The sequence below is a fragment of the Lissotriton helveticus genome, chromosome 9 (assembly GCF_964261635.1).
Source record: "Lissotriton helveticus chromosome 9, aLisHel1.1, whole genome shotgun sequence".
Taxonomy (NCBI): domain Eukaryota; kingdom Metazoa; phylum Chordata; class Amphibia; order Caudata; family Salamandridae; genus Lissotriton; species Lissotriton helveticus.
Genome location: NC_136070.1, coordinates 638,786,302 through 638,858,390, shown reverse-complemented (window position 1 = coordinate 638,858,390; position 72,089 = coordinate 638,786,302).

Below are 72,089 nucleotides of genomic sequence, written 5' to 3'. Positions count from 1 at the left end.
GCACATTACTGGATCCACAGCCCCCGGGTCCTACCTCAATTGCACTTTGAAAGAAACGTGGTCAGTCCTAGCCCACTGCTGGAAACGTTGGTTTGTGGAGCTAGAGGCAACCCTCATATAATTGACCGGATAAGTTGCTCAAGAACCCAACTGAAAAACACGGAGAAGTCCCAGCGGATTGCACTTATATATTCCCCCAAATGGCCCGTGGAGTGGTGCAATTGGTTTCCTTTGGGTGATGAAGGGGCAGTTATGCAAACACTTCACAAATTAAACATTGTGCTCATGGGCATTTTTTACACGAGGGAGTGATGAAGACATGGGAGCAAACATTAGCACACAAACCTCAAATATCAGCCCTAGATGCATATAACTATTACAGAACCCGGCAAGCGATGCACGATATTTATGGGGAAGGCATGGTGGAACAACAGGAAATGAAGACTCTTCTCCAAGCCAACTCACCACAACGGGGCATCATGGCATTGTACACACTTAGCCGGCAGGCCAACACTTCAACCCCACTCAAACTCCAGTTGGAATGGCAAGCTGAGCAGGGTATAGATATCACTCCACTCTATGACACTCCACGCTTTTTCACTCTATGACATGCCACTTCACTCTACAACACACCTCTCCACCTCACTCTAAGACACATCGCTCCACTCTAAGACACTCCACTCTATGACACTCCACTGTACCACATGCCATTCCACTGTACAACACAACACTCTGCTCTAGGACACGTCACTCCACTCTATGAAATTCTACTCCACTTCAAGACATGCCACTCTACTCTACGACATGGCACTTCACTCCATGCCACTCCATGACTTTTCATGGCCCTCCACTCAGCGACACTCCATTCCAGTCTACGACATTCCATGTCATGTCATGCCACTCCACTCTAAGACACTCCACTCCACTTCACTTTACAAAGCGCCACTCCATGCCACTCCACTATACTCTATGACACGCCACTCTATGATATGCCACTCCACTCTATGGGGCCGATTACGATGGCGGGCTGATCGCACCCGCCGGGCCGGTGGTGGTCACCGCCAGTACAGCGGCGCGATCCTGCAAAGACCCCCTGCCACATTATGATGGCTGGATGTAGCGATCGCCAATGCCGGCGTAGCAGGGAGAAAAAGACTCTGTGTTGAGCGTCCTTTAAGGAAATACTGCATGTCCCAGAAGGCCATGCGGCGCTGGAGATCGGGTAAATGGGAGGACACTATTTAAGCTCCTCCCAGAGAACGGTACGGTGCTTGTCAATTCGTTTCTGGGTACTCCATCGAGTCGGATGGTGTGTCCCTGTCGGAGTTCGTTGCATCTATGCTCATCGCCGACGAAGAGCCAGCGTGGTCAGAGTTCCTGTTTCCTAGCTTTGCCGACGAAGAGCCAGCGTGGTCAGAGTTCCTGTTTCCTAGCTTCGCCGACGAAGAGTCAGCGTGGTCAGAGTTCCTGTTTCCTCGCTTCGCCGACGAAGAGCCAGCGTGGTCAGAGTTCCTGTGGGTATCCTGCACCTGTCCAGTTGTTTGACTACCGCAAGTATACCTGTGGAGTGCGGGCCCGCCTCCTACGTTTTCTTTTGTTTCTCTAGTAACCTTTTGTCTCATTTGTTTCATATGTGCGGAGTGCGCAACCTTTTGGTTTTCATTTACTCTGGGGTTATTTGGTCTATCTATTAGCTGTTCTAATTGGATTAGAACGTCTCAGGTACTTGGAACTATTATTTTACGAGACGTGTATATATAACGCCACGTATAAGAAACCCCATAGAACCAACTCTTGGCAAACTGAGGTGTGCGGAGAAAGAGAAGTGGAGATAACTTCTCAGTACTTTTGGCAAGACCCCCACAACCGTGTAACGTACATTATCCTGATTCATTCACGGCGCCCGGTGTGGAGAAGTCGGTGAGTCTAGTGGCAGAGGGGAAGGGAGTTCAGGCAATAGCAGCTTGTGGTACTTATCTTCTGCTCTCTGTCTTCTCCTCCCCTGCAGTATATCAATACCGGTGACTTCGTGGGTAAACCTCGACCAGAGATTAAAGGGAGCATCAGACACCCCATTGCCATTCCACCTCACGGCGCCCTTCGGTACATGCTCAGATAGTGGTGATAGTTCCATTGTTGGGTCTTGTGCTGAGGGGAGTTGGGAGGACTATCGTCTTATCGTCTCTGCTGGCCATCGGAATCAGGTTAGTGGCGCGTGCGTGTTCTTGCGCTGCTTCCAATCCCGACAGATTGACAAGCCCAAGAATACCGCCCAGCCTAGACGATGGATACGAACACCATCCTTACCTCCTTATTGGAGAGCTTTACGGAATTACAACAAGAAGTCCAGACCTCTCGCGCAGAGAATCAAGCCTTATATAAAGAGGTATCCGACTTGCGCAGAGAGATGTCAGATCTTGCGCTTAAGGATCCTGTAGTGAAACCGTTGATTAGACCGGCCACATTGCCCCCGCCTCCTTCTTTCCAACCAGGGGGATCTTTTGTGGCTCCATTCACCTCTACCGAGGCCAATCCAACTGTACACATAATTCAAAACCATGGTATACCTCTTGCTCCTCCCGAAAGGTTATATGGAGACCCTAAAAAATTTGAGACATTCCTGAATCAATGCCATCTTCACTTTCTATGTAAGCCTGTGGTCTTTCAGGATGAGGCCTCCAAAACAGCCTTTATGATGTCATATATGGGAGGGAATGCGTCCAGTTGGACCATCCCCTTGCTGGAACGGAATGACCCTGTGCTACATGATTTTTCTGATTTCTGTCTTGAGTTAAGGAAATTGTTAGACAGAAAGTCCCATATGATGACCCTAGACCGCGAATTAATGACTCTACGACAAGGATCGCAAGACCTATTGTCCTACATTACCACGTTTAATCACCTCATTGTAGAAACAGACTGGCCGGTTGTAAAAAGGATGTCTTTATTTTATCAGGGCTTGAGGGGTGAATTGAAGGGTGTTAGCACAGGTGGTGCAACTACCTTCTACGTGTGAGGAACTCATTGATTTGACTGTCCAACTGGATCACCGGTTGTTGGTACGGAAAGGAGACAGAAACAGGGGAGACAATAGGTTTTTCTATCCCATGGCAAGACCTCGGCAGGGGGGTGAGGACAAAACCAAGGCTCTTGAAGGACCTGAACCCATGCAGATCGGAGGTATTCGTGGTCCTCTCACCATGGAAGAAAAAGACAAGAGGCGGAGACTCAAACTCTGTCTGTATTGTGGCAAAGGTGGACATTTTATTAAAGAGTGTAGAGCCAGGAATTACGTTCCAGGAAAGAATCCCCTTCCCCGAGTACAGGCCACCATGAAATCGAGTGAGCCATCGGAAAACTGACGGTCTCGGATCAGATGGAGATCTCTGATTTGAGACGCCCGCCTAACATGGTCTCCCCTTTTGTAGCAAACACCCTTCACCCTGCAGTCGCCCATATGAACGTAAGTGTGTCACTATGGATAACGACCCATGACCATCTACAAGTCGATGCCCTGTTGGACTCAGGGGCCACGGGGAACTATATTGACCAAGACTTCGCATTCAGGATGGGTATCCCCTGTGAAAAGAAGCGGATGCCCGAAACCATTAAGGCAGTGGATGGAACGGTCCTTTCATCGGGCCCTGTAGTGTACCACACCCTTTCTTTATTGATGGAAATCGGGTTGGACCATCATGAACAAATCCAGTTCGATCTCATTGATGCCCTGCAATTCCGTCTTATCCTGGGAATGCCTTGGCTCACTTTACATGGTCCTTCAGTGAGCTGGTCATCACGAACTGTCAGTATGACCTCTGACTATTGTAAAGAGCAGTGTCAGAACAAGGTAACATGTAACTCTGCACCCGAACCCTCACCCGCTACTTACCTTGCTAGTGCGTGTACCGTTGACCTGTTTTGCTGTGCCACGGTCCTGCCGGTTGAGTACTGGGAGTTTCACGCCTTATTTGACAAGAAAAAGGCCACCCAATTACCTCCTCATCGTGCATATGATTGCCGTGTAGATCTCGTCCCGGGTGCGGATATTCCATGCAGCAGGGTGTATGCTTTGACGGAAAAAGAGACTCTGTATCTGAAGACTTACATTGATGAAAATTTGGCTACTGGATTTATTAGACACTCCACCTCTCCTGCCTCTTCGCCCATGTTCTTTATACCAAAGAAGGACTGCGAAGAGTTAAGACCCTGTATCGACTATAGAGCCATAAACAGAGTGACAATTAAGAACCGATACCCTCTACCCCTGATCCCCGTTTTGATGGATCAACTGAAGGGAGCTCGATATTTCACCAAGCTCGATCTCCGTGGAGCTTACCATCTTGTTCGAGTAAAGAAGGGGGACGAGTGGAAAACTGCATTTAGGACCAAATTCGGCCTCTACGAATATCGGGTGATGCCTTTTGGCCTCTGCAACACCCCGGGCGCCTTCCAGTTTTTCATGGACGAGGTGTTAAGGGGGTGTTTGGAATCCTTTTGTGTGGTTTATATTGATGACATTCAGATTTACTCAGCATCTCTTTTGGAACACATCACACATGTAAAGACCGTGTTGGGAAGACTACAACAAAACTCGCTGTATGCCAAGTTGGAGAAATGCCTCTTTCATGTCCAAGAGGTAGCCTTTCTGGGGTATGTGATTGATGCCCAAGGGTTCAGGATGGACATGAGTATGGTCGACGCCATACTGACCTGGAAAACGCCACAGAATGTCAAGTCTGTGCAGAGCTTTCTTGGCTTTGCCAACTATTATCGGCGATTCATTCAAGATTTCTCCAAGACCATTCATCCTATCACGTCCCTCTTGCGAAAGAACGTTCCTTTCATATGGGGAGAGGAGGCAGAGGGGTCATTCCAACTTCTTAAGGAGAGGTTCACCCAAGCACCCATTCTCAGACACCCAGACCCTCAGCTACCATTCATTCTTGAAACAGACGCATCCCAGTATGCCCTCGGTGGAATCTTTTGAAGAATGGGGGAGTCAGGTCCAGGGACGTGGGGCTAGCTGGACCATTAATATAAATTCTAAGTACACAAATTGCCGGCCACACACTTACTCAAATCCTCTATTTTTGAGGGAACAAACCATAAGAGACTTCCTGGTTCGTTCGGGTATATCACTCAAACCCTTTTATTATTTGTTTGTTTTTTGTCTTTTTTTAAAGTATTGATGTATGAAAGGGACACCTTATCGTTTTGTACACCTTATATACAATTATTTACAATTCGCGATTATTTACAACACAAAAACATACACATAACTAGTTGTATTATACAAAGTGAATTGCTCTGATATATATACACTCAAATATTCATACTATGAAGAAAAAATCATCCGTAATTCCATAAAGACCAGAGTCAAAAGTATAAACTTGATGACAATCATAAATCAATGAACTACAGTTGAATGTAGACAGTTCAAATAAGGAAAAATAGACTCCAAATTAATTCATTCAGTCCATTCAACCAATAAATGGCTAATCTTTTTACGCCAACGCGTTTCGAATCCGGTATGTCAACTCTACGGATTCTCATCAGGGCTCTGTCTTAATACGGGATATCTGCAAGTGTATAAAATAAGACTTGTTTTAGCTACATTTTTGACAGTTGTTTAGCTTCCGACTACATTTAACTCGGATTCCTCATATTACCTGTTGAACCAGCAGCCGCCGGTCAAGGGTAAGGTATTAGTTCTGACTGAGTTTCTTTTCTTTTCGGGATCTAAAAACAAACGCAGGTATCATGACCTGTTCTTGCTCACTTTTTAAGACCAGAATGGGGCACATATGTTATTAACATACCTTACTGTATCATGCTCGTGATCCTACGTTTCCACCAAATGGGAGTTAATTTTCAGTCTTGTATTACAGCCTGAAAATAATGAGAATAACGTTTTACGCACTTTTTATGCACAGACGGAGAGAGTATGGCACTCGTTGCTCTACTCGGCATACCTGCTCTGAGGGATTCCTCGCTTGGGCTGTTCGTGTGCTAATCGGTTGCAGCGGTAAACGCTTTCTGACCATGTGGGCACCGCTTTCCTCAATCCTTATTATTTGCGCTCGCTTTCCCTAGAGGAAATGACAGCGTTTTATTAGGTATCAGGGGCTACTGCAATATTAGTGACAAATCGAACCCATGCTAGCTCTAGACTTACTTGAAAAGCTGTGACTCGGCATCTAGCTCTCATTCACTTAGTTTGGCAGCCATATTGTAACATGGCTTTAGACCTACTTATAGCTACTTGCTTGGCGGCCATCTTAGAGTGGGGTCGCTAAAGAAAGCTCTCATTCACTTAGTTTGGCAGCCATGTTGTAACGTGGTTTTTGACCGACTTAAAGCTACTTGCTTGGCGGACATTTTAGAGTGACGTCGCTAGAGAAGGCTATCATTTAGATGTGAAAAAAAGTGAATTTAAACCACATATGAGAACATACGCGCAATCACCATCGACCCTTTCTTTTAGATGCACTTTCCTAAGTAAAGCTCACACTCTAGATATTTCAGAAAGCGAGTTAAGCCCGCTGAGTGCGCTATTAAACTTAAGTATAAGGTAGGCCTCTTTTTTTAGTAGAAGTTTATCATGGTCGATGGATCTAGACTGTTGCAGAACATATAGAATTGACCACTTTAAGTCATTCTCAGTGTGTTTATTTTCAATGCAATGCTCCACCATAGGTGCTGTAAGCACTTTATTCTTGATTCTAGACTTATGTTGCGTTATGCGCATATTCACTTGTTGTGTTGTCTTGCCTATGTAAATCTTATTGCATGGGCAAATGACTACATATACAACATTTCGTGTTTTACAATTTGAGAAACTTAAGTGTTTCCACTTAATATTCCCATGTTGGAATTCCTTCCCTTCCACAGTAGTCCCACAGGCCACGCATGTCCCACATTTATGATGTCCCTCAATGGGTTTCATTCTCCATTGAGACAATAGGTCACTCTTAGGTTTGGGTAATGCTATCTCGGCTCGGACAAGATGTTGTCCGATGCTCCTGTTCTTACGATACGCAAAAAGCGGACGGGGAAATGGACAGTCCAGGTTTTCTAGTAAGTGCCAATTTTTTAACACGGTCTGTCTGAATTTGTTTGTGTCAGGCCAAATGTGGTGACACAGACCATCCGGTCTAGTTCAGCCTTTGATTTTGTTTGTAGCAAACATTCGCGTGGTGTACATCGTGCCCGCTTGAATGAGTTTTTTAACAGTTTTTTGGGATAACCACGGCTTTCCATTTCTTGACAGAATGTGTCAGCGTGTCTTTCAAACTCTGACAGCTCCGTGCAGTTTCTCCTAATACGGAGCAGTTGGCCATAGGGCAAGTTAGCCTTCAAGTTCCTGGGGTGGTCACTTTGGTGGTGCAGTATTGTGTTTTTATCAGTCTGCTTCTTGTATAAAGAGGAGACCAACTTCCCGTTTGAACATGTGATTTCCACATCCAGGAACGTCATTCTTGTGTCACTGATCTCAATAGAAAATTTAATGTCTGGATGTTTGGAATTAAGCCATCCATGAAATTTCATCAACTCCGTGTGGCTCCCCTGCTACAGGAGCCACACGTCGTCGATATATCGTAGCCATTGCTTAATGTGACTGCAATATGGGTTATCCTTTTCAATAAATTTCTTCTCATATTCTGCCATATATAATATGGCCATCTCAGGAGCATAGGGGCATCCCATAGCAGTCCCTTTGGTCTGCATAAAGAACTGCTCATTGAATCGGAAGTAATTTTTGCGCAACGCTATTTCTGCCAATTTGAGAATAAAGCTGGTAGTGACTCGATGTGGTCTTGCACGAGCTTCTAAATAAAGCTCAATTACTTCCAATGCCTCTCCCTGGGGTATTTGAGTATAAAGGGACGTGATGTCCATTGTCACAAGCAATTGTGATGCAGGATTAAAATCAGTCCCTTCTACTTTAACGAGGAAATCCATTGTGTCTCTGAGATATGATTTAACAGAGCTAACAAAGGGCTTCAAGAAAAAATCGACATATTTCGCAAGTGGTTCCAGGCAGGAATCGCACCCAGAAACAATGGGTCGTCCTGGCGGCTCATTTAGACTTTTATGGATCTTGGGGAGGAAGTACAGGATTGGAGTCCTGGGATATTTTTTAATTAAAAATTCACCTTCTCTCACACCAACATAGCCTTCATCTAACCCTATTTTGACAGTATCTGCTATCAGTCCCTGAATGTTTTTGACCGGATCTTCCTTTAGGGTTCTATACCAAACAGTGTTGCTCACCTGTGTATTGGCTTCAGCAAGATATTGTTCTCTTGGCCACAGGACTACAGCTCCGCCTTTATCGGCCTGTTTCACAACTATCGACTTATCACTCCTCAAGTCATATAGTGCACTTCTCTGTCCTTTACTCATATTTTGTTGGAAATATTTTTTATTTTTCTCTAGTTTGTCAATTGAGGAAAGCATGATTTGTTCGAAGGCATAAACCTGTTTAGGAATTTTTTGACTAGGTATGAAGGTCGATTTATTACGTAACCCTGTAGTTTCTTTTTCTATCATAGGTGGCTGATTGGCAAAAAAGGCCCTCAGTCGAATTTTGCGACAAAATTCTATGGTCTCTAACTTCATTTGGGTAAAGTCTGTTTGTTGACGAGTTACAAATTTTAGTCCAAGATTTAATACGGATTCCTCATCTTTTGTAAGTGTTTTGTCTGATAGATTGACTATTGTGGATGGCGCCTTTATGATTTGTAAAAATTCCTCCTTGTCCGCATCTCCCATGGCACCTTGAATCTGGTTTTTTCTTGCTGGTCCTTCTCTAAAAAAGACACCTGCTTTTTATTTTGGTTTCCTCGCGTATCAGAGCCCGATGAATCTGATGAAGATGAGGTTTCGGAAAAGGTTTTAAACCTATATCGGGACCTCCCCTGATAATTACGCAATGCTCCCCTTGACTCTGGCTGAGTATAGTACTCGTCCTTCAGAAATGGATATGCTTTCTCGAGCGTGAATGCCTTAGAGTCTCTCTCGTATTGTGCGATTTTATTATTCAGTGTGTTATCTTTAAATGTAGAAATTTCTTTGTCTATTTTTTCTAATAGCGCTTTAGCGTCAGAAATTGTGGGACTGCCTTTAATCGCCTGGGTTAATGTTTCTATTTCCTCGAGTTCCTTTAGGCTGATTCTTTGAGCAGTTTCTATCGTATGGACCATCAGGTCCCTACTGCATTTCGTATTGATACAGCTAAATCCCTTTCTGTATTCAGTGTCCTCGGTAAAGATCACAGGGACATTCTTCACCTGTAACCCCCAGGGAATAGTTCCACCTCTCAAATGTTTTAATAGAAAGTGCCCATGCAGTTCTGTCCGTAAGTGTTTCTTACTCAGCCTTATTAATTTGTCCGATTCGTTTTGCTGTTGAGCCGTAGAGCTCAAAGCAACATTCGAAAATACAGAGGAAGCAATCAGATTCTGTATCCTTTCTTCACTAAACGATAAGGTGTCCTTCTCAGCCATTCCTTTTTGGAAGGATAGAATATCCCTCCTGTTTTAATCTTAAAGCCAGAAGGCAACCTGAATTAATCGTGTGCCCTTTAAACTCTCGCGGGGGTGTCCCGCTCTAACGTTTGAAGAATGGGGGAGTCAGGTCCAGGGACGTGGGGCTAGCTGGACCATTAATATAAATTCTAAGTACACAAATTGCCGGCCACACACTTACTCAAATCCTCTATTTTTGAGGGAACAAACCATAAGAGACTTCCTGGTTCGTTCGGGTATATCACTCAAACCCTTTTATTATTTGTTTGTTTTTTGTCTTTTTTTAAAGTATTGATGTATGAAAGGGACACCTTATCGTTTTGTACACCTTATATACAATTATTTACAATTCGCGATTATTTACAACACAAAAACATACACATACACATAACTAGTTGTATTATACAAAGTGAATTGCTCTGATATATATACACTCAAATATTCATACTATGAACAAAAAATCATCCGTAATTCCATAAAGACCAGAGTCAAAAGTATAAACTTGATGACAATCATAAATCAATGAACTACAGTTGAATGTAGACAGTTCAAATAAGGAAAAATAGACTCCAAATTAATTCATTCAGTCCATTCAACCAATAAATGGCTAATCTTTTTACGCCAACGCGTTTCGAATCCGGTATGTCAACTCTACGGATTCTCATCAGGGCTCTGTCTTAATACGGGATATCTGCAAGTGTATAAAATAAGACTTGTTTTAGCTACATTTTTGACAGTTGTTTAGCTTCCGACTACATTTAACTCGGATTCCTCATATTACCTGTTGAACCAGCAGCCGCCGGTCAAGGGTAAGGTATTAGTTTTGACTGAGTTTCTTTTCTTTTCGGGATCTAAAAACAAACGCAGGTATCATGACCTGTTCTTGCTCACTTTTTTGGAATCTTGTCACAACGTCACCCTTCCACAGGACAGCTCCATCCAGTGGCATATTATTCAAAGAAGCTCACGCCCTGTGAAGTCAATTATACCATCACGGACAAAGAGCTCCTTGCCATCAAAAGAGCATGTGAGGAGTGGAGACATTATCTTCTAGGGGCATTACATACAGTGGAAATCATTACGGATCACCGTAATTTGTTGTTTCTGAAAACGGCAAAGGCCTTGACTCCCCGTCAACTGAGGTGGACACTTTTCTTTTCCGACTTCGACTTCGTGATCAAGTATAGACCTGGATCACGTAACGGGAAAGCAGATGCACTCTCCAGGTTGGGGGATGAGGAGGCGATAGCTCCCGCTGAACCCCCTTCTATTCTTAAGGAGACAGAGCATTCGGAGACGTCTATTGCCTTGATCACCTCCGAAGACTTCCTAGAGGATGTCAGAGTAGCCCTATCCGATCTGGACATACCGTCCTAGGTCCAAGAAGAGCCAGCACACCGATGCAAAAAAGACCAACTAGCGTACTATTACCATGCATTGTACATACCCCGGACTGAGTTACAACAACAGGTGTTGGAATGGGCCCACGATTCTGTATTGGGTGGACACATGGGCATTTACAAGACCACAGCTACCGTGGAACGGTCGTTTTGGTGGCCTGGTGTCCGAGCGGACGTAAAGGAATACGTAAAAAATTGTGCGATTTGTGCCCAAGTCATTCTAAACCATCAGGTCTGCTGCATCCGTTGCCAATTCCTCCCAAGCCATGGCATACCTTGTCTATGGATTTTATTGTGGAGATGCCCCCCTGTGATAAGCAGACAGTCATTCTAGTGGTAGTTGACCACCTTACGAAAATGGGGCATTTTATATCTTTACCTGGTCTGCCTTCCTCCTGGGAGTTGGCTAGAGTTTTCCTGCAACACATTGTGAGAGCGCATGGATTGCCGAGTGTGTTAATAACGGATCGCAATTCACTTCTCGTTTTAGGAAGGCTCTCTGTACAATCCTCCAGATCGACGCACGCCTGTCCTCCAGCTACCATCCACAAACGGATGGTAAAACGGAACGTTTGAATCAAACTCTTGAACAATATCTTCGCTGTTTTACATTGCAAAACACCACTGAATGGACCACCCTGTTGTGGTTGGCAGAATTCGCTTACAACAATGCTGTACATGCCACCTTGGGATGTTCTCCTTTCTTTTGCCTTTATGGATTTCATCCAAACATGCTTCCCTTTGATTGGCCGGCTGAATCCTTGGTTCCTACCATTCATGAACATCATGCTCATCTTAGGGCAATCCTGATAGATGCTCGAGACTGTTTGGAAAAAGCTCAAGCAGCCCAGAAGGTCTTTGCTGATAGGAGAAGGTCCCTAGAGCCTGAGTATAAGGTAGGGGATAAAGTCTGGCTTTCCACACGTAACCTGCACCTGAAAGGGATTAGTAAATTGAAGCCTAAGTTTGTTGGTCCCTATAGTATTTGTGAGGTGGTGAATTCCGTGGCCATGAAGCTCTCTCTACCTGTGTCATGGTCAATAAATCCTGTGTTTCACGTGTCACTCCTCCGTCCTTGCCTTCAGGGCGTTCGTTTACCAGAACGCCCTCGACCTATGGAGGTTGAGGGTCAGGACAAATATGAGGTCTTGTCTATCCTGGATTCTCGCATGGTGCGTGGCAGGATTCAGTACCTGGTTGATTGGAAGGGATATGGTCCCGAGGACCGGACCTGGGAACCTGTGGTTAATCTTCATTGTCCTGACTTGGTCGCTCGATTCCATGAGAGGAACCCAGGTAAACCGGGTTGTCCTCAAGAGGGGGTACTGTAGCGATCGCCAATGCCGGCGTAGCAGGGAAAAAAAGACTCCGTGTTGAGCGTCCTTTAAAGAAATACTACATGTCCCAGAGGGCCATGCGGCGCTGGAGATCGGGTAAATGGGAGGACTCTATTTAAGCTCCTCCCAGAGAACGGTACGGTGCTTGTCAACTCGTTTCTGGGTACTCCATCGAGTCGGATGGTGTGTCCCTGTCGGAGTTCGTTGCATCTATGCTCATCGCCGACGACGAGCCAGCGTGGTCAGAGTTCCTGTTTCCTAGCTTCGCCGACGAAGAGCCAGCGTGGTCAGAGTTCCTGTTTCCTAGCTTCGCCGACGAAGAGCCAGCGAGGTCAGAATTCCTGTTTCCTTGCTTCGCCGACGAAGAGCCAGCGTGGTCAGAGTTCCTGTGGGTATCCTGCACCTGTCCAGTTGTTTGACTACCGCAAGTATACCTGTGGAGTGCGGGCCCGCCTCCTACGTTTTCTTTTGTTTCTCTAGTAACCTTTTGTCTCATTTGTTTCAAATGTGCGGAGTGCGCATCCTTTTGGTTTTCATTTACTCTGGGGTTAATTGGTCTATCTATTAGCTGTTCTAATTGGATTAGAACGTCTCAGGTACTTGGAACTAATATTTTCCACAAGAAGCATTGTGGTCACTACGAGACGTGTATATATAACGCCACGTATAAGAAACCCCATAGAACCAACTCTTGGCAAACTGAGGTGTGCGGAGAAAGAGAAGTGGAGATAACTTCTCAGTACTTTTGGCAAGACCCCCACAACCGTGTAACGTACATTATCCTGATTCATTCACGGCGCCCGGTGTGGAGAAGTCGGTGAGTCTAGTGGCAGAGGGGAAGGGAGTTCAGTCAATAGCAGCTTGTGGTACTTATCTTCTGCTCTCTGTCTTCTCCTCCCCCTGCAGTATATCAATACCGGTGACTTCGTGGGTAAACCTCGACCAGAGATTAAAGGGAGCATCAGACACCCCATTGCCATTCCACCTCACGGCGCCCTTCGGTACATGCTCAGATAGTGGTGATAGTTCCATTGTTGGGTCTTGTGCTGAGGGGAGTTGGGAGGACTATCGTCTTATCGTCTCTGCTGGCCATCGGAATCAGGTTAGTGGCACGTGCATGTTCTTGCGCTGCTTCCAATCCCGACACTGGAGGGGTCTGCGGCAGACAGAAAGACCGTCCGCCGCTTTTCCGCCGGTCGACGAGTCGATCGGCGTAAAAAGGTGTTTAATATGGTGGCGGTGTCTGGAGGACACCGCCATCCATATTAGGATGCAGGCCGTGATCAGCCTTTCCATGGCGGCATTGCCGCCATGGAAAGGCCGGCGGTTCCTGCTGTTGGTGGCCCGTTGCGGGCCCTCAGGGTGTTGGGAGAGTGGGGGGTGCACATGGGGGGTACCTATGGTACCCCACTGCTTTTACATGTACAATGTGGCAGGCACTCCGCGGTGCCTGTCACGTTGTGCTTGTAAAAGCACAACATGTAGTTTTTTACATTGCGATGGGTGCTGTTTGCAGCACCGCCCGCCGCAATGTAAAATATACAGGATGCGCATGCCACACTGGAGGGCGCATCATAATTGATATGGTGGGACTGCCGCAACTATTGAGGGCGGTCCCTTTAGCAGCTGCGATGGCGGGCGAACTTTGTCCGCCCGCCATCGTAATCGGCCCCTTAGACACTCCATTCACTCTATAACTCTCCATGCCACTCCACTCTCCAACACGCCACTCCACTCTACAACACGCCACTCCGCTCTATAAAACCCCACTCCATTCCATGACATGTCACTCCATTCTGCACCACTCTTTTACTCCCCTCCACTCTAAGACACTCTACCACACACACCACTCCATGGTGTGCCACTTCACTCTCCTCTATAACATGCCACTCTCCCTATACCACTCCACTTTACAAAACTCTACTCCACTTGGTGTCCCTCTACTTTATGCCACTCTACTCCAGACTTTGACACTCTAAGAATCTTCACTCCACTACACTCCACAGCGCAGCACAGCATGCCACTCCGCTCCACACCATGCCACTCTGCAACACTGCATTCCACTTGTCCACTTTACTCCACTCTACGGCACCCTACAACCCACCATACCACTTGACGCACTGAACAACATGCCACTTCACTCTATGAAAAATCCCTCCACTTTATGACACGCCACTCCCCTCAAAGCTACTCCACCCCACTCCATGACACTACACGCCACTTCATTCTACAATATACTACTCCACTCTACGATGTGCCACTCCACTCCACTCTACTTTTCGACATGCAACTCCACTCAACAACACTCTACTCAATTGTACAACACTCCACTCCACTCTATGACACTCCACACCATGCCACTCCACTCCACTCTTTGACATGCCACTCCACTGTACAACACACCACCCTAATGGGCCACATTTTCAAGATTTCAAACATGCTGTACAAGCTTTAGTGATCCCCAGATTGGATTATGGTAGTACAACACTATCTGGATTGCCTAGATCCAAACTTGCTTCTCTAAAGGCCCCGCTAGACTCATGACTTGCTTAAAAAGCTACTGCCACGTCATCCCAGATTTCAAATCCCTCAACTGGCTACCTTATGAAGCAAGAATCCAACTAAAAATTGCCTGGTTAACAAATAAAGCACTCCATCTCAATACCCCTAACTATCTCGCCCAGAAACTTGAACTCTCGAGTAGCTCTAGAGCATCTAGAAGTTCCATCACCTTTCTTCTGAAACTTTAGAGATTCCACCAGAAGAAAATCTACAACTGTGTCTTCTCTGGTATTTCCTCAAGAATCTAGAACTCATTACCTCCTAAAATCAGATTGAATCTCTTGGTCATCTCATTCAAGAAGGAAGTCAAAGAATTCCGTATGAGAAAATTTCTTCCATAGGTCACATGTCACCCACACAAGCCACTATTTTAGCTACCTAATGCTCTCCTCGGCGCAATACCGATTTCACCACCCAGCTTTTCATCTCTGCCTGGTACATTCACTGGCATGAACTATGACAATATGCTGTTCTTAACAATGACTATTTTCTTTTTTTAGTTTTTTAGTTTTGAGTGAATTTACCTTGAATGTATTTATATTGTCTTCACTGTTCCTCATGCTGTAACTCTGTAAAGCGCTCTGATACACGCAAGAGTCATGTTTGCACTCTAAAAAACTTTTACAATAAATAGAATCCTTTTTATTAAAAGTAGGGATGGTATCCTGGCACTAAAGAGTTACACCAGTACCAGGAGCATAGAGACCACTGCCTTAAATGTCACAAATAAGTGCCCACTTTGCCCTGATTGCATCGAAACTACTGAACACTTTCTATTCTATTGTCCACTGTATTTTCGCCATAGAGCAAAATGGCTAAAACCCCACTGTTGGAATTTGGGGGTCCTGCGTTATTTACCAACAATTTGCATCATGGAAACAGACACTAGCTGTTACAGAGTCTTCTGTCTGAGCAGGTTCTTGATTGCTGTATGTGTGACTTGAAAATGGCTAGGCCTACCATTCTAATATAATTTTTAATTATATCTTCTGCCTAATTTAAACACTGTGAGTTTTGATCTTTCTGTGGATACATTCCTTGTCCTTTCTCCTGTAAAGATGCAATAATATGTGGTGCTATTCAGATACGACTAATTGTAGGTGTTTAAAAATTGGCTAGGGCTCTTTACAATGCTTTTATTAACTTTACAGCAGGCTGAGATATATGTTACAGGAAGCCCCATCTTTCTGCAGGGACATGGAACAATCCAGTGCCTCCTCAGTGCACAACACTTCTAGGTATTTGTCTAGTGAGTTCCACATATCTAGACTAAACCCTAAAAAATACCCTTGCCACCCAAAAACCCAAACCTATCCTAAACCCTAAAAATACCCTTGCCACCCAAAAACCCATACCCACCCTAAACCCTGAAAATACCCTTGCCACCCAAAAACCCATACCTATCATAAACCCTAAAATACCATTGCCACCCAAAAACCCTCACCCAAAAACCTGCAGCTTGCCGACTGTGGCCCCGGATCGGGCCATTCCACTGTAGCGGAGGGCTGCCAGATTGCACTCAGGGGCTGTGGTGTAACGAGGAAGCGGGGAGTGGCCTACTTGTCTGCTGCCAGAGGAACTGCGATCCGGGAGGGCCGTGTGACTCGGGGCACGCAACAGCGGTAGGTAAGCCCCTAGTGTGCGACTGCCGTCAAGGCAGAGTCGCTGGGAGGGAAAGATCGCTTCATGCCCCGCACACAGCTGCCTACTGATGCAGTGCTGGATGAGTGCAGTCTATTGGCGGTGAAGATGCTAGAACGGGCCTGAATTGAACGGGAGGAATCTGCAGTGCCACATATCAGCGTACCCTTTACACTGCATGGCAGGACTGGCAAGCGCAAGCTAAAGGGCACTCTGTGTTGAAAATAACGGCGTACGGCGAGGGTGGCAAAGAGAGAGCGTTCTTGCGGACCCCACAGAGAAGGCCCATTACCGCAGGCCCCACACTAGAGGAGCAACAATCAGATCAGCAATATGGGAAAAAAGGACAAGGCGCAACCAAAAATAAACTTTGAGAGGCGTAAGACTACTTGGGCCCATGAAGATGAATCGGACTCCACTTAGACGGAACAAGGGAATGCAGCTGCTGAGTCAGGTGAGAACCTTAAACATATACTTTCTGCAGTTCACCAAAGTCTGGCCTCCACAGATGGCAAAATATACTCTTTGGCGTATAGAATGGATTGCATGTCAGAGAGCGTAGATAAACATGCAGAGAGACTTGACTTAGTAGAGTGCAGGATATCTTGTAGGTGGAAGCCGGATCAGCGCAGAAACAAATGGGTAAAATGCTGACAGTGCTGCGCGAAAATGCTGAGGACTCAGAGAGAGTGGATAAACATGTAGAGAGACTGGACATGGTAGAGTGCAGGATGTCTGAAGAGAAAGACTTGCAGGTGGAAGACAGATCAGTGCAGAAACAAATGGGTAAAATGCTGACATTGCTGCACGAAAAAGGCTGAGGACTTGGAAGCTCGCTCTAGGTGCAATAATGTGCGCATTTTGGGTCTACTTGAATCTACAGAGACTGGAAACATGGAGTTATTCGTACAGCAGCTACTGGTGACCATGTTGGGCCGCGAAACATTCTCCTCAGTGTTTCAAGTGGTGCACGCTCACCTCTCGCTAACTCCAAGCCACCCCCTGGGGCTCCTCATGGCCTGCGGTTGCAAAATTGCGTGCCAGGGAGCTACAAGTGCTAAACTATCGCGAATCAGAGCTAGATCTGTACCTGACTTCACCCCGCACGTCCAAGTGGCGCTTAGTCAATTCACACTCATGAAGCGGAAATTGCGAGAACTACACGTGAAATACGCAATGCTGTACCCTGCCAGACTGCGAGTAACATTAGGCGGCAAGACTAAAATATACAATGACCTGCAGGCACTGAATCAAGAACTCAAAAACTGCAGCAAGGAAGGGCAGAAGAAACTCTCTAAGAAGACCGCAGCAGGGGAAGATGGAGTACAATGAGACTCAGAGTAGTAAAACTGTAAAGACGCAACACACAGCGCTTTGCTTTGTAATAACTGTTATGGCTATTTAGGGCGTAATGGGCATGTACCATGCTGGAAGGAAACGGTTAGTAGGGAATATAGGTTACGACTGTGATGGCGGTACACGAGACATGCTAGTAGGATATGTTATGTACAAATACGCTAAGCTGTATAGTATTGTACGAGCTGCAGCAGTAAGGAACAGTAATAGCTGGATGGACCCATAGGGTAGGGCAGAAGTAGGTCATAAGCAGGCACTAGGTGGGAGGCAACCAACGCCCTCGAGTGTAATACACACCGGGTGTACAGCTAACATGTTTGTTGATGTGCGGAAGGGGGCTACTCAACCATTGAAGTTCTGCCAGGTCGCAATGTTCAGGCCTTGGCATGGGTGGGGGTTGGATTTTGTATGGACAGTTGGATCAGTAAGCCGAATCTTTTACAGTACTTATGGCAAGTACAGTTCGAATACAGGGTCAAGCAATGTGGACGTCATGCATGAGAGCAGATACATAGAATATGGCCACTGATCAAGCCTCAAACAGTAAGGGGCATGTTAAGTTTCTTACTTAACAACCACAGGAAACTACACAAAGTAGTGGCCTATCTGTATCGGCATCACATAGACGTGACCATACTCCAGGAGACACATCATCCCCCAGGCATGGGCCTGCTATCGCCAAGAAGAATGAGGGATACATGCCTTGCATTAGGGTTCATGTCACATGCTAGAGGAGTGTTGGTGTGGGTGAGTAGGAGCTCTGGGCTGAGGGAGTGGGAGATTGAAGTGGATAAAGGAGGCAGATATTTTATAGCCAGCTGTCACAAAGAGAATTTTGAGGTACTGCTGGTTGATGTGTACGGACCAAATCATGACGACCCTCAATTTCACCTCTCACTTCATGGCAAAATTGCTCGACACACACACATGCCTCAACTATGGGGCATAGATTTTAACTGCTTACAAATCGCAAAGTTACATAGGCCGAAAGGCCCCCGAGACACCCCTCTAGGGCAGCCAGAACCATGGCAGCTATAACAGAGGCAGAGGATCTCACAGATGTCTGGAGATTTCGGGTACCCACGGATAGAGAATACAAGCACTGTTCCTCAGTATATGACACCAACACCAGAATAGACTACTGGTTTGTGTCACAGGAATTACTACCTAGTATCACTGACAGCTCGCATATGGTGCGCACATTCTCAGACCACTCTCCAGTAACGATAAGCATGGCCATAGATGATATGCAATGGAGGGAACCCACCTGGCGCTTCCCGCAATACTCCTGGTTGGACCCTGTTTTTTTGCAAAGAGTTGGGAGAGGCTGTAGGCAAGTTTTTTACCACTAATTTGGGCAGTGTACCCAAGATGAGCACCATCTGGGAGACATTTAAGGTTTACATTAGGGGAGTGACTATTGCAAAGCATGCTGTGGTCCTTCAGTCAATCAGGACACAATTGAAGAAGGTGGAGATAACACTAGAAACTTTGGAAAAGAACTTCCAAGAGGGGGAAGACCCACAATTATTAGCACAAATAGAGCGCAGATAGATGAATATAAGGAGTTAGCATCTGCAGAGATTAAGCACTTAGGAAAATATGCTACGGCACAGGTGTACGCAGAAGGAGAAAGGCCCAGCTCGGTCCTTGTCAAACTTATGTGGCCCCCTAGAAGTGAAAAGGAGATAACACAGATACATCCTAAATCTGGAGACCTGGTGGGGAGAGCATCCCAAATAGTAGAGGCCTTCAGTGAATACTACAAAAAGTTATACTTCACACGCAAACCCAATACAGCTGAAACAGTAGAGGACTACCTTGCCCATATTGCAATGAAATGGCTGGAAAACTCAGACAGGGAACGATTAATAGAACCCTTACGCCCAACTGAAATAATGGCAGCTTTAAAAGATATTATCAGGAATGATAAGGTGCCTGGGTCGGATGGACTGACCATGGCCTTTTACAAGGCATATCAGATTGCCTCATACCCCACCTGTTGAACCTTTTTTGAGGAAATGGCACAGGAGGGCACCATGCCACCTACCATGTGAGAGGCCATTCTGATCACGATACTTAAGCCTGGGAAGTAATCTGAGCACTGCTCCTCATACAGGCCTCTATCATTGCTCAATACAGATGCAAAACTGTAAGCTAAGATCCTGGCGAATAGACTTGCCCCCCGCTTCTGTAATTGATTGGACCGGAACAAACTGGGTTTGTCCCGGGTCGCTCACTCTTATGCAACCTAAGAACTTTATTCAACACTATTGACCACATAGATACCACAGTCAGGGTGGCAGCCCTCTTTATATACATAGAGAAGGCCTTTGACTCAGTGGATGGTGGCGTTTTCTCTATGCAGTCTTCGGCAGGGTAGGGGATGTCTTCCTTAAGCTGATTCAGGCTTTTTTTTACACAAATCCTGTAGCGCGTGTGAGGATTAATGGAGTTCTCTCCCCCACAATTGCAATTACAAGAGGCACTATGCAGGGGTGCCCTCTTTTCCCACTGATGAATGCACTTGTGGCAGGCCGTTGATATGTGCCATGCCTGAGTACCATGCTCACAGGGGTATCCGGTCTCCACAATACAACCCGGTTCTAGCTGCATATGCAGATGACACGCTGCTGTGTATATACGCAACCCTGAGCAAAACCCAAACCCAATGCTCCAAGAGGTGACACTATTTGGACAACATTCTGGCCTAAAGATTAACTGGCATAAGTATATAATGTTCCCACTCACCACTGTTACCACAACCACATGCACTGAATACCCTATAGAATGGACCACAGACGCCATGCAATATCTGGGGATTCAGGTTCACACAGACCCTGACATAATACTTCGTGAAAATTATGGACGTCCAATGCAAAAATTGAAAGAATCTTTCAACAAGTGGATAAGGCTGCCACTGTCCCTTTTAGGCCACATAGCTATAATCAAAATGATTGTGTTACGTTGCTTTCTTTTCCAATTTCCCAACATCACTATCGTACTACCCAAGTCCTTTTTTCAAAATCTCCATGCCCATATGATACAACTAGCCTGGGCAGGGAAGCAACCATGCGTCAAGTGGGATACACTAACAAAAACATATGCAGAGGACAGATTAAATGCCGCAGATTTAGAGAAGTAATACAGAGATGCTCAGGTGTTACATGCACATTACTGGATCCACAGCTCCCGGGTCCTACCTCAATTGCACATTGAAAGAAACGCGGTCAGTCCTAGCCCACTGCTGGAAACGTTGGCTTGTGGAGCTAGAGGCAACCCTCATATAATTGACCCGATAAGTTGCTCAAGAACCCAACTGAAAAACACGGAGAAGTCCCAGCGGATTGCACTTATATATTCCCCCAAATGGCCCGTGGAGTGGTGCAATTGGTTTCCTTTGGGTGATGAAGGGGCAGTTATGCAAACACTTTGCAAATTAAACATTGAGCTCATGGGCATTTTTTGCACGAGGGAGTGATGAAGACATGGGAGCATACATTAGCACACAAACCTCAAATATCAGCCCTAGATGCATGTAACTATCACAGAACCCGGCAAGCGATGCACGATATTTTAGGGGAAGGCAAGGTGGAACAACAGGAAATGAAGACTCTTCTCCAAGCCAACTCACCACAACGGGGCATCATGGCATTATACACACTTAGCCGGCAGGCCAACACTTCAGCCCCACTCAAACTCCAGTTGGAATGGCAAGCTGATCAGGGTATAGATATCACTCCACTCTATGACACTCCACGCCTTTCCACTCTATGACATGCCACTTCACTCTACAACACACCTCTCCACTCCACTCTAATACACATCGCTCCACTCTAAGACACTCCACTCTATGACACTCCACTGTACGACATGCCATTCCACTGTAAAACACAACACTCTGCTCTAGGAGACGTCACTCCACTCTATGAAATTCTACTCCACTTCAAGACATGCCACTCTACTCTACGACATGGCACTTCACTCCATGCCACTCCATGACTTTTCATGACCCTCCACTCAGCGACACTCCATTCCAGTCTACGACATTCCATGTCATGCCATGCCACTCCACTCTAAGACACTCCACTCCACTTCACTTTACAAAGCGCCACTCCATGCCACTCCACTATACTCTATGACACACCACTCTATGATATGCCACTCCACTCTATGGGGCCGATTACGTTGGCGGGCTGATTGCACCCGCCGGGCCGGCGTTTTTCACCGCCGGTCCAGTGGCGTGATCCTGCAAAGACCCCCCGCCACATTATGATGGCTGGAGGGGTCTGCGCGGACAGAAAGACCGACCGCCGCTTTTCCGCCGGTCGACGAGTCGATCGGCAGGAAAAGGGGTTTAATATGGTGGTGGTGTCTGGAAGACACCGCCATCTATATTACGATGCAGGCCGTGATCAGCCTTTCCATGGCAGCATTGCCGCCATGAAAAGGCTGGCGGTTCCTGCTGTTGGTGGCCCGTTGCGGTCCCCCAGGGTGTTGGGAGGGTGGGGGGTGCACATGGGGGGTACCTATGGTACCCCACTGCTTTTACATGTACAATGTGGCAGACACTCCGCGGTGCCTGTCACGTTTTGCATGTAAAAGCACAACAAGTATTTTTTACATTGCGATGGGTGCTGTTTGCAGCACCGCCCGCCCCAATGTAAAATATACAGGATGCACGTGCCACACTGGCGGGCGCATCATAATTGATATGGTGGGACTTCCGCAACTATTGAGGGCGGTCCCTTTAGCAGCTGCGATGGCGGGCGAACTTTGTCCACCCGCCATCGTAATCGGCCCCTTAGACACTCCATTCACTCTATAACTCTCCATGCCACTCCACTCTCCAAAACGCCACTCCACTCTACAACACGCCACTCCACTCTATAAAACCCCACTCCATTCCATGACATGTCACTCCATTCTGCACCACTCTTTTACTCCCTTCCACTCTAAGACACTCTACCACACACCACTCCATGATGTGCCACTTCACTCTCCTCTATAACATGCCACTAACCCTATACCACTCCACTTTACAAAACTCTACTCCACTTGGTGTCCCTCTACTTTATACCACTCTACTCCAGACTTTGACACTCTAGGAATCTTCACTCCACTACACTCCGCAGCGCAGCATGCCACTCCGCTCTACACCATACCTCTCTGCAACACTGCATTCCACTTGTCCACTTTACTCCACTCTACGGCACCCTACAACCCACCATACCACTTGACGCCACTGAACAACATGCCACTTCACTCTATGAAAAATCACTCCACTTTATGACACGCCACTCCCCTCAAGTCTACTACACCCTACTCCATGACACTACATGCCACTTCATTCTACAATATACCACTCCACTCTACGATGTGCCACTCCACTCCATGCCACTCCACTCTACTTTTCGACATGCAACTCCACTCAACAACACTCTACTCAATTGTACAACACTCCACTCCACTCTATGACACTCCACACCATGCCACTCCACTCCACTCTTTGACATGCCACTCCACTGTACAACACACCACCCTAATGGGCCAAATTTTCATGATTTCAAACATGCTGTACAAGCTTTAGTGATCCCCAGATTGGATTATGGTAGTACAACACTATCTGGATTGCCTAGATCCAAACTTGCTCCTCTAAAGGCCCCGCTAGACTCATCACTGGCTTAAAAAGCTACTGCCACGTCATCCCAGATTTCAAATCCCTCAACTGGCTACCTTATGAAGCAAGAATCCAACTAAAAATTGCCTGGTTAACAAATAAAGCACTCCATCTCAATACCCCTAACTATCTCGCCCAGAAACTCGAACTCTCGAGTGGCTCTAGAGCATCTAGAAGTTCCATCACCTTTCTTCTGAAACTTTAGAGATTCCACAAGAAAATCTACAACCGTGTCTTCTCTGGGATTTCCTCAAGAATCTAGAACTCATTACCTCCTAAAATCAGATTGAATCTCTTGGTCATCTCATTCAAGAAGGAAGTCAAAGAATTCCTTATGAGAAAATTTCTTCCATAGGTCACATGTCACCCACACAAGCAACTATTTTAGCTACCTAATGCTTTGCTCGGCGCAATACCGACTTCACCACCCAACTTTTCATCTCTGCCTGGTACATTCACTGGCATGAACTATGACAATATGCTGTTCTTAACAATGAATCTATTTTCTTTTTTTAGTTTTTTAGTTTTGAGTGAATTTACCTTGAATGTATTTATATTGTCTTCACTGTTCCTCATGCTGTAACTCTGTAAAGCTCTCTGATACACGCAAGAGACATGTTTGCACTCTAAAAAACTTTTACAGTAAATAGAATCCTTTTTATTAAAAGTAGGGATGGTATCCTGGCACTAAAGAGTTACACCAGTACCTGGAGCATAGAGACCACTGCCTTAAATGTCACAAATAAGTGCCCTCTTTGCCCTGATTGCATCGAAACTACTGAATACTTTCTATTCTATTGTCCACTGTATTTTCGCCATAGAGCAAAATGGCTAAAACCCCACTGTTGGAATTTGGGGGTCCTGCGTTATTTACCAACAATTTGCATCATGGAAACAGACACTAGCTGTTACAGAGTCTTCTGTCTGAGCAGGTTCTTGATTGCTGTATGTGTGACTTGAAAATGGCTAGGCTTACCATTCTAGTATAATTTTTAATTATATCTTCGGCCTAATTTAAACACTGTGAGTTTTGATCTTTCTGTGGATACATTCCTTGTCCTTTCTCCTGTAAAGATGCAATAATATGTGGTGCTATTCAGATACGACTAATTGTAGGTGTTTAAAAATTGGCTAGGGCTCTTTACAATGCTTTTATTAACTTTACAGCATGCTGAGATATATGTTACAGGAAGCCCCATCTTCCTGCAGGGACATGGAACAATCCACTGCCTCCTCAGTGCACAACACTTCTAGGTATTTGTCTAGTGAGTTCCAAATATCTAGACTAAACCCTAAAAAATACCCCTGCCACCCAAAAACCCAAACCCATCCTAAACCCTAAAAATACCCTTGCCACCCAAAAACCCATACCCACCCTAAACCCTGAAAATACCCTTGCCACCCAAAAACCCATACCTATCATAACCCCTAAAATACCACTGCCACCCAAAAACCCTCACCCAAAAAACCTGCAGCTTGCCGAGTGTGGCCCCGGATCGGGCCATTCCACTGTAGCGGAGGGCTGCCAGATTGCACTCAGGGGCTGAGGTGTAACGAGGAAGCGGGGAGTGGCCTACTTGTCTGCTGCCGGAGGAACTGCGATCCGGGAGGGCCGTGTGACTCGGAGGCACGCAACAGCGGTAGGTGAGCCCCTAGTGTGCGACTGCCGTCAAGGCAGAGTCGCTGGGAGGGAAAGATCGCTCCGTGGCCTGCACACAGCTGCCTACTGATGCAGTGCTGGATGAGTGCAGTCTATTGGCGTGGAAGATGCTAGAACGGGCCTGAATTGAACGGGAGGAATCTGCAGTGCCACATATCAGCTTACCCTTCACACTGCATGGCAGGACTGGCAAGCGCAAGCTAAAGGGCACTCTGTGTTGAAAATAACGGCGTACGGCGAGGGTGGCAAAGAGAGAGCGTTCTTGCGGACCCCACAGAGAAGGCCCATTACCGCAAGCCCCACACTAGAGGAGCAAAAATCAGATCAGCAATATGGGAAAAAAGGACAAGGCGCAACCAAAAATAAACTTTGAGAGGCGTAAGACTACTTGGGCCCGTGAAGATGAATCGGACTCCACTCAGACGGAACAAGAGAATGCAGCTGCCGAGTCAGGTGAGAACCTTAAACATATACTTTCTGCAGTTCACCAAAGTCTGGTCTCCACAGATGGAAAAATAGACTCTTTGGCGTATAGAATGGATTGCATGTCAGAGAGCGTAGATAAACATGCAGAAAGACTTGACTTAGTAGAGTGAAGGATATCTTGTAGGTGGAAGCCGGATCAGCGCAGAAACAAATGGGTAAAATGCTGACAGTGCTGCGCGAAAATGCTGAGGACTCAGAGAGAGTGGATAAACATGCAGAGAGACTTGCCATGGTAGAGTGCAGGATGTCTGAAGAGAAAGACTTGCAGGTGGAAGACAGATCAGTGCGGAAAGAAATGGGTAAAATGCTGACATTGCTGCGCGAAAAGGCTGAGGACTTGGAAGCTCGCTCTTGGGGCAATAATGTGCGCATTTTGGGTCTACTTGAATCTACAGAGACTGGAAACATGGAGTTATTCGTACAGCAGCTACTGGTGACCATGTTGGGCTGCGAAACGTTCTCCTCAGTGTTTGAAGTGGTGCGCGCTCACCTCTCGCTAACTCCCAAGCCACCCCCTGGGGCTCCTCATGGCCTGCGGTTGCAAAATTGGTGCCAGGGAGCTACAAGTGCTAAACTATCGCGAATCAGAGCTAGCTCTGTACCTGACTTCACCCCGCAGGTCCAAGTGGCGCTTAGTCAATTCGCGCTCATGAAGCGGAAATTGCGAGAACTACAAGTGGAATACGCAATGCTGTACCCTGCCAGACTGCGAGTAACATTAGACGGCAAGACTAAAATATACAATGACCTGCAGGCACTGAATCAAGAACTCAAAAACTGCAGCAAGGAAGGGCAGAAGAAACTCTCTCAGAAGACTGCAGCAGGGGAAGATGGAGTACAATGAGACTCAGAATAGTAAAACTGTAAAGACGCAACACACAGTGCTTTGCTTTGTAATAACTGTTATGGCTATTTAGGGCGTAATGGGCATGTACCATGCTGGAAGGAAAAGGTTAGTAGAGAATATAGGTTACGACTGTGATGGCGGTACACGAGACATGCTAGTAGGATATGTTATGTACAAATACGCTAAGCTGTATAGTATTGTACGAGCTGCAGCAGTAAGGAACAGTAATAGCTGGGCTCTCGGGCAAGTAGATAGCCGCTCTTCTCCAAACCACCGTGTGTTTGCTTAAGGCAACGTTGGTATATTTATACCTGAAAGGTGCCGGGTTTGACGTAAGGTTGGACATAAGACGTCAATAAAGATGTCACTAAGAACTGGCCGTTCTAACAGTGCTCACAGAAGTTCTAGGACGAAATCAAAACAAAAGCAATGGGGATTTCCCAGGTTGCTGGAAGTTTGTTTTGTTTAGAGAACTCGTTGTGCTTTCTAGGAGTCCGGGGAAGTAGCCTTGCTTAATGTGGACTGCATGGGCTACGACCAAATATGGATATGATTCTTATGCCTTTATAAGGATATTATTTATTATAACCACATAAGGGCATAAATCAGGAATATCGAATTAGGGTCCTAGATAGAATTACAACACCCACTCCACGATCTAATGTCCCTCATTACTTAAAACTAAGCAATAGTAAACATATAATGGTGCATGTGTTTTCCAACCCACCCCAAAATACATAATTCACATTTGAAATTGTATATGGTAAATACACGAAAATGAGTATTGGTACTGTACGTTTTTCAAGCAGTGGTATCATTCAATAAAAAATGCATACATAAATATCAGCTGAATGAATTGCGAAAATTTACACATGAAATGGCTCTTAATACAGAAGAGAAGGTTGAGACCATTCCATCACATAATAATACAAATTTGCTGTACATGTGCTAGAGGCTGAGGTAAAATATTGTCTCTAGAGTTCCTAAAATAGAAGCTCTGTTTTCTAAGAATAGTTCTACTTTAAGCAGAGTACATGTGCCAGAAAAAGGTAAATATTTTGAAATTGGAAAAAAAATAATTTTGTTTTCAGGGGAAAAACAGTTCCAAATATTTTCAGTAGCTTTTGTTTATCAAAGCTGAAGGCCGAATTCAGAGTTCAGGGAACGCTGTGTGCTCGTTGCTTAAAAAAGTTATTCTTTCTGTTCAGGGGTGAACATCATTTCAGACAGACTCTCAAAAAATTGGTCTACGGCTTCAGGTGAAAGTTCGACAAAGTTTGAAAATGCCGCAACAGTACAGTCGTGAGAATGATTGCTATCATCGATGTCAGGATCAGCAATGCTCACAGAAGGTCGTACCTGGGTGATGCTGCTCTCATCTCGTACTTCACTGCCACATAATCGTAGTGATGAAGTCTCAACGAATGCCGTCATCAGAATCGGTAGCCGCTGGGGACAACACGATGCATGAGCCGTTACAGGACTTAGCAAAGTATCTGTATCCAATGGTACTGCTGATGGTAGTGTAAGACAGACGTCCAACACGCATTCTTCTCCGCATAGCATACATCGAAGCACAAGTAAGATGCAATTCTGCCAGATGGGTCTGAATGAAAGAAACCAGGTCATATTCAGATCTCTTAGCCGGGCTAATCCGAGGACTTTAGTTATGCGGTCCCGATAGCGTATAGCTAGGATCGTTTCTTCCATCGTTGCTGGAGTCTTGTCTGTGACGTGGCTTGCCATATCGGAGCAGAAGGATCAAAAATAAAATTCCTGCTACGAGTCCCAAAAGAAGTGGTAGGTCGCCAAAGACAGAATGGACAAAATTAGGAAAAATGCCCAGAACTGTTTCGAAGGGTGTTAACAGTCCCGAAAAAATTGTCTTAAATACATGTGGGATGCCACTGGTATCTGACATATTTAGGATTTGGCTTAGCATTTCTGCGAAATGCACGGGGCAATTTGTTGATAAAAGGGAATGTATCTCTGCCGTTCTCCTTGCAACTTGCAGATCATACGTTTTGATGACGTTAAGGGCACAGTTGTCTGTAAAAGAACAGACTTTATTCTGCTTAAAGTATCAATTCGAATAGAAGAGATATTCAAAGAAGGCCAAATTGTTGCCTCCGTATCTGGAGTGCTGTTTGGATACAATACTTGCATACAGCAAGTGACCATGGAACTCACGCTGACGAGATAGGCTTTTCCTGGCACCATGCCACAACAGCTGTGGTCCGTTATTAGAATATAACTCCCGTTAGAAAGTTGTCTAAAGAATGGCTCTATCTGTGTTGCAGGAGTGCCGTGCAGGTGACATGAAAGGTTATTTGAATACCCATCGCAGGCTCCGTGCAAGTTAATGCCTTCACAAAGAAGTGTACCGCTCAGTGATCTTTTACATTTGTTACCACTAAGAAATACATTCTTTTTCTTTTCACTGTAGCATGTGTGTGTATAAGGTAATTTCCATGTTGACTTGATGTACCCTTTACCCAACCTTTCATACTGGCCCGCTGGTATATACTCTTGGCAGTATTTAAATTGGAAAGTTGTTATCGGAATTGTTATTATTCCATGTATTCTCCATTCAATGACTGGTCTTTCTGACATTGTCAAAGGTAATCTCTCAAGTTTTTCAATGCTCAGAATCGTATAGTCTGCTCCTTTTTGTGCCAAGCTGATTTGTTTATCAGTAAGGTTAAAGATAGAAAATAAAGACGTTGTGTTGATTAAATGCCATGGTACGTATCCTGAACGCAGATTTTGCAACGTCCAGCCAAGCTGTACAATAGAACGTAATTGGGACTGACCGTGTTGTAACATTAGTAAGTCCTGCTCTATTATATCAATAGCAGATGATACAATACTGTCCAGTTAATATATTCTGGAGGACAGAGTCGTTAACCCATTGTCCACAACAGAAAGTGATTTTTCCAAATTAATACGATCAATTTCTCGTATTTTTTCTGCTGTTTCAATTTGCATTACTTTCCAAGCTTTGTTGTACGCAGCGTATATACCGGCCGCTATGAAACATTTTTGACGCTGTTTGTGTGGTCCCATTATGAAATCACGCAAGTCAGCACCGTCTTTAAGTAAAGTCAAGTGTTGCTTAATTTCAGCCAGTGTGGATTTTTGTAGCCACTCAAGGCATAGTTTGCCTACACTGTATGTTGTAACTATCCCTGGATGTTGTCTCTGGGAGTATCTAGGGTCTGGCCTGGTCATTTTTAACCCCTCTGTTTTGTTCAGGAATCTATCTTGACAGTTATTTGTGTCTGTGGGCCAGATCAACCATTTTTTCCAATCAGGATGTGTTCTGTTTTGGTTAAAAATATGGGATACGTCTATCTCAACATCTGTAGTGCTGTTACCGTCAGGTGTTGGCTTTGGAATAGACAGTTTGTTTAAATCTTTTATCTTGGCTAGGCCAAGACAAGTAGTCTGTTGAATGGTATCATTCAAGAATATTATTTGTTCTGGGATCATGCAGGCACTAAATAATGCTTCTAAACCTTGGACCTGCCAATCTTTGGTACCCCAGATGGTTTTTGTTTCAATGTTGTTTTTCCAGAAATCAAAACCAAACGTATTCATTTTTTCATAAAATGTTTCCGAATAGATCAATTTAGTATTTGTCAGCATTGTTTTTACCCCTGTCTTATTTAACAGTTTGAAATAAAACGTTTCTGCATCACTTGTGTTAAACCCTGAGAAGTATGGGAATTTCTCGTAAAATGTTTTCGAACTGCTTTTAGGTGGAGTTGCACAATGTTCCCATTAATTATCATTAAAAATATTTCTAGGTTGAGCAGATTTATGCAAATAGTGATGTGCAAAGTGATTGTAACAATACATTTCTTCATAATTTGATGAACCCTGTAAGTAATCATGTTCTGTAAATTTTGCTGACATTACTAAATCTGACATCATATCATTAATACTAAGTCCCAATCATCAGAGAATGTACTCGGTTTTACAAAGTCACTTAATGAAACTTTGAACTGATGTGGATATTTCAAGAGCTCAACCGGGCCATAGATTTCATAATCCGTTTTGTCCCATGCTACCCCACCGGGTATTGGATTGGCTGTGACATTCACTGATGATAGTTCTCTTTTCTCGATGTGAGATGACTTGTGTGGCTTTAGGACCAAGTTGATGTTCTGACTTGCTGTGTCCATTGTACTATATTTTCCCTCAATGAATTTTCTCAAACAAAGAACCATGATGAGCCAAAGCAGGAAGAAAAGCACACCTAACACAATCCAAAATTCAATCCATGGAGAAATCAGGTAGGTTTCTTTGAGTTGATGAAAGAATTCAGTTATTTTGCCTTTAAAAGTTTTTATTGCTGGCGTTTCTTCCGGTTCGCTTGGATCTTCAGAAAAGTTATCGAAATTGATGAAGTAGCCAGATGCAGTTCTGTCAATTGTTGGAATTGCTTCCGGATTTTCAGTTGCTGTTGCATTTTTTGTTTCATTAGCATAGTCTGAGGCTACATCGTTGTAGACAGGTGTTTCTTGACAAACTGTTGCAATTTGGGTTTCAAGAGGCATAAGTTCCATGGCTTTGTTGCATAGTCCTTTTTTATTCACTGCAGGTTTATCAAATGTGATTAGTCTCTCAGTTTGAACCTCTTGTATTGTAGCAAATTTTAGTACTCTGCTATTTCTTGGGAGTCCACTGGGCCTACTACTTATTATTGGCCACATGATTGTGGTTTTACCAGGTCGATGGATACAACTCGGTTCTCCTTTTTACCAGCAAGGGGCGGTAGTACAACTGATCTTGTTCCGCTGACAGCTAAGACAGGTACTGCTTTTCTGTAAGAAGGCCCAAATTCCTTCTTCACCGTGATCTTCTCTCTGACCAGATCCCCAATCTTTGGAATCCAGACAGGCCTTGCTGGGACAGGTGGTTTATCTTCAGTGGCTGTTGGCTGCTGTTTTAGCTTTACATTGCTCAGGCCTTTTCTTGTTTCATTAAGTCCTGTAAAATAGCCAAATGGTCTTTGATATCAAAGCATTTTTCTTCTACCACTGAAGTCTGACTATCAAGGTCCTGAATATGCATTCTAGTCCCGAACAATAGTTCGTACGGACTGAAACCTTTTAGAGAATTTCTTAGCAGATTATTAAGACTACGTTGGACACTTGTTAAATGTTGGACCCACCCATCACCCGAACCTAATACCCTCGTTTATAGATTGCTTTATGTCCCGTTTTTTTCTTTCCACTACCTGCATTTCCCTCAGGATGGAAGGGACAAGAGTACCGCAATTCAATGCCCATGCTGGTCATGGCCTCCTTGTAAGCTCGAGAGCTAAATGCAGGACCCTGGTCAGAATGTAGCATGGCAATTGCGTATGTGCCGATAAAGACTCGCAAATCTTTTATAACAGTTCTGGCGTCAGCCGAGCGCTGGTGTCTACATTTTAAGTGATTCTGGTCTTAAACATAAATGGGACTCATTTCTTCTATTGGGTTTCTGCGTATAGATAGCCTTATGCTATCTAAACGAAGAGCCATGGCAATACTCCAGCCGGTTCGCCACTGCGATCTCTATTGCAGTTTGGACAGCTTATTGCAAATTTGTTATGTTGCAAGCTCATTCCCGGCCACCAGTATTCTGATTGTAATTCTTTCAGAGATTCCTTGAGCATTTGGTGCCTTAGACCCAATCCCATATGTGCGTCTGCTATTAAAAAGACCCTCCTGTTTGTGTTTGGATTTACTCTATCCCCCACTCCAGGGATTCGAGCAAAAGGAACGGAGTTTGCATCAATTATGTATGTATAATTGAGTGGATAGTTCACGGGTAGTGCTGCACAGTCGCCTTTTGAAGACGTTTTTACCGCCAGCATGGTTTCCCCGTCTATGTATTTTTCTGAACGCTTTTTTGTGGCTACGGAAGCCGGATTAGTTGCTTCCGCTGTGGCTGTGTCAGCCAATGAATTCCCTGCAACCTGAACGCCATCACGTTGATGACTCAGTGTATGTATCACGTGAGTCTTTCGTAGTTCTTTCTGCAAAAGAACTACCTGTTCCCTTTTATGCTTTATTGTGGCACCTGTGTCATCTTTGTAATCACTTTGAACCCAGTTCTGTATGTCATTATTGTAAGACTTGACGCAGTAATGCGAATCGCACACTATTAGTGTGGGGAATTCGCAATCAGCATTTTCAAGCGCCATCTTTAAAGATCTTATTTCAGCTCGCTGAGCTGAGCAATTTCTGAGTGATTCAGTTTTTGTGACTATCGGTCTGAATTTACCAAAGCGCCAGCGACCTTTAACAATCGCGCACACTGCGTTGTAGGATTTTTCCTCTACATCATAATGTTGTGCAAATCTGTCCATGTAGATTACACATGTGTACTGTTCGAGAGGCAAAATTTCGATTGGCAGAGGATATTCTTCATATGTTAGATCTTTCAGTTTTTTCATTTGCGGGTCAAAATAGTATTTCACTTTTTCTGCAGCAAGAGAATTTTCCCCTTGTATCCATTTTGGATCTAATGCCACAGCAGTCAAATTGCGTGGGCTTGTTAATGCCTCAAAGGCTGATTCTGCTGTTAAAACAGTTATCTGTCTGCCTTGGGCTTGGGCTCTTTCTTTTGCTACAGTTGTTTGAATCGCATTTACAATATTTTCCGTAAGACTGAATGTCTTTTCAGCTTTTGTGTACAAGTGTGATTTGTAAGTTATTGGTACAGTTTCTCCATCATTAGAGGTCAGGTACGTGAATCCGCATCTTCCTGGGGTGACTCGGATTACAAGGTTGCGTATGTTTTCGCGTGTTTGTAATTTAGTTTTAGCTAACATGTCTGTTTGCAATGATCTTAAAATTTCTGTGTGTTTCTGAGTCCAATTGATTGGTTTGAAATCAGGTTTTATTAATTCATAGAGAGGTTTAACCCTCTCGGCATAATTTAGAATGTATGTTCTTCCGAAATTCAGGAAGCCTAGTATTGATTGTAAGTTCTTCAGCGTTTTAGGTGCTTGGAGTACAGCGCACTTCTCTAAGAAGTTGTCTGCTAGGCTTTTGCCTTCACTTGATAATTCATATCCTCAAAATAGGACAGTTAGATGGGCAATTCGTGACTTTTTAAAGTTGAATTTGTAACCCTCTGCTGCGAACCCAAGTATTATGGTATTCACTCTTTTCAAGTGAGTATCCAGGTCATCATCTGTGAGATAGATGTCGTCGACATAGGATAATGCCTCATCATCATATATTTGTAGTAACTCTGTTACCCTTGCTGAGAATAATCCTGGGCTATTCTTGAATCCCTGTGGGAGTCGACAGAAATTTACTGTGACCCCATTATTGAGAAAGCGGTCAAATACCTGCTTTCAGGTGCAATGTTTTGACAAAAGAATCCATTAGAGATGTCTAATGTTGTTTTGTATTTTTTGCGCACGATGTTATTCATTAGTGCTGCACTGTGTGAGTTTTGTATTGCAAATGTTTTGCAACATGAGTTAAGGTGTCTGTAGTCCCAAACTAGACGATATGAATCGTCTGGCTTGGAGACAGGAAACAAAGGATTGTTCTTTTGTGAGGTGCATGTTTCAATCACCCCCTGATATTCAAGTTGATCTAAGATCTCCCTGACTTGCTTTTTAGCTTCTTGCTTAATTGGGTACTGCCTTTGTGCAGTGGGTTGACATTTTAACTGGATTTTATGAGGAGGAGAGTCCTCATCCCATCCTACATGATTTTTGTATAATGCAGGAGCTTGGGCTACTGCCCATTTTCTTGCATATGTATATTTTCTATGAATTGGAATATGATTTGAGAAGGCAGGCATAATCATTTCTTCGTCATGAGGGCACTCCCTGACAAACTCTGGTGGCCAGTCTTTCTCAGCTAAAAGGATGTCATAGCCTTTAGAAACATTATCCCAAAAGAGACCTCTTACTTTCCTGGTCTTATCTCCCTCTATACGTAAAGTTATCTCGTATATTTTATGAGGTTTGCTAACCCTGGTCACCGCAGTTTCCACCTGAATGTATTCATTCGTGTCCACTGTCTCCAGAAGATTCATCAGGATCTTGCGAGCTATGGTCACTTCTGCTGCGCTGTCTAGCATTGTCTGGGCCCACTCTCCATTTTTCAGTTGTGTCCTCAATATCCTCGGCATGTTTAATTATTTTAATACTGGCTACCTTCTTTCTTGGAAATTGTAATTTTTTACTTTGATGAGCAGGTGTCTTGTCTTTGGACTTGACGTGCTCTTCCCTGTGTTCTGACCGTCCTCTTCTTTCCGAATTCTGTGAGGAAGTCTGAAAAGATCGAGAGGGACGTGTATCAATATCTTGATATCTATCAGGTTTTTTAAAATTATCCCTATTTCTAAGGTTGTATCTTTTCTCAGAGGGCTCCCTCTGGGGAGACTTGTTTCCTCGGTCAGGAGATCTTTCTCTTCGTTGAGGAGACCTTCCTCTGGACTGGAATCTTTTTTCTTTGGGAGTGGATTGTTTATTTCCATCCCAGCTCTTTTTTGGAGTGTTTAGATTATTTTTAATAAATATTTTTTCAGGATTTTCAGTTAGTTGGGGTTTTACTGGTTTCCCACCCAAACTATCTCTACCTAGTTCTTCATAGGATTTTTCTATGATTCTGGCAAGTTCCAATGGCTGTTCTGCTATATCCGTTTCTTTCAATTTCTGTCGGATCGCCACAGATGCTGCTTCTCCTTTTATGTTGGCTAATAATATAGCCGAGACCTGCTTGAAGTCTTTCAATAATTTCATTCCCAGAGTTAAAGCAGGTTCTGGACCGTATTCATTTTGAATCTGTCTTAGCACATCTGGTATTATCGCCATAGACGGAACACCATGTGTTTTTGTGTAAATTGAAGCAAAGACTATGCCCCAAGTGTCACAGTCCTCCACATGTGGTGCGATCCCCATTGGAAGACAGATAGTCAGAATTCTGTGTTTCTCAGCAGGTGTAGTATCAGGAAATACTGCCTCTATTTGAGTTATTTTTTGTGCTAACCAGAATGAAATTTGTTCCCGTTTTGTGGGTACTTTACCAAGACATGATTGTATGTTCTGTGGTGTAATTTTGTTTGTGTTCCCCTGATGGGGAGTCAGCTGTGGAATGTTAATAGCTGGTTGGACTGTTGATGTCCGCATTACATATTGGACTAATTGTCTATGTATTTTAATTAGTATTTTTAGCTGAGCTAAAAGTTCCCGGTCTGACATTTTTTCAATGTCTGGATGTGGTGTGTAGCTGGCTAGAACCGGCCACGTTGCTCCTGGTCTACCTAGTGGACCGAGCCTGGTGAGGTGATTTTGATGTTTTAGGGCGCCTTTAAACCAGAGCAGGTGCTCTTGGTAATTTAATGGGATTTCAACATCCTCGAAAGGAGTGTATACATCCAGAGGTTCCTCTATTTTGTAATAGTGGAATTCATGTGTTATTGCGTTTGCTGCTGGAAAGTTTATCCATGAATAGAATACCTCTGTCTGCCGATATTCATGGGCCTCTACCACGAATATGACTGTACCACCTCGTGATGTCAGTCCATTTTCTATAAGTTTAAGAGTTATAGTTTTTCTTATTTTGACCGGAATGAGTATAACATTCGGGTCATTGTCTCGGAGACTTGTGTCATCCGCTAGGAGTTGAGCTGCTATTCTAGCTGCCTCCCTTTCGTCTTCACTTTCCGTCATTTTTACAAACAGAAAGGTTTTTTTTTTCTTTCTTTTTTTGTGTTGCAGATCAAGTATCAAGGAAACAAAGATTAGGTGCACAATATTTTGGAACACTGTATCCTTCAACGTTGACTATACCATAAACTATACACAGGAATCTCTTCCTACTAAGTTCCGGTGGATTTTAACCTTTTACCCACTCCAGACGTCTTTTGGAGTTTTTACGGAAAAAGGGGTCTGTGTGAAAAAGCTCGACTGAGTTACTCTAACGTCTTGCGTTAGATTTATCGCCTTACCAAACGTTGGGCACCATGTAGTGTAGTTCCTATATTCCCAATAGGCTCTGCGCATTGGAATAATATAAACAGCAGTGTAGACGTAGGACTGAGGTCATCTAGGTCTCTGCTGACTATATTAGACTTAAGGTTTGCCAGCTAGCTCAGAGGTCACTAGAAACTTTCTCGAATAAACGAGGAGGAGTTTAACCTCCCTGGATAGACAAGAAGGGATTAGCTTCTGACAACCATAAAACATGACAACTTTGCTCCCTCAGAATAAGAGTGTATCTCTAGAGTCGTGTGAAAACAATTGACAGCTATTTCACTCAGTCAAGTGTGCATACTTAGTTTCACCAGAGTGTAGAGAAAAGAGAGACAGGCGTTTTCAATAAAAGGTGTTATTTATTGAACAGTCTTCTTTCTCATGCAAGAGAAATGAATTGCCACAATTGCAATACTCATAGTAAAGTAAAGTGCGTACAGTAAAAGGAGTATTATGAAATAATACTGTAAAAGCATTGATATGGTTTCTTAGCCATATGATACTTTAAAATAGATAATAGATATACATACATATATACATTGACTAACGTACTCAACTGGTGCTTCTAAATACGCCTAACCCGGTGTACCTGACCTAAGCCTAAAACGTGGGAAGGAGTAAGTAAGTAAGTAGCAGTTTAAGTTAAGTTGGTTTTGCCAAGAATCTGACTCAAGAATTCTCTTTAAGGGTTTAGTCAGCTCCGTACCTGGGTAATACAAAGCAGGAGGTCTGGTATCTCTCTCTCAGGACTCGATATCCCAGTAACCCGCGAAGGTATCTGGAAACACCGGAGCTGGATTTCTCGGCAGGAGAAAAGACAGCGTCTCTCTCAGTGCGTCAAAGGGGAGGGGCGGCGTCCGTGGGCTCTCGCATCAGCTGGGCTCTCGGGCAAGTAGATAGCCGCTCTGCTCCAAACCACTGTGTGTTTGCTTAAGGCAACGTTGGTATATTTATACCTGAAAGGTGCCGGGTTTGACGTAAGGTTGGACATAAGACGTCAATAAAGAAGTCACTAAGAACTGGCCGTTCTTACAGTGCTCACAGGAGTTCTAGGACGAAATCAAAACAAAAGCAATGGGGATTTCCCAGGTTGCTGGAGGTTTGGTTTGTTTAGAGAACTCGTTGTGCTTTCTAGGAGTCCGGGGAAGTAGCCTTGCTTAATGTGGACTGCATGGGCTACGACCAAATATGGATATGATTCTTATGCCTTTATAAGGATATTATTTATTATAACCACATAAGGGCATAAATCAGGAGTATCGAATTAGGGTCCTAGATAGAATTACAAAAATATGGCCACTGATCAAGCATCAAACAGTAAGGGGCATGTTAAGTTCCTTAATTGGAACATCTGAGGTCTTAACAACCACAGGAAACTACACAAAGTAGTGGCCTATCTGTATCGGCATCACATAGACGTGAACATACTCCAGGAGACACATCATCCCCCAGGCATGGGCCTGCTATCGCCAAGAAGAATGAGGGATACATGCCTTGCATCAGGGTTCATGTCACATGCTAGAGGAGTGTTGGTGTGGGTGAATAGGAGCTCTGGGCTGAGGGTGTGGGAGATTGGAGTGGATAAAGGAGGCAGATATTTTATAGCCAGCTGTCACAAAGAAAATGTTGAGGTACTACTGGTTGGTGTGTACGGACCAAATCACGACGACCCCCAATTTCACCCCTCACTTCATGGCAAAATTGCTCGACAAACACACATGCCTCAACTATGGGGCATAGATTTTAACTGCTTACAAATCCCAGAGTTACATAGGCCGAAAGGCCCCCGAGACACTCCTCTAGGGCAGCCAGAACCATGGCAGCTATAACAGAGGCAGAGGATCTCACAGATGTCTGGAGATTTCGGGTACCCACGGGTAAAGAATACAAGCACTGTTCCTCAGTATATGACACCAACACCAGAATAGACTACTGGTTTGTGTCACAGGAATTACTACCTAGTATCACTGACAGCTCGCATATGGTGCGCACATTCTCAGACCACTCTCCAGTAACAATAAGCATGGCCATAGATGATATGCAATGGAGGGAACCCACCTGGCGCTTCTCGCAATACTCCTGGTTGGACCCTGTTTTTTTGCAAAGAGTTGGGAGAGGCTGTAGGCAAGTTTTTTACCACTAATTTGGGCAGTGTACCCAAGATGAGCACCATCTGGGAGACATTTAAGGTTTACATTAGGGGAGTGACTATTGCAAAGCATGCTGTGGTCCTTAAGTCAATCAGGACACAATTAAAGAAGGTGGAGATAACACTAGAAACTTTGGTAAAGAACTTCCAAGAGGGGGAAGACCCACAATTATTAGCACAAATTACAGCGCAGATAGATGAATATAATGAGTTAGCATCTGCAGAGATTAAGCACTTAGGAAAATATGCTACGGCACAGGTGTACGCTGAAGGAGAAAGGCCCAGCTCGGTCCTTGTCAAACTTATGTGGCCCCCTAGAAGTGAAAATGAGATAACACAGAGACATCCTAAATCTGGAGACCTGGTGGGGAGGGCATCCCAGATAGTAGAGGCCTTCAGTGAATACTACAAAAAGTAATACTTCACACGCAAACCCAATACAGCTGAAACAGAAGAGGACTACCTTGCCCATATTGCAATTAAATGGCTGGAAAACTCAGTCAGGGAACGATTAATAGAACCCTTAGGCCCAACTGAAATAATGGCAGCTTTAAAAGATATTATCAGGAATGATAAGGTGCCTGGGTCGGATGGACTGACCATGGCCTTTTACAAGGCATATCAGATTGCCTCATACCCCACCTGATTAACCTTTTTTTCAGGAAATGGCACAGGGGGGCACCATGCCACCTACCATGTGAGAGGCCATTCTGATCACGATACTTAAGCCTGGGAAGCAATCTGAGCACTGCTCCTCATACAGGCCTCTATCATTGCTCAATACAGATGCAAAACTGTACGCTAAGATCCTGGCGAATAGACTTGCCCCCCTGCTTCTGAAATTGATTGGACCGGAACAAACTGGGTTTGTCCCGGGTCGCTCACTCTTATGCAACCTAAGAACTTTATTCAACACTATTGACCACATAGATACCACAGTCAGGGTGGCAGCCCTCTTTATATACATATAGAAGGCCTTTGACTCAGTGGAGTGGTGGCGTTTTCTCTATGCGGTCTTCGGCAGGGTAGGGGACGTCTTCCTTAAGCTGATTCAGTTTTTTTTTACACAAATCCTGTAGCGCGTGTGAGGATTAATGGAGTTCTCTCTCCCACAATTGCAATTACAAGAGGCACTATGCAGGGGTGCCCTCTTTTCCCACTGATGAATGCACTTGTGGCGGGCCGTTGATATGTGCCATGCCTGAGTACCATGCTCACAGGGGTATCCGGTCTCCACAATACAACCTGGTTCTAGCTGCATATGCGGATGACACGCTGCTGTGTATATACGCAACAGTGCGCAAAACCCAAACCCAATGCTCCAAGAGGTGACACTATTTGGACAACATTCTGGCCTAAAGATTAACTGGCATAAGTATATAATGTTCCCACTCACCACTGTTACCACACCCACATGCACTGAATACCCTATAGAATGGACCACAGACGCCATGCAATATCTGGGGATTCAGGTTCACACAGACCCTGACATAATACTTTGCGAAAATTATGGCCGTCCAATGCAAAAATTGAAAGAATCTTTCAACAAGTGGATAAGGCTGCCACTGTCCCTTTTAGGCCAGATAGCTATAATGAAAATGATCGTGTTACGTTGCTTTCTTTTCCTATTTCCCAACATCACTATCGTACTACACAAGTCCTTTTTTCAAAATCTCCATGCCCATATGATACAACTAGCCTGGTCAGGGAAGCAACCACGCGTCAAGTGGGATACACTAACAAAAACATATGCAGAAGACAGATTAAATGACACAGATTTAGAGAAGTATTAGAGAGCGGCTCAGGTGTTACATGCACATTACTGGATCTACAGCCCCCCGGTCCTACCTCAATTGCACATTGAAAGAAACGCGGTCAGTCCTAGCCCACTGCTGGAAACATTGGTTTGTGGAGCTAGAGGCAACCCTCATATAATTGACCCAATAAGTTGCTCAAGAACCCAACTGAAAAACACGGAGAAGTCCCAGCGGATTGCACTTATATATTCCCCCAAATGGCTCGTGGAGTGGTGCAATTGGTTTCCTTTTGGTGATGAAGGGGCAGTTATGCAAACACTTCTCAAATTAAACATTGAGCTCATGGGCATTTTTTTCATGAGGGAGTGATGAAGACATGGGAGCAAACATTAGCACACAAACCTCAAATATCAGCCCTAGATGCATATAACTATCACAGAACCCGGCAAGCGATGCACAATATTTTAGGGGAAGGCATGGTGGAACAACAGGAAATGAAGACTCTTCTCTAAGCCAACTCACCACAACGGGGCATCATGGCATTATACACACTTAGCCGGCAGGCCAACACTTCAACCCCACTCAAACTCCAGTTGGAATGGCAAGCTGAGCAGGGTATAGATATCACTCCACTCTATGGCACTCCACGCCTTTCCACTCTATGACATGCCACTTCACTCTACAACACACCTCTCCACTCCACTCTAAGACACATCGCTCCACTCTAAGACACTCCACTCTATGACACTCCACTGTACGACATGCCATTCCACTGTACAACACAACACTCTGCTCTAGGAGACGTCACTCCACTCTATGAAATTCTACTCCACTTCAAGACATGCCACTCTACTCTACGACATGGCACTTCACTCCATGCCACTCCATGACTTTTCATGGCCCTCCACTCAGCGACACTCCATTCCAGCCTACGAAATTCCATGCCATGCCATGCCACTCCACTCTAAGACCACTCCACTTCACTTTACAAAGCGCCACTCCATGCCACTCCACTATACTCTATGACACGCCACTCTATGATATGCCACTCCACTCTATGGGGCCGATTACGATGGCGGGCTGATCGCACCCGCCGGGCCGGCGGTGGTCACCCCCAGTCCAGCGGCGCGATCCTGCAAAGACCCCCCGCCACATTATGATGGCTGGAGGGGTCTGCGGCGGACAGAAAGACCGCCCGCCGCTTTTCCGCCGGTCGACGAGTCGATCGGCGGAAAAAGGGGTTTGATATGGTGGCGGTGTCTGGAAGACACCGCCATCCATATTACCATGTAGGCCGTGATCAGCCTTTCCATGGCGGCATTGCCGCCATGGAAAGGCTAGCGGTTCCTGCTGTTGGTGGCCCGTTGCGGGCCCCCAGGGTGTTGGGAGGGTGGGGGGTGCACATGGGGGGGTACCTATAGTACCCCACTGCTTTTACATGTACAATGTGGCAGGCACTCCGCGGTGCCTGTCACGTTGTGCATGTAAAAGCACAACATGTATTTTTTACATTGCGATGGGTGCTGTTTGCAGCACCGCCCGCCGCAATGTGAAATATACAGGAGGCGCGTGCCACACTGGCGGGCGCATCATAATTGATATGGTGGGACTGCCGCAACTATTGAGGGCGGTCCCTTTAGCAGCTGCGATGGCGGGCGAACTTTGTCCGCCCGCCATTGTAATCGTCCCCCTAGCACTCCGTTCACTCTATAACTCTCCATGCCACTCCACTCTCCAACACGCCACTCCACTCTACGACACGCCACTCCACTCTATAAAACCCCACTCCATTCCATGACATGTCACTCCATTCTGCACCACTCTTTTACTCCCCTCCACTCTAAGACACTCTACCACACACCACTCCATGGTGTGCCACTTCACTCTCCTCTATAACATTCCACTCTCCCTATACCACTCCACTTTACAAAACTCTACTCCACTCGATGTCCCTCTACTTTATGCCACTCTACTGCAGACTTTGACACTCTAGGAATCTTCACTCCACTACACTCCACAGCGCAGCACAGCATGCCACTCCACTCTACACCATGCCACTCTGCAACACTGCATTCCACTTGTCCACTTTACTCCACTCTACGGCACCCTACAACCCACCATACCACTTGACGCCACTGAACAACATGCCACTTCACTCTATGAAAAATCACTCCACTTTATGACACACCACTCCCCTCAAAGCTACTCCACCCTACTCCATGACACTACACGCCACTTCATTCTACAATATACTACTCCGCTCTACGATGTGCCACTCCACTCCATGACACTCCACTCTACTTTTCGACATGCAACTCCACTCAACAACACTCTACTCAATTGTACAACACTCCACTCCATTCTATGACACTCCACACCATGCCACTCCACTCCACTCTTTGACATGCCACTCCACTGTAGAACACACCACTTCACTCTATGAAATGTCACTCCACTCTACGACATGCCACTCTACTCTATGACATGCTGCTCTACTCTACGACATGCCACTTCACTCCAGGTCACTCTACTCCACTGTACAGCATTCCATGCCGCTCCACTGCAGAACTGTCACTTCACTCTATAATACACCACGCCCTACAAAATGACACTCCACTCCATGCCCCTCCATGCTAAGATACTCTACCACACACCACTCTATGACACATCACTCCACTCTGACATGCCACTCCCAGTATATCATTTACCTCAGCAACACTCTACTCCACACTATGCGGTTCCACTCTATGCAACTCTACGACACTGTGTACAACACCACTCCACGCCACCACAAGACACTCCATTATATGACACACCACTCCACTTTTTGACACACAATTCCACTCAGCAACATTCTATTACACTCTCCTGTACTCCATGCCACTCCACTCCACGACACGCCACTCCACTCTACGCCACGCCACCCCACCCTACTCTACATTTTGCCACTCCACTCTAGGACACTACACCCCACTCCACGCTACTACACGCCACTCCACTGTACAACACGCCACTCCACTCTGCAAAACCCCACTCCAGTCTATGACATGCCACTCTATTCTACATCATTCTTCCACTCCCCTTTATTCTAGGACACTCTACGACACACCACTCTAACAAATGACATTCCACTCTACTCTTCAACATGCCTCGCTCTATACCACTTCACTCTACAACACTCTACTCCACTTTACGCCCCTCTACTCTACGCCACTCTACTTTAGTCTATGACATGCCACTTCACTCCACAACATTCCATTCCACTCTACGACATTCCATGCCACTCCACTGTATGACCGCCATTCAACTCTATGACACGCTAACCCACCCTACGCATTATTACTACTCTCTATGCCCCTCTACTCTAAGACACTCTACGACATGCCACGCTGTGACAAGTAACTCCACTTTATGACATGCCATTCTACACCACTCCATTCTACATCACTGTACTCCACTCTATGCCTCTCCACTCTTCCCTACTCTTCTCCAGTCTACGACACTCTACAATAAGCCACTCTACTCCACTGTATGACACACCACTCCGCTCTATAACAACCCACTCCACTCTACAACATGCCACTCCACTCTATGGCTCACCAGTTCACTCCACAACATTTAACACCACTCCAATATATGACACACCATTCCACTCTAAGACACGCAACTCTACACCACACATATCCACTCTACAACATGCCAGTCCACTACATGAGACACCACTCCAATCCACTCTACAACATTCCACACCAATCCACTCTACAACATACCAATCCACTCTACAACACAGCACTCCACGACATTCCACTCTAGGAAACTCCATGCCACTCCACTCCACTCTACTACACGTCACTCTACTCAACTCGACTACATGCCACTCCACTGTACTCTGGAACGCACCATTCCACTCTCCTATATTCGACTCTACAACGTTCTACTCCACTTTATGACCTTCGACTCCACACCACTCTATGACACGGCACAATTGGTGCTGCAGGTCCACTATTAGAATTTAGGGCCCGATGTATGACCAATTTTAGCCTGCGGAAATGGGTTAGCGACTCACAAAAAAATGTTTAGAGACTCACTATTTGGAAGGGGGTGTTCCCTTCCAAATAGCAAACCTGTAACTCATGTACGAATGTTTTGCGACCGCAATTGCGGTTGCAAAACACTCGCAAATTGCCACCCTCTTCAAGAGAGTGGTAATGGAGTCGCAAATGAGAAGGGGACCCCTTCCCCTTTGTGACAGGCTCTGAATTTTTTTTAAGGGCAGGCAGTGGTCCCAGGGATTACTACCTGCGCTTAAAAAAGAAAACGAAAAAGCTTCATTTTGTGTTTTTTTAATGCATCCCGTTTTCCTTTAAGGAAAAGAGGCTGCATTAAAAAAATTGCTTTATTTAAAAGCAGTCCCAGACATGGAGGTCCGCTGAGCCTAGCAGGCCCCCATACCTGGGAGGGCCTTCCATTCCCAATCATCTCGCATATTGCAGAGGCTCATTAATATTCATGATCATCGCAATTTGCCAGCCCATTGGGAATCGCAAACAGTGTTAAACACATTGTTGTACAGCAAATTGTGAGTTGCAATTGCGACGCAATTTACGAGTCGCAAAATTGCTGGTCGTACATCTGGCCCATTATTTACAGGCCCTGGGTAGATGTAGTACCACTTTACTAGGGGCCTACAACTAAAGTAAATGTGCCAATTAGGTGTATGTGAATTTCAAATTGTTTAAGAGAGTGAGCACAAGCACTTTAGCACTGGTTAGCAGTAGTAAAGTGCGCAGAGTCCTTAGGCCAACAAAAACAAATTCAGCAAAACAGAAAGCGTGAAGCTAAAACGTTTGAGCATGACCCTGCAGAGAGGGCCAAGTCCAACACTGTTAAGTGTAGGTCAGGTTAAACAATGCTATGGCTCCAATTCAATAGAAACATGCAAGGAGTATATGTTTCCTCTAATTACCTATTGAGTAGGAAAAATAAATATATTACAAAAAATATCTCATGTCAGTTGATAACTTTTTATTTTTAGAAAAACCTATCAGAAGAAAGAAAAGCCAGTGCCTGTTTTCGTTATTTGAATGGGAGATGCTCTGTGACCTGCCTGTTACAGGGCCATTCAAGGTAGATAGAAAAAACATTAGGTACACTTATGATTTCTTCAATTTAGCCATTCAGAACTTTTATATCTTGAATATTGACTTCACGTTTTTAATATTGAGTGCAGAATTAAGTAATAGTCTATTCTTCTATGATGAAATTAGAAATGGCGAGTGGCTGGCACCCACTTAGTGAGAATAATTTAGCAAATTGTGTTTGCCATGGTTGCCCTAATGGGCCAAGGGGATGCTCAGATGTGGGTCCTTTGCTCACTGTGCCACTGGATTCCAGCTAGCCTTGCTGGTAATGGGTGTTACCCCGAAACTAGTCCCAGGATGCTTATATCCGTTCCAGGGAGGACCAGGCCTGGCAGTTCAGGCTGGACTGTTCCCATGAGGAACTGGGTCAAGACTGATTTACATATGGCTGGGTCCAAACTGGGGCGGCATAGTGAGCAAAAGAACAATGGATTAAACCCAGTTCTCTTGATTGGGGGTGAATAGTTGAAAAGTTTCGGCACTCCATCCGTCATCGTGTTGTGTTTGCAAATGAGAAAAAACATGAACTAGAATGTGGTGGTCACCTTTGAACTCAAGTATATCACTTCTCACTCATTTGAAGAAAACATTGTGCTACAATCATCTCTGGAAAATCTTCTTTTGCGGTATCATCTCAACTCCTTCAAAGGAATTGATTGGTGTGGGAGAGCTGCCATCTGTGTCTGTATGAACTTGGACATTTCATCAAAGGTGGTAATGTTTCATGACTGATTCTATTGAACTAAAGTTTTAAAAAAATCTGCAGAGTGACAATTTCCCATTCTCCCAAAAGACTTTGAGCCACATGCTTGATTTGGTTTTCTGGACATATTATAAACTACACTGAAGTTGTCCGCAGTAGAGCTGTTTAAGAGATTAATAGGGTCAAGGACTGTTTCCAGCAATATTTAGATGTCAGACCATGGATCAGATTTTCCCACATTTTGGGGGTGACAGTATTTATGACCAATGTACCAAAGCTAAGAGATCAAATGAAGGAGGACACTGAATCCATAATGAACAAGGTGATTTATTGGATTAGACACCGGCGACATTGTTACTCCCTCATGAGGCACAGGGTCAACATTGATTTGCATATAGCTGTGTCTGAGCTGGGGTTGCGTAGTGAGCTAAAGAATGATGATGGATTCAACCCAGGTATGTGACTGTGGGTGAGTGTCTGAAAAGTTTTATCACTCTGTCCATCATGTCCTTGTGTTTCCTTTGCTTGCCATAAGTTGGTAGGATATGCCCAGATGTGGGTCCCTTGCTCACTTTGCCACTGGATTCAAGCTAGCCTGGCTGATGAGGGGTGTTACCCTGAAACCAGCCCTAGGATGCTTGGTTCCGGTCCAGGGAAGACATGACTTGGCAGTTCGGGCTGGGTTGTTCCCATGAGAAACAGGGTTAAGACTGATTTTCAAATAGCTGTGTCTGAACTGGGGTGGCGAATTGAGCAGAAGAATGATGATGGATGCAACCCAGATCTGTAACTGGGGGTGAGTGTCTGAAAAGTTTTAGTGCTCCGTCCATCATCTCCTTGTGTTTACTTAATTTTAACACCCATACTACTAATCCTTAGGCACTATTACTGAAAATAAAGTGTCCACATTTTCTGAAAGCACCTTTGAAACAGTCTCAATCCTATCTACCTCTGGGTTCACTGACAACATTTTTTGACCCCCCCCAAATATCACCATACAAAAATATTGATGACATAAATATCACTGTCAAAAATATTGTCTTGCCATACTTGTAAATTACAAAAATATTTGAAAAAAAACATCATTGGTACTAATTTTAAATATATATAAATGTAAATAGTAAACGCTAAGGGCCAAATTACAATGTTGGTCAGAAATCCTCTGACCACTGGTCAGAGGCTTTCTGACCGACATTGTAGGTGCCCAGACATAGGAGGGGGGTGTGGATATGACTCCGAGCAGTGCCCAGACATAGGAGGGTGGTGTGGATATGACTCCCAGCAGTGCCCAGACATAGGAGGGGGTGTGCAGAGGACTCCCAGCAGTGCCCAGACAGTATGGGGTGGGTGCACAGGACCACCAGCAGTGCTCAGTGAAAGGGGGGGTATTATCATTCAACAACTACTTGTGTGTATGTTCACAGCCCTAACCTGTGACAGTCCTGATAGTGCCATAGCAACACATCACTTACAGCAGTGTTCCACTCCATGGAGGTCTAATACCTGTCACACACTGCGTGACACAGCACATGTGGGTGTGATGTCAGATCACACATGCTGATCCACCCATGGAGGTTGCAGGCAACCTACACACCCTACCATCATGTCTAAATAGTGTATAGTCATGTAACAGCCCACCAAACAAATAGAGCAAAAAGGATAAACACACTGTCATGTATATCCCGGCCCTGATATGAATGTACAGGTGGTGAAACGTACTGTTTCATGGAAGGAACAGGGTTGAAACACCTTAGATACAAATCAATAAATTGGGAGTTGTGTGCACAAATTCCCTGCATTACAAATCCAAACATAAGGAAGGCTGTGATCACATATAACTGCTTAGTGTGAACAAGGCAAATGGTGTCCATGATGGCATTTATACATACTACAAACACAACTACAGTGAGTAGCATGGATGGCACAGACCAATGGGCACAACTCATCTGTGAGCAGGCATGGCCATTGCCGAAGGGAATGTCCAAAAAAAAAGGAACTCTGCACAAAAGTAACCACAACAATTGTGCAACTGTCTGTAGTGAAGATCTTATGTGTCACTGAGGAAGGGACACTCTTTCAGACAATGTCTGTATGCAAACTTCACACACACTAATCAAGATAATTTGTTGCAACATTGGGATGGCACATAGATACCATGGTCCACATCATTACCATCAGAAAATAGACATCTTTCACAATCCTAAAACATTAACATGACACCAACTCCTAGGCACACAGCACCTAAAGCAAGTACCTGAAATGCAGTAGTTCAGAATGATAAATAAAATGCTTTATTCAGCTCCAAAATTAAAATGAGTAAATAAATGAGTCCAGGCTCAAAGAAGGCCAATGGCCAGTCCGAAAAACTGTTCCTTACAGTGGTGACGTTGTGGAGGTTGTCACCCACAAACTTGCCTGCACATGTTGGATTTAGAGGTCTGTGGACCCATGGGGGGCATCATCTGGGTCAGTGACCGGCTCCGCAGGGACAGGAGAGGGAAGGGTAGGTGTAGTGGGTGCAGGTGGGGAGGATTCCTCCACAGCGGCTGGTGCAGCGCATAAGGTTGAAATATATTCTGCGCTTCACACTGCTGCCAGTTCGGACAGGCTACCACCTGACCCCGGGGACACAATGGGAGTGGAGGTAGAGGGTTGTGAGTCAGGTGTAGTGTGTCTGTGGCTGCATGACTGTCGTCTGTCCCCAGTCCCTGTGGGTGTGCCTACATCCCCATGAGATTGTGTGCCTGGAGAACTGCGCCTAGACTTCCGTGGTGGTGTGCTGGGTGTCCCTGTTAGTGTGCGTGCCCTTGTGTGTCTGCGTGTTCTTTGGACAGGTATGGGAGAGTGGGATGTGGATGGGTCTGAAGGAGGGGGGGAGGTACGCTGCAGGAGGGCAACTGCTGCCATCAGTGTTGAGTCTATGGATGACATACTCCGACGTTGGTCAGACATGTTAGCTGACATGCCCTCCATGAATGACAACAACTGTGTCAGCATTGTAGTGTGGCCATGGAGGACAGTCAGCATAGATGTCTGACCAACAAGAATCTGCCGGAGTAGGTCCACAGACTCGGCAGTGAGGGCAGCAGGGGAGACAGGGTTAGGGGCTGCGGTGCCAGGGACGAAGGAGACATGTGGGGCAGCACGGACAGAAGGGACACTAGCAACTGGGAGGGTGGAGATGGGTCTGGAGGAGGTGGGGACAGACACAGAGATGGAAGAAGGTGTCGCCGCGTATTCCCCCTCCACCAGGGAGTCAGATGACGATCCGTCTGCATTATATGAAGTGTCGCCTTCAAAAGTTACGGACGGTTGACTCCCCTCACCCTCTATGCCACTAGCTTCCTCCAACTCCTCAGCACTGGTGGTACTGCGGCTGGGTCCCTCCTCCTGGTCCGTGCTCATGTCTCCTCCTTCTGGCTCGGTTGATGATGCTGTGGGCAAGGAGAAGAAACAAAAATGAATCAGTCACCTGTACACATATGACACATGAGCACAAAATCAGTTGGTCACATAGCAAATCATGGCATGCATCATGAGTAACAGCCAGATACCTCCGCACATATTTGAGACTAGTACTGACCAGTTGATATTGACACAATGCTAGTTGGACACAAGGATACCATGAACACACCAGGCCCCACATTCAATGAGAGTTACACTTAGAAGATTCTGTTGGTTTTCATGATATCAGACCCATACAATGAAGTGATGGCACTTAAAGTTCACTAATAAAAAAACATTTGTGGTGGCTGTCAGGGCAAATGAACCCACCTTACTCCCCAAGGTGACACCACACTCAGAGCCCTGTAAGTACATTTGGCTGATCCAAAATGTAAGAAATAGTGTACATCTTGTGACTCACAATACTTCACACATTCAACATGTATTGAATGTGTACATTCTCAAACTTGTGAAGAGAACACGTATGTGCCTGCATGAAAGGACACTCACAAGGAAATGCACCCAATAAACATAGACACATTCACTGAAACAGCTGGCACCCGGTCTGATGAAACACTGGTAGGAATAAATGGCGTTGCAGATTTGCCATATACATGGCCCAACGGAGGTCTTGATGGCTTAGTCTGTACAATTGAGAACAAAGGAGTTGCAAGACCCCAAAAGCAACAACTATCATGCAGGGTAAACACACATTACAACGCATTTTTTACAACGCACTACCATTACAACAGAACTTTTACAACGCAAATACCATTACCACGCATTTATTTACAACGCATGTTTTTACAACGCAGGTACTTTTACAACGCATACCATTACAACGTAAGTATTGGTAAGTATATAATTATATTTAAAATGTTATATGTTAGGTTTTTTTTAAAGGGGTATTTTTAGGGTTTAGGGTCAGTTTTGGGTTTTTGGGTAAAGGAGTATTTTTAGGGTTTAGGGTCAGTTTTGGGTTTTTGGGTAAAGGGGTATTTTTAGGGTTTAGGGTCAGTTTTAGGTTTTTGGGTAAAGGGGTATTTTTAGGGTTCAGGGTCAGTTTTGGGTTTTTGGGTAATGGGGTATTTTTAGGGTTCAGGGTCAGTTTTGGGTTTTTGGGTAAAGGGGTATTTTTAGGGTTCAGGGTCAGTTTTCAGTTTTTGGGTAAAGGGGTATTTTTAGGGTTCAGGGTCAGTTTTCAGTTTTTGGGTAAAGGGGTATTTTTAGGGTTCAGGGTCAGTTTTCAGTTTTTTGGTAAAGGGGTATTTTTAGGGTTCAGGGTCAGTTTTCAGTTTTTGGGTAAAGGGGTATTTTTAGGGTTCAGGGTCAGTTTTCAGTTTTTGGGTAAAGGGGTATTTTTAGGGTTCAGGGTCAGTTTTCAGTTTTTGGGTAAAGGGGTATTTTTAGGGTTTAGGGTCAGTTTTCAGTTTTTGGGTAAAGGGGTATTTTTAGGGTTTAGGGTCAGTTTTGGGTTTTTGGGTAAAGGGGTATTTTTAGGGTTCAGGGTCAGTTTTGGGTTTTTGGGTAAAGGGGTATTTTTAGGGTTCAGGGTCAGTTTTGGGTTTTTGGGTAAAGGGGTACAGGGTAAAAATAAAATAAAATTAAATTTAAATTAAATTAATTAAATGAAATGAAATTAAATTAAATTAAATTAAATACAATTACATTACATTATATTAATTTTAAATAATATACAATAAAAAAAAATATATATACTTACCAATACTTACGTTGTAATGGTATGCGCTGTAAAAGTACCTGCGTTGTAAAAAAATGCGTTGTAAATACATGCGTGGTAATAGTATTGGCGTTGTAAAAGTCCCGTTGTAACGGTATGCGTTGTAAAAACATGCGTTTTAACGTCATATATCCATCATGCAGGCACACTAGTGTAACTTACACAAATCGTCATAAGTACACATTAAAAACATAAAGAAATAATGACTAGATTTTGGGAGTGCCAGGGTACAATCATTAATGTGAGTCAACTTGAAATATGTCAGTCCTCACAGGGGCATCTGGTACCTGATCATGCAGTTGCTTGCACATAAGACCTACTAGCTGTCATGTGAAGTGGCCCACAAGTCCTAAATCTGGACAATGCTCAAGCTAATGGGTCTGCAAATGTAAAGCAACAAAATCATACCTGCATCGTGGACACACCCTCATCCCCAGGCTAAATGACAACACTAGTGTGCACACTAACACAAAACAGCGTTCCACCACAACTAAATATATGTGGGGAAAAAGAATGAGGCACAATCATGTTTTGAAAATAATTACATAGGCTGTCAAAGTTGAACTAAAAACAATGCCCACCAGCACAGGGGAAGTGCATGGTGAAACATCAGCCATCCACTGCCCACACACAGGTCACACCTGGCAAGGCAAAATCAGGCAGGCCCATTAGACATCCCCTGCACAACACCACCATCCCTCAGTTAATGTGATTGGTACAGATCAAGAAGTTTAAAATTAGAATCAGGGTACACAAAACTGTGCAGCAAATAGTCCAAAAGTAACACAAGCTCACCTCGTGGGGATGGCAATACATATTAGTCACAAACAACCAACCACAGATTGTTGTGAATAGGCACACAGGCACTGCCCAGTGTAACCATGCACAAGCCAAATCTTGTATCCATGCTCAGTGGGCACATGTAGCAGACACAGGATTCATACAAACTATGCCAGGCTCCAATGCCACTGAGGCAGAGCCATGATGAACACACATTGAATGGGCACAGTGTTGCATGGCACACATGACTAGGAGTCCAGGGTGTTTCTGGTGACTGTAGTGGGCACACTGATCTGTGGTTATGGAATGAGCTGACTGTACCATCAATAACCGTCATGGCACCATGCATATCTCACAAATGATGTACATCATGTCTGAGAACACAACATGGGTCATGCATGCTGCAAGGGTGTGCATTTCAAACCTCACACTACTGTGTTGAGACGCATCATCAGGGCAATCAAGTATGAAGTACAAACACAGTGCACAGGTCATGGCACAGGTAAGGTACCAACACATGTTACAGACCTCCCTCCCACATGATGTGCAAATCAATGTGCAGTCTAATTACCTGGCACCCTAGAAGAACTTGTGCAAATGCCTAAAAACACAGACCAGGGGAGACATGTGGAGGAAGGGGGTGAGGGCTGAAATCGGACACCATCTGAATATGTGGAATTGAAACTACAGTGCACAAATAGCCTGGCTGACCAGACCCCCCAACTGTGGGAGTATTTCCAGGCTTCAGAGCACCTCAAGGAGCAGCAGACACACAACATTACAAACAGCCATGTACATACCCCAATCTTGCTGCTGTCTTTCCTGCAACTGCCTATGGAGGTCGGGAAAGACCACTTCCAGGACCCGGAGCATGTGGGGGGTGAGATGACGGCTTCAACCATGCCAGCGTGGAGGTGACAGCTTCAGCTGGACCCGGGCGATACGCCGAGTCCAGCACTGGATGTCCTGCCACCTTTTCCTTATGTTGGAATCCGCCGGCGAGGGCCCCCCACAGACCTGACAGCCCTGGCAACGTCCAACCAGATCTCCCCCTTCTTGTAGGCAGTTACCTGTCAGGAAGACAAAGTTAAACAACATCACTACACCTGCTGCATGTCCCAGAGACACACATGCACAACATTGATGATGAGAACAGGCCATAAGATGCTGACAGGACTTGCATATTTGTACATGTGAATTTGGCCTGTGGGCACACCCCAATGCACTACATGCCTATGAAAGACAACAGATGGCATAAGGGGGGCAACATACTCACTGATCATGGCACACACTGTACAACACATGCAACTACAGGGTGTGGGATAGCACGTGGCAAGCAGTCACATTTCCTAATCCACTTAACAACCCTCAGCAGACCAGACAGATACACCCTGGCACAGATCATTTGCCTGTCACTGTTTACAGGAGGTACAACCATCACTTTGCACATGTGCCACTTCACATAGAGGTGTCACAGGTGTCATGCTAACTTTGCTAGTCAGGCACACAGCACTGCTCACTTGTCACATCAGATGTGTAGAGCTGATGCATACGCCATGCAGATGCGGTGCAACAGCTCACATACACACTCACCCAGATGACAAGGAATATTCACATACTTCAATGTCCATGAGGCCAGAAACATCATTTTTTTAATATCACCACAGGTCCCCACAAGTCATGAACTTCTGTGAGTACATTCAGCTGTTAGCCTGGGGGAAACACTGTTACAACTCAGGACATTTCTCAATAAAGCCACCAAGGTATTGCACACCTGAATGTGTCTTTCACAATGCATTGAATGTCAGTAAGCACAATGCAAGTGAGGAGTGAACACACATGAACTACATCATGCTCTGCATGAGAGTCACCACCATGTACAACCCCTGTGACTCTCTCAAAACCATATAGCATGTCTGTCCCACTAATACACAATGCCTGTTGTGACACACACACACGACAGGTGCACAGTCAAAGCTAGTGCATTCAGCACTCAACTGCTCCCCTGGTCTCCCGTACAGCTTTCTGTACTGTGTTAGGAGGGCATCCAGCAGGGCCTGGTTTTCCTCATCAGAGAATGCAGGTGCCCTCTCCAACGTACGCGACATGATGGCCCAAGGAATGCAGAGACAGCAGCAGTGTGGTCCACTCCAAAGTTGTGCAGGCAAGTGCTCTCTCACAGCCACATGTAGCCTTAAATCTGTGCTGCTGAGGGGCTTTCAGTCTCAGGAGTACAGTGTGATAGGCCAGATCACTTTGCATCCTATCTCTCATCCAATCCCTTTAAACGTAAGTCCCTGACACACCTTTGCATGGTTGAAAATTTGAGCACCAGCTCCACAATCAATTTGCAACATTGTATTTTTTTGACCAACTGACTTTTGCAGGACACCTGTAGCACACATCCAAATCTCAGTATCCATGACAACCAGGCTGCATTCAGTGCCTACTACTTGTCCCATAGGTGTACCCAGATTTTTTTTTTTAGATCCCCTCATGTGTACAGTGCGATTCACGTCGCGTATGGCACGATTTCAATGGTGAAAAGTCCCGCACACACACACGTACTGTCGGGGTACGGTCCGCTCGCGTATGTCACCATTGCAATGGTGAAACATCCCGCACACACGCACGTACTGTCGGGGTACGGTCCGCTCGCGTATGTCACCATTGCAATGGTGAAACATCCCGCACACACGCACGTACTGTCGGGGTACGGTCCGCTCGCGTATGTCACCATTGCAATGGTCAAACGTCCCGCACACACGCACGTACTGTCGGGGTACGGTCTGCTCGCGTATGTCACCATTGCAATGGTCAAACGTCCCGCCCACATGGCAGGGATGTCGCTGTACGGTTAACACAAGGATGTCTATCTAGTTTTTGTCATTGCATACTTACATGAGCATGCCCTAGATGTGCCAGGCACTGATATAGCACAGGATATCAGATCACGTTGCACAATCGATGTGTGATGACCTGTTGACACATGTGATGTGTGATGGTGCATTATGTGTTACACATCACCTTTCCACTAGTCCCATTGGTATCATCATGCACATGTTGTCATGCACATGAACACTGGGATGGCACAGTCAGCACTACGGGCACTTGTCTCATGATGCCAGGGACCGTGGCACTTTCGCACAGGACTATTTGACACTCATCAGGTCCCGTATGTAACAATGTAATGTGTGTGTCATGGTAAAGCTTAATTTTCTGTTTGTGGTCCGTTAAATGCATCTGCTGTTGGGGCATCTATCATGGGTCTGTGTTGTGACTGAAATGGTTTGGCATGTACGCACACCATGCCACATGTGCTTTGCCAATGGCTTTTGTGTCTAATGGCATCATACATCATTGATCACCATGGATACATGACTGCATTGTGCAATTGCTGTGGTGTTGCGTTGTCACAGACACACCGTTATTAGCAAGTTCTAGGATATGTCCAATAGATATTCCCTGTAACCTGGCTCTGTGCCTTGCAGTCACTTGTCTTCATGGGATGACAACCTTCTAATACAGGTCTGGTGACGTGTGTCACTCCTCTGACATCTTGCTCTGCTCACTCAGAGCAGCACAGCATCTCTTTGATGTGCATGTAATTTTTTGTTCTAAAACAACAGATGTGTCTGGGATTTGTTTGGCGTGCCAGGAAGCTGGCATATGTGTCCAGGATTTATTGCATACGCCAGACCCCATAGTAACTTGATGTGTAGTAGCAGTGTTGCATGTGCCATGTACATTGGAATAGTTGTCGTCTGACAGTTGTTATCCATTCTTCCCAAATATGTCCTGCAGAGCACCCCCTCTACCAAGGCCTTTTCCCGACTTAGAGACCATGAGGGAACGTGATTGCATCAGACGGTACAGATTCACTTGCGTTCTGATTCAGAACTTGACGGACAGGCTGGAACCACATCTCCAACCGCGACACAGGTATCCAACTGCGCTGACACCAAAGCTAAAGGTGATGGCAGCCCTACATTTTTTTGCCACAGGTACGTTTCAATTTACCATTGCAGATGTGGGGGGTATGTCTCAAACCATGTTCAGCCGTGTCCTTCATGATGTGTTAGCTGCCATGTTAGAGCACATTGATGAATTCATCAGATTTCCTCAACCTGAAGAGTTAACAGATGTAAAGGGTGAATTCTATGTTCTGGGAGGGAGGCCACATGTCATTGGGGCCATTGATGGTACACATGTGGCTTTGGTGCCACCACAGGCACAGGAGCAGGCCTACCGCAATAGGAAACATTACCACTCAATAAATGCCCTGGTGGTGTGTCTTGCTAACATGCTGATTTCCCATGTCTGTGCACGTTTTCCAGGATTGTGCCATGATGCTTTCATCATGAGGCGTAGCAGGGTACCACAGATGATGCTGCAGCCGCGCAACGATCAGGCATGCCTTGTAGGTGGGTATACTCTTTGTCCTGTATGTTTCATTTCTTGTTTGCTCTGACAGAATGGCATTCCCCAAATTATTCTGAGTGGGGCTTAGAGTTTCATTCAGATTAACAAATTTACATATCATACAGTTTTGCTAATTTTACAAATGATGATCAACAGGATACAATAAGGGCAGAGAGAACAGAGAGATGGATACTATATTTTTATTTATAAAGCTTTTCTAGTTGTATTATTAAAAACATCATTTTAATCATAAAAACAATAACATCTTAAAACAATTCATACAGAGAAAAGTCGTAAAAGGAAAAAATATGTTGTCGCGGCGTTTCGGTGAAAGAGATCGTCACCTTCTTCAGGGCACTTTTTTTTCATTTAAAAAGAGTCTGAATAAAACAGAAATTAAAGCACTTATTACAAACACTGCCATATTGCACTCATAACCTGATGCACATACATTCTATGTATGTTGTCTACCCCGCCTCTTGTTCTGCCATCATTTAGTAAAAAGGAATGAATGGATAACATTTGGTTCAAAAAGAGCATTCTCATTTGTTTTAAAGCAAACAATATTTTCTGCTTCCAACATTTTTGACAGATCTAAACATTTCCTAATAGTGATTCTACATTGTATACAGTATACATGTCACGACATACATTATTTATTAATCTGAAAACTCTTATTTTCCCCTTTGTTTATATTACTCCCAGGATGGAAAGCTATATATCCTGAGAATCTTGATATAGAACCTACCTATATTGGTTACTTCGCTACCAGCTTTATTCAATTGGCTGTGTAGACAGATTTATGCAGTTGGTTCAATCTGTTCTGTAATGAGAAAGGAATGAGTTAAAACATGCGCGGATCATTTTAGGATTTTGCCGTTATTTATGAGACTATAGATCTCTGTTGGTACCTAGAGTCTGGATTTATTTGCTTATCTCCTCTCATTTCGGAACTTTCTTGTTTCTGTTATTCCGAGTTTTCCTCCTTACAGTTTTCCTTAGCCACGATTACAATAACTGTTGGAATAAGAAACCATAGAATTTTATAGAATCTTATTGGTGTTCTGATTTAGGTTGCCACTATGCTTGTCAAGGGCTTACCATGAAATGTGTTGTTGTGCTTACACAGGCAGGTTCTTATCACTTTCCCTCCTGGTAGATTGAGGTGGATTATCGCCAACTATTGGGAATAAATCAAACCCCAACGTTTGTGTCACAATCCCACTGTCTAAGTGAATGCTATGAACATTGTGTTCGGCTTAGACATTCTAAGATGGCCGCCACAAAATCACCACATTTGAGCTTGAGCAATTTTCCAACCCTCAGCTGCTCACAATTAGCGGCCAATTAAACAATGTGGGCCCTTATATAAGACAGGTTAAATGAAAGGCACACTCTACTACAGCCAGAGAACTGAACAGGACGGCCCGTGATGTTACTCCACAACGCAAGAATACCTCAAGTAAGTGAGTAAGGGACTAAGTTATTGGACAAACTAGTAGTAGAGACTTTTAAGTATTCTTAAATTATAATAAATATATTGTCCCCTCCTCAGATTTAAGTGAGGTGCTCTACAAAGAACCTAAGAATTTACCAAGTGGATGTGTTTTTTTCAAGAAAGACCAGAGTTTTTATTGCAAGGTAAGGGAATGTAGTCTGTGACAAGAGAGGGTCGGATTAATTTAAGTCCAATAACAAAATAGGCCAAATGTGTTTATTCCTTGTAGTTAATTCAAAGAACTGATGGCCGTCCTGAGAATATATACCTCCTCATAACAATAATGTAATGTAATGTTGGCTTCTTATATAGCGCACTAATCACCCCAAAGGGTCTCAAGGCGCTTGCTTTGGGAACCCGTCCTGGTTTTTCCCTGTGAGATAGCCCCTACTGGGCACCCCCAAGGTGAAAGCCAGGCATCCCGCTGCGGGGGGCCGTAGTGGAGATTGAGCAAGCTATTGCCCAGAGTTGCAGAGTGTGAGCCCCTCATTTTGAGTAGGCACCGAAGCGAGAATTATCGAGTCCGTGGACATTTTGAGCTCAGGACCCTGCCGCGTCGGGAATTGAACCCTGGTCCCGGTCTGACCTCTGCTTCAGGGTCTGCCTCCTCTAACCAGTGAGCCACACTTCTCCACCAATGAGGTAAGATCTTAAAGATCTCAAAAATCACCCCTACCAAACCCAAATGCCTAGATTAATAATTCACAAGCATTTAACAATAACTGCTTCCAAACAAATGTGTTTGTTTAACAGATTTCACAGCGCATTAATTGATGGAAGGTGCACTCTGTGAAAATCCTAATTTTAAATACAGGTACTTATTATTTTTCAAACCAGTTAAGACCAACGGTGAGATAATTGATAGACAGTGGGATTGTGACACAAACGTTGGGGTTTGATTTATTCCCAATAGTTGGCGATAATCCACCTCAATCTACCAGGAGGGAAAGTTGTAAGAACCTGCCTGTATAAGCACAAAAACTAATTTCATGGTAAGCCCTTGACACGCATAGTGGCAACCTAAATCAGAACACCAATAAGATCCTATAAAATTCTATGGTTTCTTATTCCAACAGTTATTGTAATCGTGGCTAAGGAAAACTGTAAGGAGGGAAACTCGGAATAACTGAAACAAGAAAGTTCCGAGAGGAGATAAGCAAATGAATTCAGACTCTAGGTACCAACAGAGATCTTAGTCTCATAAATAACAGCAAAATCCTAAAATGATTTGCGCATGTTTTAACTCATTCCTTTCCCATTACAGAACAGATTGAACCAACTGCATAAATCTGTCTACACAGCCAATTGAATAAAGCTGGTAGCGAAGTAACCAATATAGGTAGGTTCTATATCAAGATTCTCAGGATATATAGCTTTCCATCCTGGGAGTAATATAAACAAAGGGGAAAAATAAGAGTTTTCAGATTAATAAATAATGTATGTTGTGACATGTATACTGTATACAATGTAGAATCACTATTAGGAAATGTTTAGATCTGTCAAAAATGTTGGAAGCAGAAAATATTGTTTGCTTTAAAACAAATGAGAATGCTCTTTTTGAACCAAATGTTATCCATTCATTCCTTTTTACTAAATGATGGCAGAACAAGAGGCGGGGTAGACAACATACATAGAATGTATGTGCATCAGGTTATGAGTGCAATATGGCAGTGTTTGTAACAAGTGCTTTAATTTCTGTTTTATTCAGACTGTTTTTAAATGAAAAAAAAAAAGTGTCCTGAAGAAGGTGACGATCTCTTTCACCAAAACGCCGCGTCGACATATTTTTTCCTTTTACGAATTTTCTCTATGAATTGTTTTAAGATGTTATTGTTTTTATGATTAAAATGATGTTTTTAATAATACAACTAGAAAAGCTTTATAAATAAAAATATAGTTTCCACCTCTCTGTTCTCTCTGCCCTTATTGTATCCTGTTGATCATCATTTGTAAAATTAGCAAAACTGTATGATATGTAAATTTGTTAATCTGAATGAAACTCTAAGCCCCACTCAGAATAGTTCTTTGACCCAAGAGTTCCTCAAGACGTCAGTCTCATAAAAATAAGGAAAAGGGAAACTTTGATTTTTGCCAACATACAAACCCATTCCCTTTTCAACAAAGGGTTCCTCCCAATATACCTTCACTATTCCCCAAATTATGACACGGTGTATATTTGTAGGAGACGCGGGATATCCCAACATGCCGTGGCTCAAGACACCGCTCCGCAACCCAAGAACAGCTGCAGACCAGCGGTACAACAATGCACACGGACAGACAAGGCGAGTGATAGAGCGTACGTTTGGACTCCTGAAGAGCCGATTCCGGTGCCTTGATAAGACCGGCGGATCCCTCCCCTACGCCCCGGTCAAGGTGTGTAACATCTTTATTGTATGCTGCATGCTGCACAACATGGCAGTTGAGAAGGCCGTGCCACTCTACCTGGATCCTTACGAACTGGAACATCCACCCATTGAGGATGCCGGCCTTGGCCACGATGAAAGTGATGAGGAGTAGGAGGATGATATCCGGAGTCGGCTCATACACAACTTCTTCTCTTAATGGTGAGTCACTGAGCATTTGTGTGCAACCAAGTGGCATTGAGTGGCATGTGTTGCATACTGTGTGTGACCAGCTGACTGTGTCCAAAGTCACTTTGATGTTTGTTGTGATGTATCTCACAAGTGATGATGTCATGACACACTCATATGTGCAATGAGTGAATTCAGAATGTACAGGTGTACTACATTGTGATTTGTTTTACATGACCATGTCTGTATGGAAATATTATTAATGTGCACCCTTGGGTGCCTGTCATTCCCAGGTTGCTCTGCCTGTTGTCTGTTCGTGTCATCTTGGTACTCCTGCTATTCATCCTGATGATTGCAACGTGTGTCGAATCAGCGTTCCATGCACAGACATGTGGAAATGTCAGTTTGGGTAAGATAGCAAAACAGGCTTTTTAGGAACTGTGGGAACTGTTTCTATGCATGTTGTAGAAGCATACACACATGTGTCATAAACATGGATCAAGATGCATGTTGCAACACTCCCATGACTGGACAGTCACCCTTCTTGTCAGTCATCTGCTGTTGAGTGTTGACTCTGGTGAATGCATCAATGTGTTTAAACCTTGAGCCAGACACATTGTGGATGTCACCGGTTTACATTGTGTGTGACATCACAACCACAGGCTCTGTGTGAAATTGCATCGTCACTGTGCGCAGCAGGATGTGTCTGCCTCATCACATTTATGTTGTGGGCCAGTACAGTCTGGTTTACCTAATGACATGTTGTGAAGGTGTGGGCCAGTGTATGTCCCACATGCTCTGACAACAGTCCAGTGAGTCTGTTCGTATGGATGCATTGCCCCTTCAGCCAGTATGTAATGTCACTGTCACATCGCTACATCAGTGCCGGTGAAGAACAATGATTTGCAAGCATTCTTGGTAACTTCATGTTAACTTTCAATTTCCATTATCCCAGGAATGTTGCACTGATGACGTACCAAAGTAGTGCTCTGGAAAATATTAACATTTCCGTTACACCATTCAGTTGACGTTAATCCCAGCAATCTCTTGTGCCGTGCTGCATATCCTAGTAACGGTAGGGGTGGTTTATTGGCTTTGTGCATCATTACTCTTTGTAGAGTTTGATCACACCTGCCTGTCATGTTTGGCATTGTAAGGCACAGTTGGAAGAGCCAATGACGGGCTCTTGCTAGGCTTCATTGTGTTTCAATAATTCCCTTCCTCCTTGCATGAGCTAAGTACGGCTCTTGCGGGTGATGTGTATGTTACATTCATGTCCCTCACTGATTCCCAGGGCTGACTAAAGTTTTTTGGCTATGTGTGAGTAGCAGTGCTACACATAGAATTTACTTATTTCTTGGAGCCTCAATCATACACTGTAAGTTACTTGATAACCGCATGGTTCTAATTGCATTGAAGCAGCATGGTGAGTTTTAGACCCCCTTCATTTAGGTGACAAACTCTGCTACCTTTTATGCGTCTGTAGCGTGGGGTTAGTGACAGACCAGAGACCTTTCTTGGGTAAACCAGGTTTTATTTTTAACAAAGCTCTTCTACTGCAGGATGTAAGTCTTTCTCTGGCAAACTGTGATGGATCCATGGTGGCAACCCCTGGAATACGCTGAAGGTGCGAAGATTCCTCTTCTGCTGTCGACGATGCATCCTTGGATTCCTCCCTCGGAATTTCGACGTCGTCCAGCCCCAAAAGAGAACCAACAAAGGGAACATCGTCAATGCACAGTCAGAGCACTATACGCCCTTGGGGAAGCCTGGAGTGCAGTGGACACCGCTGAGTAGTGCTTTACAAAGAGGTATAGTGACGGGTTGTGAGGGATAAGGTGAATGGAACACGGGGACGGAAAACAGGGAAAGGGAATCGGTCTCGGGATACGGGTAGCGATGCAGTGAGACCGGGAAGGTATACAGGCGAGGAGAGGTTTGAGGAAGGGCTAGGGATATATATACACGGCTTATCTACACGGGAGGTCCTTCTCCCCTTCTCCCCACCCAAGCCACCAAACGTCTCCATACCTGTGCAAGCCACACTCCTCCCTCGGGAGTGTGGCACGGCGCTTCGTAGGGACGTTGGCCTCCTGGCTTCACTTCTTCGCTTTCCTCGTTCCTCCGCTCTTCACCCGCTTCGCCTCCTCTCATGACCTTCTCTCGCTGACCACCACTCTCTCCGTCTTCTTCCTCCGGGGTGATGTCGCACACGGTGTAGAGTACTTCCTGCTTCTTGTCCACTCCAGATTCGTGGACGTCATATGGGGGTGTGGTCTCGCTACCCAATTAAAGGCGCCCTCTCCCTTTTCAATGTCGTCTTGGAGCAGTGGCTCGGCATCCCAGTTTTTCTGAAGGGAAGGAGGGAAGTCAGAGTCAGCGGGAGCCGATTCAGCGACCCACCAGTCAGTCGGGGTATGCACTCTCCCCACCTCGCTACACTCCTCCCCCTTTGGGATCTCCCGCTCGGGGAGAACAGGTGCCCTGGACAAGTAGTCCACGTTACCGTTCTCCATCCCCTTCCTATGTCTCACAACAAAGGCAAAGGGCTGTAAGAACATAAACCATCGTAAGACCCGAGGATTGTGGGATTTATTCCTCTGCATCCATTGGAGGGATGCGTGGTCTGAATAGAGCACAAAGGATCGGCCTTCCAGATAATATTGTTGTTTGTCAATGGCTCATCTAATGGCCAAACATTCTTTTTCCACAGTGGGGTAGTTTCTCTCTCTGGGATATAGCTTCCTACTTATGAAGAGAATTGGGTGTTCGGTCCCATCCTCCCCTTCTTGTGACAGAACAGCACCTAGGCCCACATTGGAAGCGTCCGTAGCCAGAGTAAAGGGTTTGCTAAAGTCAGGGGGTATTAGGACTGGACTGGAGGTTATTGCTGCTTTTAGTCTTTCGAAGGTCCGCTTTGCCTCTTCCGGAGGGAGTGACATCAGAGTGTTCTTTACGTTCTTTTTCAGGAGATCAGTCAGCGGAGCTGCTGTCTCCGCAAAGTTTACAAGGAATCGTCTATAATAACCGATGAGACCCAAAAACGCTCTTAATTCCTTTTTGGTGGTAGGAAAGGTGGTATGAGTTATGGCCCTGATCTTTTCTTCTTGGGGGGCTATGACTCCTTCTCATAGCATAAAGCCGAGGTACTTAACTTTGGAAAAGGCAGCGCAGGATTTTTTTGAGTTTACGTGTGATCCTGCGGTCTGAAGGGCGGTTAGGACTCTGGATATGTGTTCTTGGTGTTCCTTCCACGTGGTGCTGAATATAACAATATCATCCAAGTACACGGAAGAGTATCGTGTATGGGGAGCTAGGATGTTGTTCATTAGTCTCTGGAACGTCGCCGGGCCCCATGGAGGCTGAAGGGCAGAACAGTAAACTTGAACAGACCATCGTCTGTGGCAAAGGCTGTTTTGCATCTATCCTCCTCTCTCAAGGGGACCTGCCAGAACGCCTTAGTGGGGTCCAGCGTGGTGATATAGCGGGCTTCACCGATTCTCTCTATCAGCTCACCTACACGCGGTATCGGGAAGGCATCAAAGGACGATATGGCGTTTAAGGCCCTGAAGTCCATGCAGAATCTGGTCGATCCATCTGGTTTGGGGACCATAACAATGGGCGACGACCAGTTACTCCTTGATGGCCGTATTACCCCAAGCCTGAGCTTGTCCCTTACTTCCCTTTTTATGTCTTCTCTTCGGGCTGCCGGTATCCTATATGCCCTCTGTTTTACCATTTTTCCCTCCTCAGTCTCTATGTGATGTTCTGCCATATGTGTTCTACCTGGTATGTCAGAAAAGAGACCGGAAAAGAGACGTAAGGTGCCTAGTAGCTCTTTTCTCTCGGCCTCCGACAGTTCTGGGTTGATGGGCAGGTGTTCCAATGTTGAACCCTCTTCTTGGGACGTCAGGCTAAAATGTGTAGGCTTGGGTAGCGGACCTATCCATTTCTTTAGGATGTTAATATGAAAACACTGCTGTCGCGCTGGGGAGATCTGTAGTCTGTATGTTGTTTTACCCAGTGTGTCTATGACCTGATATGGCCCCATCCACTCACTCTTAAATTTCTGGGCCGAAGAGGGGAGTAAAACTAGGGCCCACTCACCCTTTTTCAGGGTTCTCCACCTTTTCCCCTTGTCATAATGGTGTTTTTGTTTTTGCTGGGACCTCTCCAGGTTGGAGTACGCTAGATCTCTTAACTTCCCCAGTTTGGATCTCAGTTGTTGTGTGTACTCCAACACGGTCTTTTGTTCGGTAACTTCTTCCTTCTCCCAGGCCTCTTTCGTTATCTCCAGGAGAAAACAGGGTTGACGACCATAAAGAAGCTCAAAGGCGGAATACCCTAGGCTACTCTGTACCTGTGCCCTAAGGACGTACAGGGCCAAGGGCAACAATCTATCCCATTCCTTGTTCTCTAGGGTCAACATCTTTTTCAGGGTAGCTTTGAGTGACCTGTTGTATCGCTCAACAAGCCCATCTGTCTGCGGGTGATAGGCCGAGGTGCGAATGTGACGGAGGTCTAGCATGGTACATACCTCTTTCATCATCCTTGAAACAAAGGGCGAACCCTGATCAGTCAGGATCTCCCGGGGAAATCCCACCCTTGAAAACAGCTCTACTAGTTTCTCGGCTACGTTTTTAGTGGTTGGGGAATTTAGGGCGAAGGCTTCTGGGAACCTGGTGTTGTAGTCTACCACTACCAGAGCGTAAGTGTGTCCCCGTGCTGTACGGGGAAGGGGGCCTATTAGGTCCATCCCCACCCTTTCGAAGGGATTCCCAATCACGGGCAGGGGCTGGAGGGGTACCACAGGTGGTTTGTACATGTTCTTTTTTTGGCTCACCTCGCATTGTTTGCAGTATACTTCCGCTTCCTTATAGATACCCGGCCAAAAGAAGTGCTTGAGGATATTTTGGGTGGTCTTCTCAGCCCCTGAGTGTCCTGCTGTTAAGTGGGTGTGGGCGTAAAAGAGTATTTGCTCTCTGAACGATGCTGGTACTACTAGTTGTGGGGATTCGTTAGGTTTCCCTTCCCTGTATAAGAGGTCGTGTGTGATCAAAAAACTGGGGTAGGTAACAGAGGTGGAGGTCTGAGCTACATGAGCCAATTCCCAGGCATTAAGGAGGGTCGGGTCATTAGCTTGGGCAAATTTGAAGCTGCGGTCTAAGACCCAGGGTTCGATTGTTAGATAGGTGTTTTGAGGCTTCTTTTCCCTTTCCCTGATTTCTGTTTGAAACATGGAGAGAAAGTCTGGATTGTCTACCCCAATAATCAGATCCTCCGGGAGGGAGTCCACCACCCCTACCTTAACAGAACAAGGGGTTCTTCCTAATGGGTGGAGGGTCAGGTGGGCCACCGGATACGGCTTCACGTCTCCGAGCACACACCGAATATGTACCAAGACCCTGGGGTCTGTTTGTGAGGGAAGTACTAGCTCCTTTCGTATGACGGACTGTCTACACCCTGAGTCCAACAATGCTTTTATGTGTTTCTGGTTCACCAATACCCGTACATAGAAGGAAGGCCCCATCTCCGCTGTGTACATCACTGCCTTGGGTATATATCCGACTTCCATCGGTTCTTCCGTTCCTCTTTTCTTGGGGCACTGTCGAGCAATGTGCCCCCACTCTCCACACTCGAAGCATTGGGGTCCCCTTACAGGTGCTACATCCATCCGTACGACCCTTGGCTTTAGATACTCAGGGCCTGGCTTGCCCTTTCTCTCTGGTTTTGTGGAATGTGTCGGCTTGGGTCCTTTATCGGTATCCCATGGTAAGGAGCGAGGTTGCGCTCTTGCATAATTGGAGGCCATTTCTATGGCTTGTGTTACCGTGAGTCCTGAGTATTGCCTCAACCACCGTTGTGTCCCATAAGGTAAGGCCTCCATGAACTGTTCGAGATATATACTTGCCATGATATCCTCCTTGCTGCGGCTTTCGGGCTTCAGCCACTTATCAGCCGCCATCTTGAGTCGTGGAAAGAGAGTCCTGGGATTCTCCCCTGTTAATCCCCTCTCCTTTCTGAACCTTATTCTGTATGCTTTTGCATCCAGTCCTAAATGGTCTAAGATCACTTCCTTGATGTCTGCATATGGTGTGGCCCCAGTGTGGTTGGCAACCTGGAAAGCTGCTTGTGCTTCCCCAGTTAGGAGTGGAGCCAAAAAGAAAGGCCACTTGTCCTCCGGCCATTCGCAGGCGCGTGCTGCCCTCTCAAAGTTCGTGAGGAATGCATCAGGGTCTTCCCCGGGTACGTATTTTTGTCGAGACACCCCGGCCAGATGGGGTGGCATGCTTCTTCTCTCCAGAGGGGTTGGGGCAGAGGGGTTCTGGACAACTTTCTGTAGTCCCTCTAACTGGGCGCTGATTATGTTTTTAAACAAAATCCTGTCAGCGTCTGCCGTGGTTATCTGCTGGTTCACCGCCCACTCCAGTTTTTGTTGCCCCTCAATCAGGTGTTGAATTACCTGCTCCATCTCGGTCGACTGGATAGAGGGGCCGGATCCCACTTCTATTTACAACAAGGGGTGGTGATGGACAGAGTCTCTGAATTAAGCAGAGTACTCTCACCCAGTCAAGAGATCAGGGCTAGATCCAACACCGTTTTTTAGCTCATTGCACCATCCCAGTTTCAGAACCTGGCTGTATGCAAATTAGTCTGTCCCTGGCCCAGTGCATCATGGGAACAGGGCAGACCAGACTACAAAAGCCAATTCTTACACTGGGAAGGAAACAAGCTTCCGGGGACCGGTTTCTGCCATTTCAGGCGTCTTCGGCCCGGCTTGCTTGAATCCTGATGGTGCAATGAGCAAGGGACTCACATCTGAGTATACCCTTCCACGCTTAGGGTGGACAAAATTATTTACAACAAGGGGTGGTGATGGACAGAGTCTCTGAATTAAGCAGAGTACTCTCACCCAGTCAAGAGATCAGGGCTAGATCCAACACCGTTTTTTAGCTCATTGCACCATCCCAGTTTCAGAACCTGGCTGTATGCAAATTAGTCTGTCCCTGGCCCAGTGCATCATGGGAACAGGGCAGACCAGACTACAAAAGCCAATTCTTACACTGGGAAGGAAACAAGCTTCCGGGGACCGGTTTCTGCCATTTCAGGCGTCTTCGGCCCGGCTTGCTTGAATCCTGATGGTGCAATGAGCAAGGGACTCACATCTGAGTATACCCTTCCACGCTTAGGGTGGACAAAATTATTTACAACAAGGGGTGGTGATGGACAGAGTCTCTGAATTAAGCAGAGTACTCTCACCCAGTCAAGAGATCAGGGCTAGATCCAACACCGTTTTTTAGCTCATTGCACCATCCCAGTTTCAGAACCTGGCTGTATGCAAATTAGTCTGTCCCTGGCCCAGTGCATCATGGGAACAGGGCAGACCAGACTACAAAAGCCAATTCTTACACTGGGAAGGAAACAAGCTTCCGGGGACCGGTTTCTGCCATTTCAGGCGTCTTCGGCCCGGCTTGCTTGAATCCTGATGGTGCAATGAGCAAGGGACTCACATCTGAGTATACCCTTCCACGCTTAGGGTGGACAAAATTATTTACAACAAGGGGTGGTGATGGACAGAGTCTCTGAATTAAGCAGAGTACTCTCACCCAGTCAAGAGATCAGGGCTAGATCCAACACCGTTTTTTAGCTCATTGCACCATCCCAGTTTCAGAACCTGGCTGTATGCAAATTAGTCTGTCCCTGGCCCAGTGCATCATGGGAACAGGGCAGACCAGACTACAAAAGCCAATTCTTACACTGGGAAGGAAACAAGCTTCCGGGGACCGGTTTCTGCCATTTCAGGCGTCTTCGGCCCGGCTTGCTTGAATCCTGATGGTGCAATGAGCAAGGGACTCACATCTGAGTATACCCTTCCACGCTTAGGGTGGACAAAATTATTTACAACAAGGGGTGGTGATGGACAGAGTCTCTGAATTAAGCAGAGTACTCTCACCCAGTCAAGAGATCAGGGCTAGATCCAACACCGTTTTTTAGCTCATTGCACCATCCCAGTTTCAGAACCTGGCTGTATGCAAATTAGTCTGTCCCTGGCCCAGTGCATCATGGGAACAGGGCAGACCAGACTACAAAAGCCAATTCTTACACTGGGAAGGAAACAAGCTTCCGGGGACCGGTTTCTGCCATTTCAGGCGTCTTCGGCCCGGCTTGCTTGAATCCTGATGGTGCAATGAGCAAGGGACTCACATCTGAGTATACCCTTCCACGCTTAGGGTGGACAAAATTATTTACAACAAGGGGTGGTGATGGACAGAGTCTCTGAATTAAGCAGAGTACTCTCACCCAGTCAAGAGATCAGGGCTAGATCCAACACCGTTTTTTAGCTCATTGCACCATCCCAGTTTCAGAACCTGGCTGTATGCAAATTAGTCTGTCCCTGGCCCAGTGCATCATGGGAACAGGGCAGACCAGACTACAAAAGCCAATTCTTACACTGGGAAGGAAACAAGCTTCCGGGGACCGGTTTCTGCCATTTCAGGCGTCTTCGGCCCGGCTTGCTTGAATCCTGATGGTGCAATGAGCAAGGGACTCACATCTGAGTATACCCTTCCACGCTTAGGGTGGACAAAATTATTTACAACAAGGGGTGGTGATGGACAGAGTCTCTGAATTAAGCAGAGTACTCTCACCCAGTCAAGAGATCAGGGCTAGATCCAACACCGTTTTTTAGCTCATTGCACCATCCCAGTTTCAGAACCTGGCTGTATGCAAATTAGTCTGTCCCTGGCCCAGTGCATCATGGGAACAGGGCAGACCAGACTACAAAAGCCAATTCTTACACTGGGAAGGAAACAAGCTTCCGGGGACCGGTTTCTGCCATTTCAGGCGTCTTCGGCCCGGCTTGCTTGAATCCTGATGGTGCAATGAGCAAGGGACTCACATCTGAGTATACCCTTCCACGCTTAGGGTGGACAAAATTATTTACAACAAGGGGTGGTGATGGACAGAGTCTCTGAATTAAGCAGAGTACTCTCACCCAGTCAAGAGATCAGGGCTAGATCCAACACCGTTTTTTAGCTCATTGCACCATCCCAGTTTCAGAACCTGGCTGTATGCAAATTAGTCTGTCCCTGGCCCAGTGCATCATGGGAACAGGGCAGACCAGACTACAAAAGCCAATTCTTACACTGGGAAGGAAACGAGCTTCCGGGGACCGGTTTCTGCCATTTCAGGCGTCTTCGGCCCGGCTTGCTTGAATCCTGATGGTGCAATGAGCAAGGGACTCACATCTGAGTATACCCTTCCACGCTTAGGGTGGACAAAATTATTTACAACAACGGGTGGTGATGGACAGAGTCTCTGAATTAAGCAGAGTACTCTCACCCAGTCAAGAGATCAGGGCTAGATCCAACACCGTTTTTTAGCTCATTGCACCATCCCAGTTTCAGAACCTGGCTGTATGCAAATTAGTCTGTCCCTGGCCCAGTGCATCATGGGAACAGGGCAGACCAGACTACAAAAGCCAATTCTTACACTGGGAAGGAAACAAGCTTCCGGGGACCGGTTTCTGCCATTTCAGGCGTCTTCGGCCCGGCTTGCTTGAATCCTGATGGTGCAATGAGCAAGGGACTCACATCTGAGTATACCCTTCCACGCTTAGGGTGGACAAAATTATTTACAACAAGGGGTGGTGATGGACAGAGTCTCTGAATTAAGCAGAGTACTCTCACCCAGTCAAGAGATCAGGGCTAGATCCAACACCGTTTTTTAGCTCATTGCACCATCCCAGTTTCAGAACCTGGCTGTATGCAAATTAGTCTGTCCCTGGCCCAGTGCATCATGGGAACAGGGCAGACCAGACTACAAAAGCCAATTCTTACACTGGGAAGGAAGCAAGCTTCCGGGGACCGGTTTCTGCCATTTCAGGCGTCTTTGGCCCGGCTTGCTTGAATCCTGATGGTGCAATGAGCAAGGGACTCACATCTGAGTATACCCTTCCACGCTTAGGGTGGACAAAATTATTTACAACAAGGGGTGGTGATGGACAGAGTCTCTGAATTAAGCAGAGTACTCTCACCCAGTCAAGAGATCAGGGCTAGATCCAACACCGTTTTTTAGCTCATTGCACCATCCCAGTTTCAGAACCTGGCTGTATGCAAATTAGTCTGTCCCTGGCCCAGTGCATCATGGGAACAGGGCAGACCAGACTACAAAAGCCAATTCTTACACTGGGAAGGAAACAAGCTTCCGGGGACCGGTTTCTGCCATTTCAGGCGTCTTCGGCCCGGCTTGCTTGAATCCTGATGGTGCAATGAGCAAGGGACTCACATCTGAGTATACCCTTCCACGCTTAGGGTGGACAAAATTATTTACAACAAGGGGTGGTGATGGACAGAGTCTCTGAATTAAGCAGAGTACTCTCACCCAGTCAAGAGATCAGGGCTAGATCCAACACCGTTTTTTAGCTCATTGCACCATCCCAGTTTCAGAACCTGGCTGTATGCAAATTAGTCTGTCCCTGGCCCAGTGCATCATGGGAACAGGGCAGACCAGACTACAAAAGCCAATTCTTACACTGGGAAGGAAACAAGCTTCCGGGGACCGGTTTCTGCCATTTCAGGCGTCTTCGGCCCGGCTTGCTTGAATCCTGATGGTGCAATGAGCAAGGGACTCACATCTGAGTATACCCTTCCACGCTTAGGGTGGACAAAATTATTTACAACAAGGGGTGGTGATGGACAGAGTCTCTGAATTAAGCAGAGTACTCTCACCCAGTCAAGAGATCAGGGCTAGATCCAACACCGTTTTTTAGCTCATTGCACCATCCCAGTTTCAGAACCTGGCTGTATGCAAATTAGTCTGTCCCTGGCCCAGTGCATCATGGGAACAGGGCAGACCAGACTACAAAAGCCAATTCTTACACTGGGAAGGAAACAAGCTTCCGGGGACCGGTTTCTGCCATTTCAGGCGTCTTCGGCCCGGCTTGCTTGAATCCTGATGGTGCAATGAGCAAGGGACTCACATCTGAGTATACCCTTCCACGCTTAGGGTGGACAAAATTATTTACAACAAGGGGTGGTGATGGACAGAGTCTCTGAATTAAGCAGAGTACTCTCACCCAGTCAAGAGATCAGGGCTAGATCCAACACCGTTTTTTAGCTCATTGCACCATCCCAGTTTCAGAACCTGGCTGTATGCAAATTAGTCTGTCCCTGGCCCAGTGCATCATGGGAACAGGGCAGACCAGACTACAAAAGCCAATTCTTACACTGGGAAGGAAACAAGCTTCCGGGGACCGGTTTCTGCCATTTCAGGCGTCTTCGGCCCGGCTTGCTTGAATCCTGATGGTGCAATGAGCAAGGGACTCACATCTGAGTATACCCTTCCACGCTTAGGGTGGACAAAATTATTTACAACAAGGGGTGGTGATGGACAGAGTCTCTGAATTAAGCAGAGTACTCTCACCCA